Raw genomic sequence first — 72089 nt, 5'->3', positions numbered from 1 at the left:
TCACGTGTACTGCAGAGCCGATTGGTGTTGAAGGGTGGCCATATTGCCATTGTGCAGCAGCTCAGTTTCAGACTGAACACTGAAAATAAATATCAATAAAAAGACATCATTGCTGTGGGTCATACTGGCAACCCAAAGCACGCAATAGGTATGCCTAGTCAAGTTAGAAAAGTTTTCAGTTTACATTGTAGCAACATTTTAATTGATTTGAATTTTGAATTGAAATTACAAATACAGGTGATTCCAAATAAAAAATGGTGTGTGATTCAAGGAGATTTTCATGATCAGCAGCCCAAAGTCCAAAAGACACACCCGAAGGTATTCAGGCAGCAAAATATTTGTTGTTCAGTGTTAGCTGAGACTTCAGTCCTGAACGTGCTCCGTGACAGTGCCCCCGCACTATTTCATTAGAAAATTCTAAAATTTCACTCCCTCTTTGGTGAAAGAATTTCTTCTCATTTCAGTCCTGAGTGGCAAGCCCTTCATGATGAGGCAGTGATGCTTGATTTCTAACACCTCAGCCAGGAGATGTCTCAGTTCGTCCATTCGGTCTTTCCCCTTAGAAACTTTCAGTGACATCACCTCTCACTCCTAAACACATGGAGTTTATTCTCATCCAAATCTCTCCTCATCTGACAAACAAATCCCAGGAATTAATCCAGTGAGACTTTGCTGTATTCTGTCAAGTATAAGTATACTCAACCTTCAATAGGAAGACCACGACAAGGTTACACGGTATTCCACCTGCGGTCTTGCCAAATCTCTCAGCCAAAATGCCATTATTTCCATAATTCTTTGGTGAACCTGCGTATTAATTGGGGAAGTTCTGGGAAAGTGTCGCTGACCTGAGATGTTGACTGGTTTCTCTTTTCACAAGATGCTGCTTGACTGGCCGAGTTCTTTCAGCATTTCTGTTTTTACTGTATGTTAACTTCCAGGAATCTTTACACAAGGATACCCAGGCCCCTCTGAACCCCAATACCATTCAGTCTCCTGTCATTTTAAAAACATTCCCCAATTCCATTTTTGAATCACTGCTTTAGGTAGGTGAAGAAAGTGTGTTCAATTGTTGTGCTACTCCGTTCTTGTCCTTAGCTTGTGCACAGTGTCTGTATTAATTATCCTTGTTTCACTAGAAGCCATCTTGCTGGCTTCATGGCTTTTCAAATAACAATGGCAGCATTGACTAACATACAGTGGCTTAATCATGAGTTGCCATCATAACAAGTATGTACATAAATAATTTAATTGTTATCTTCACAATTCAGCCATAAATAGTCCCTTTTCGTGAAAGGCCATCATTGATTTTGAAAAGATGCACTCTATAATTCTTTGGGAAAATCATGGCAGTGGTCAATATCAAAGTGTTTTGTGATAAATTTGTTGACCATTGAACAGAATGACATGATGCCAGTGTGTATCTTTCCCCTTGGAATGGTTTGTCATGTGAAAGGTCAGTGAAGCTGGTGACAGAAGGGATTGTTGGCATGTCCTAATGTCTCTGTCCAGTTTGATTTCTGTCATCTTGCTCTTCGCGAACTGCCTGGGAGTCAGGTTGAATATTATATTCACAATTCTTCTCAAGGTGATGTACATGGACCTATGGAAGTGGACGGTTTTCACTGTTCTTCTTAATTTGGATTTTGAATTAAAGAATCACTCTTCTAACCAAAAAAAGCAAAAAAAAGTGCAAGTGATTGTCTTGGAAATTTTTGTAATTGCAAGACCCTGTTGGTTATTGGTAACATAGAGCACTGCGAGTCCGCTCACTGGCTCATTGGTGAGACCGACAGTTGGGGAGCCTCAGTTATGGTGAGGACTAGGCCCAACACAGGGGCTCGACTGATAAAGGGGATGCTGTGGCGGTGTGGGAGATCCTCTGTGGTTCTGTGGGGGTGCTCTGAAATCTGTACTTGATTTGGAGGCTGTCCTCCAGTGTTCACTCTTTGATGTTCGCTAGTGTCTGCTCAGTACTGCCCTCCAGTGTTTACTTTGTGGAAAAACAAGCTGGAAGCGGACAACTTACCATCAATTCTACAGTGATGCCACTCAGGGTCTTGGGTTATGTTATTTTTGTTTTCTTTGTGACTGTATGTTTTTCTGAAATTGTAACCATATGTTTCATTCCTGCTGCTGTCTGTAAGGCGTTTGTACATTGTCCCTGCGACTCTGTGGGTTTCCATCAGGTGCTCTGGTTTCCTCCCACAGTCCAAAGACGTACCGGTTAGTAGGTAATTGGTCATTGTAAATTGCCCCATCATTAGGCTAAGATTATATTGGGGGGTGCTGCATGGCAGGACTCAAAGGGACAGAGGTTGTACCTCAATAAATAAATATGTGCTATTGGTGCTGTTTCATTTGGCTATATTCATGTATGGTGAGTAATTAAACTTGAACTTGAACTCTTCAGGAATATGCACATTTGAGGGATTTGCATGTTAATTGGACCTCAGCGAGTTTTGTTTGCAAATGTCTCAGCCACAGTGGGGGAGATTATTAGCCACTCTGTTTTTGAAGCACAGGTCTCGGTGACACATAATGTAGATATAGAGAGCTGAATGATCAACAGCATATGGGAACCAAAGTTAGTATATTGGCCTCTTAATGATCCCATGTAATCACAAAAAACTGTATCATTTATTTTATATACAGTACTGTCTTAGGCACATATAAAAAATTCTGTAAATCAAAGATGCTTTCAAAAATAATGAAATGAAAAGTTTCCAAATATCAAAAATACACTCTAAAGAGTAGTAAACAGTAAAAACTAAATCAAATCAATATTTGGTGTGACCACCCTCTTCCTTTAAAACTGCAACAATTCTCTTTGTACACTGTGGTGCAGTTTTATAAGAAAACCGGCTGGTAGGTTGCTCCAAGCATCGTGGAGAATTTGCAACAATTCTTCAGCAGACTTTAGCTGCTTCTGTCTCTCCAGGTAATCCCTGACAGCCTCGACGATGTTCAGATCAGGGCTGTTTGGAGGCCACACCACCTGAAGCCATATTAAAATTCTAGGGTGCCCAAGTCTTGGGGCCCATGCACAGTACTATGTATACAGTAGTGCCAATTTTCTTCTTAAACTGTATGAGAATTGATGGAGTTTAAAGGTAAAGGGTGGTCACACCAAATATTGATTTGAATTAGTTCTTTACTGTTTACTGCTCTTTATAGTAAAATTCTTGATATTTAGAAACTTCTAATTTCATTGTTTTTGAAAACATTTTCACTTTACAGAATTTTTTTACATGTGCCTAAGACTTTTGCACTCCTGTATTTTTATAAAATATGTTTTATATTTTCTCATTGGAAACTTCATAATTGAAAATCTCTTAAGATCTTTTTTTATAAACTAGTGTTACAATGTTCTGTATTACAAAGTATTGCTGGTTGAGTAAAATAGTTTCTTTCACTTTGTGCACGGTGGGAGATAAAGTAGAAAGTCATTGCTGAACAGCATGATCTGAGTAAACAATTGCCACCTCTGCAGAAATCCACCTCATGGTGTGACTATCTTTTACTGTCGAGCTGGGGATCCCCACTGTCTACATGGAGATAGTTAAGTGACATGCTTAATTATCATTTTAAGTGCATTCAATCGCAAGTTACAGAGAAGGATGCACAACAAAAAAAGTTTCTGTAAACCTGGCCTTGCATTCCACTATTGTCTGAGCTACTTTATTGATAGGTCTCTGCATGTAGGACTCACATGCAGAGAGAAAGGCTACATAAACCACAAGTTCCTCTCCACTATCATTAATTGTTCTTTAATGTCTGCATAATTAAGATTTGAAGTTCCTAATGCCCCGATAAAAAGATGGTCTTCATTAAAATTTTGATCTCCTTAAAGGAGCAAACTATTTGCTTGGATGGATAAACAACCTTGTGGCTGTTCCCAGTTCTTCTGTAAACCTTTGCAAAGGGATTTGTGTTTTTCTGGGCTGCCTAAGAGAGCAGACAGTTTAAATTTATTCATCCACAAGTTAATCTTTTCTGACAGAGACTGTACTGTACTACAGGCCCACAGTGCTGCACTGAGCAATGAACATGGATGAAAACTTGGACTCGTTTTGTCAGATTTGAGATGGACTCATCTGCAATCCTTCGTATTTTATTAAAGATATAGATTATGTTAACTGAAGCTATGTCAAATATGTTGTTCTCACCTGTAATGTACTGTACTGCTGCAACAAGCTGACCTTGATGGCATTTATATTCTATGTATGTATGTATGAATGCCTTTGAGCGCAATAAACATGACTTCAGTTTGCTGCCTCTCCTATCCCCATCATCTCTCCGTATGGGCTTCACTGTTGTCATTACAGCAAAGGCTTTTATGGTGACAAGAGTGTCAAGGATGAAAGGGTGGATAAACTAACCAAGCCACTGTCAAAGGTCAAATACATAAACTGCCCTTTGGAAAGTGCCGTAACGCACTGGAAGATCTACTTAGCAGCCCATTTCTTCACTGAAATTGCCTTCCTTTTTCAGCTCTCTGCCCATACTTCTGAATGTAAGTTATGCCTGCTTTCTTACTCACATTTCCTACACTGGGTTTTACAGGTAAGTGGGAAAAGTTAATTCAATTCTTATTTGTCTGCAAATTCACAATGCTTTTCCTCAAGGCTGCATGATATCCATTATCACATAGGCTTTCTGGTCCCACATACTTAGCAACTGCCATTCCAAGAAGATGTCTGGTACCAATCCTTTACTGTTATTGTTCACAGATGTCCAACGTCAGCAGTATTTTACTTTTACGGTACCTTGACGAAGTATTCAGCCCCCACATCTATTTTCACATTTTACTGTTTCATTTTCTAAATTGAAAATATATTGAAGTAGGACTCTTGAGCTAATCTACAAAACATTGTGCACCATGTCAAATCAAAAGAAAAATTCCAAAATCTGCCATCAATTTACTAAAAATTAAAAGCCAAACTCATGAGGCTGAAAAAGTATTCATACCTTTTGTAATCACTATGCTAACTCTCCTCAGGTGCAATACTGTACATTATCCTACCAACTCACCCAATTCATTGATGTAGAAAATTGGAGGATCACCTGCTTTCAATGAATTCATAAGAATAAATACCCCCTCTCTCTGTAAGGTCCAACAGTATGGCAGATTTTCCCAGACCAAACCAAAATGAAGACTAAATCAAGACAAGTCAGAGAAGAGATAATGAAGAAGCACAAATCTGGGGAAGGGTACAAGACTATCTCAAAGGCACTGACAGTCCATTGTGAAACCAAAGCCACACTGCTTAGGTCAGGCCGTCCCTCTAAACTTAGTCGCTGGAGAAAAATGACACTTGTAAGAGAGGCAACTGTGATGCCAACAGTTGCTCTGAGTGAGCTGCAGAAGTCAATGGCTACAAATGGAGATGAGGTTGATGGCTCTCAAAGGCTTTTCACAAAAGGGTATTTATGGAAGAGCGGCAAGGAAGAAGCCATGGCTAAAAAAAAGCAAATTTCTGCCTGTAAAGATCTAGAAAAGTGTCACTTAGAAGATAAGATGTGGAAGTAGTCCTGTGGTCGGATGAGACTAAACTGCAACCTTTTGGTCTCAACACTAAGCAGTAAGTGTAGCATAAATCTAATCCTGCAATCAGCTAGGTAACACCATCCCTACTGTAATGTATGTCGAGCTAGCATCATGCTATTGGGATGCTTTTCAACAGCAGGGACTGAAAATCTGATCAGGTTTGATGGGAACATGAATACTGCTAAAGTACAGAGAGATCCTGGATAAAAACCTGCTAGACTCTGCCAGAAAGCTTAAACTGTGGAGGAAGTTTGTCTTTCGTCTGGATAATGACCCAAAGCACACTGCCAGAGTAACAATGGAGTGGCTTCAAATGAAGAAAATTGATGTCCTTGAGTGGCGTAGTCAGAGTCCCGGCCTTAACCCAATTGAACATCTCTGGCAAGACCTCACGTTTGCTGTCTGCCGCTGCTTCCCTACCAACCTGCAATTTTGCAAATTTTGCTCCATCACATTGTACAAAGCTAATGGACTTATCCAAAACACTGTGAGAGGTAGTTCAACTAAATACTGATGAAGTAACACACACAAAATGCTGGGGGAGCTCAGCAGGCCAGGCAGCATCTATGGAAATAAGTAAACAGTTGATGTTATGGACTAAGACCCTTTATCAGGCCTGCTCGACCAGGGGGATGAATACTTTTGAACTGCTAACATTTCAGTTTTTGAATTTTTAGTTTTTCACGCTTTACAATTTACCCTGTTATTTGGGCTCCACTGGGAAAAATGAGTGATTCACGATTAAAAATTCTCAGTTGAATTTATCAAAATGTATTGTTTTAATGCTTATTTATGTGAACAAAGGGTTGGGGGCTGAATAATTTTACATGGCAATGTATGTGTATATGTGTACATAATATCATATAATATATCCTGCTCAACCGACCGGGAACATCTAGGGCACAGGTGTCATCCGTTTTATCTGCTGAGGGAGCTTCCATACATCATCCTAGTAGTGGTGTGCATTCCAACCCTGACCAACATCAGACAGGTTCTAGATGGCTGAACACCATGATGAGTACTCACGCAGGGGACTTCAACCAGGCCAACTTGAAGAAGCCTCTGACCAGCTCACCTGTGCAGCCAGAGGAGCCAACACTCTTGACTTCTGTTATACCACCATCAAGAACGCTTACCGTGTGATCCAATGCCTGCACTTTGGAAAGTTCGGTGACCTGGCTGTACTTCTACCTGGCAGACACAGGCGAACTTACAGGACTGCTTTGAGTTCATAGACTGAACAATATTCAGGGATTCATCTTCAAATCAGAATTGATATGCCACAGTTGTCAGTGACTTCATCAAGACCTGTGTGGATGAAGAACATGCTGGACATGCCCAAGCCAAAAGTCATGGATGAAACAGGAGATTCATAGTCTGCTGAGGGCTAAATCTGTGGCATTCAAGACCAGTGATCCGGAACTATACAAGAAGTCCAGGTACAACCCGTGGAAGATATTTTAAGACCGAGAAAACAATTCCAGTTGAAGCTGGAGATGATATCAGATGCCCGTCAGCTCTGGCAGGGTTTGCACGCCAATCCTTCCTACAAGGCAAAGCCTAACATCATGAATGGCAGTGATGCTTCACTCCCAGATGAGCTCAATGTCTTTGAAAGGGAGAATAAAACTACACCTGTGCGAATCCCTGCAGCATCTGGTGACCCTGTGATCTCTGTCTCAGAGGCTGACATCAGAATATCTTTCAAGGGGGTGAACCCTTGCAAGGTGTCAGGTCCTGATGGGGTCTCTAATAGAGCCAATTAATTGGTGGGAGAGTTCAAGGACATTTTCAATCTCCCAGTGCTGCAGTATGTGTTTCCCTCCTGCTTCAAAATAGAGACAATCATACCAGTGCATAAGAAGTGCACGGTGAGCTGTCTCAATGACTATTGCCCAGCTGTACTCACATCTATTGTGATAAAGTGCTTTGAGAGATGGGCTGTGGCCAGAAATAACTTCTGCCTAAGCAAGGACCTGGACCCGCTGCAATTTGCCTATTGCCACAGTAGGTTACAGTGGGTGTCATCTCACTGGCTTTCCACTCGGCCTTGGGTCACCTAGATAATAGCAATGTCTATGTCAGGCAGCTATTTATTAATTATAGCTCAGCTTTCAAAACCATCATACTCTCAGAACCAATCAACAAGCTCCAAAACCTGGGCCTCTGTACCTCCCTCTGCAACTGGATCCTTGACTTCCTCATCAGGAGACCACAGTCAGTGCAGATCGGAAATAACATCTCCTGCTCACCAACATTGGTGTACCTCAGGGATGCATGCTTAGTCCACTGCTCTACTCTCTCTACACCCACAACCGTGTGACTAGGCACAGCAAATGCCAGCTATAAAGTTGCCGAGGACAACAACTATTGTTGGCAGAATTTCAGATGGCAATAAGGAAGTGTACAGGAGTGAGATGGATCAACTAATTGAGTGGTGTCACAACAACCTTGCACTTAATGTTAGTAAGTGTAAGGAATTGATTGTGGAATTCATGAAGGGAAAGTCAAGTCCTCATTAAAGGATCAGCAGTGAAAAGGGTGACAGTTTCATATTCCTGGATGTCAACATCTCTGAAGAATTTTCCAGAGCCCAACATTTTGATGCAATTACAAAGAAGGCACAACAATGGCTATATTTCATTAGGAGCTCCAGGGAACTTGGTGTGTCACCAACGACTCTAGCAAATTTAATCAGATGTAGCATGGAAAGCATTCTAACTGGCTACATCCCTGTTTGATATGGAGGGGCCACTGCACAGGATTAGAAAAACCTGCAGAATGTTGCAGACTCAGCCTGATCCATCATGGGCACTACCTTCTCCAGCATCTTCAAAAGGGTCCGTCATTAAGGACCCCCATCACCCAAGACATGCCATCTTCTCATTGAAGCCATCAAGAAAGAGATACAGGAGCCTGAACACACACACACACACACACACACACACACACTCTCTCTCTCTCTCTCTCTCTCTCTCTCTCTCTCTCTCTCTCTCTCTCACTCTCTCTCTCTCTCTCTCTCTCCCTCCCTCCCCTCCAGTATTTGATTCCTCAATGGACAATGAACCCATGCACACTGCTTCACTACTTTTTTTCCTTCTCTTTTTGCTCTACTTGTTTAATTGTTCAGATTATTTTCTCATTGTAGTCTGTAGTTTTTTATTATTATGTATTTCAGGGTACTGCTGCCACATGTTAATAGATTTCACAACATATGTCAGTTATATTAAACCTGATTCTAATTCTGATTCTGATAAATATCAACATTGATTACACTGCAGAACATATATTTTAAAGGACCAAAGTTAAGAAAAAAAAACCCTAATCTACTCCTGCTCATATGGTTCAGTCTTGATAAAACACTTTCTCCCCTGGAACACAAGTCAATTCACAAAACCTTCCTTCAGCAATTAACTTTTAATTAAGCTTTTTTTCCTGACCGAGCCTATACAGGAAGTGTTTGAAAATGGCCTTAAAGAGGCAGGTCATCTTAATATCTGAACTTCACAAGAAACCTGAAATCTCTGGATTCATATGAACATTGGATTAGCAATATAATGTGTTCTCAAAGGCAATTATTATTTGTAAGTTTAAGCATAAATCATTTGGAAAACAAATTATTCCAGTGAATGAATCGATAGAAGGCTTCACTTGCCATTATTTTATTCCAAAGCAAGTCCCAGGGAGATCTGGGGTAGGCATGTTTAAAGAAAACAGGCTGTTCATTTCAAATTCAACTCATATGACTAAAGAAGGAAAATAATAATTTTAATGGAAAAACAACATTGCCAATGAAAGATGAATATGCCATAATCACTGCAAGTGCCCAAGACGGAGGATGGATGACCTCCATTCTACTTGTGAGAGTCTGCTGGACTTCTGAATGCTCCCATGCCATCTCTGATGCTCCCTCTCCACTCCAAGTGATAATGGCTCAGAGATCCCCAACAGTCCAGGAAAGACTTGTACTTCCTCAAGGAGGCTTTGAGAACATCCTGGAATGGCTACCAGCCGGCAAGCTTGACCAGGATAAGGCTTGGTGTGTTGGCTTCGGGAGTCTGGTGCTGGCATGGAAACAAGGTAGACTGTTCAAAGGATTGAATGGGTGATATTATTGCCCCCTGTTGGGGATATTGGCCCCCATAGCGGCCGCTAAACTTATCCTGTTCGTGGACTGGCAGAGGCAGCATTGGTGGTGGCTCCTCCAGCACTCTAAGGCACTTGCTGTGTGTGGTCTGTGCTGACAGGAAGGAGAGATTCATCATGGCTGGTAAACCAGGAGCTCTCTGCAGGGTTTGAGGCAAGTTGTATTAAGCAACTGGTCACTCAGAGTGACGCTGGGGGACAGTACTTGCATTTCAACTTGAATCAATTGTTTCAACGAGGATTCGGAGTAGAAATACTGAGACAGGAATCCTGGGTCCAGCTCTCGTGTTTTACAACTTAACAAGTGCCACACCGTTTATTATATTCTTCTGACAAGCAGCGTACGTGACTTTAAAAAGTACAGCTATTTACTAGAACACTCCGAAAGATATAACTTAAAATATTTCCACACCCATCAAGTTCTTTACGGTTTCCTGATAGATATAACACAATTGTGAAATTGGTGAAAAGCCGGCTCCACCTCGATGATTTTCACAGGTTGCAAATGAAAGCACCCTATAGCGTAACTCGGTGCAATTTTCTGTGAGCAATGACCACCCCGCCCAGAATTTTAACACAGTTTTATCTAATCTATGTAGCCCTCTCTACACGATGCAGCATTAATTTAATACACGTTTCAACACAAGGTTGTGTCCCAGCATAAACGGATAAATAGACTTCACAGCATAACAAGCTTGCAACCGCTCCATTAATGCCGGAAGTACGGGTATTTCAATTTGGGAGAATGCTGAAGGCATCGAATACTCCAAAGCCTGATTCAAGGACAGTTTACTTCCAAACTCGAGGAAATCTGCAGATGCTGGAAATTCAAACAACAACACACTCAAAATGCTGGTAGAGCACAGCAGGCTAGGCAGCATCTATAGGGAGAAGCGATGAAACGTCGACATCGCTTCTCCCTATAGATGCTGCCTGGCCTGCTGTGTTCTACCAGCATTTTGTGTGTGTTGTTGTTTTTACTTCCAAACTGTTCGTTTCGAATTATTGAGAGGATCACATTATTAAGTAATTATTCAAGTTGAAACATTGTTCCGAAATCTCGAAGTGCTAACATGAAAAACATTTAATTATATTCCATGCATATTATAGTTTACGAGAGCTAGTTAAGAATACGTTTTTCATGTAACACACCTGTACAGCTATCAGTACTTACAGCAATTCAAAAAATCCAAGCGTTGTGATTATCGAAGATACGGTACATTCTGCATGTTGAATTTGGGTGGGCTTACAGTTGGGAATTTTAACATGTGATTAAGTATTGTGAAATTATTTTTTCCAGTCTGATTCCCCTCATTTTGTTAATTGGTGTTCTGTATCTTTGGGAGCCTCGGGGAAATCACCTGTGAAATTAATTCCATTTCAGACATCAAATGCCTAGTTACAATTGAGCATATGATTCGGGTTATAAAACTCTGTACGCGCGCCGTGCTGTATCAGTGAAGGAAAAATACTTGGATTCTGAATTGTTTATCTTAGTTTGTAACTCCCACGGTATGGAATCCGGTCCGCCTGACTTTGACTTCTGTAACTGCACGTTTCCCCGTGTGAGATGTACAGAGATATGAATGGATCCGCTCGGAGAAAATGCGAACAATCACTATCTTAAGTCATTAATACTTGGAATCGTGACCGTTCCCAATAAACACCAATTAGTCCGTCCATTTGAATTCGTTTTATTTTAACGAGGTAGATATAGCTGCAATCAGCTTGCATGTACAAGCGGTCGCCGAGAGAAAATGCCTAAATCCATTGGACATCAAGTCCGCCAGATGAAAAAAAAGAATATATACAGACAGCTTTTCCTTCTAAATAATATACTACTGAAAAGAAGGCAGAGTGCAATAACGTGCCTCTTGCGTTACGCACCATGTTGCGGTTATCGATCTGTTAATGTGCAAATACTTCTATTAACGGTGTATACGAATTCTATGTTGAACTAACGTTACTCTCATTGATCTGCTCACCGAAGGTCCGCACTGAATTCCGAAATCAAAGAATGTCATTAGTACAGATGTGAGAGTCTGCAAAACAACATTACTGCCATGGGTAAAACACAGGGAGAGTGAAAGGCGATGCTTGAGGATATGGAAACAACGAGAACTTTCTAACTGTTGACACTGCCTGCGTCGCCCACTGAATGACTATTTAAATGGACTCCGTTGTGAACGCGTGCACAGATCAGTACACGGCCCTGGAAATAGCATCCAGAATAACAATCCCCTGGCAAGATAAAGGCTAAATATGCTGATGTAAAGCTCCAAGATACTTTGGGGCTGATTGATTACTATTGATGTGACAAAACATGCAGGGGCTTTCGTTTAACACACCGTTGTCACCTCTCCCAGTGCGTTTTTTCCAGGTTTACAAATATTACATTCAGGTCTGGGTATTGTTTTTTAAAACTAATTTCGCCTGGGTGGACAATAAGTTTCGTTTTAAAGGAATTACAATTTTTGAAAGCGACTAACAGAGCAATTTTCTGCGGTTCTTCGTGTTTATACTTTTCTTAAACAGTTTTTGTACAAACGGATGGCTGAATATCTCTGAATCGTTATTTTGGATTTATGAAAATGAATTAATGGTCCATAAACTAGTTGTAATGACACTAAAACTTTAGATTAGATATAACAATTTTTTTTTAAATTACGTGGTCTGGTGTATTTAATGCTATGGGTGTGAAAGTGGAGGTTTTGATGACTGTGTTCTAATCCGGTTAGCATAGTCGTTTATATCACGGGAACTGGTGCCGTGGATATTCTTACTGACGTGTGCTGGGTAAGTGAGTAGTGGGAATGGTGTCTCTGAAACGAGTTGGATTTATTGCTCGGAGCTCGCTTGGTCACCCAGTGCCGGAATGCCGGCCTCTCAGGTTTCAGCAGCGTGAAACAGTAGATGGCATATTTCTTAATTGCGAGAATATTTCTCGACATTCCGTCTCCGAAACGTGTTGCTTGTGCTGACAATGAACTCCACCCCGCCACACCCAATCTAGACCACAGTGGAAATACATTTCCAAATAAGCCTCACCACAATACAGTTTGTAAAAAGGTCGTGGCGTTTCAATGTGGAAAATTAATGTTAGGTTCGTTTTTAAAATGTGCATTAAATGTAAAGAACATTCATTAATAAATCTCTCTCCAAAATTAACAGGTCGATTCGAAACACACACCGAACAATCCTTTGCAGTAAATATATTGTACAGAGCTTAGGACTTTGCAAATAAGTCGTGGATTCTATGATCATTCAGAGACAAGATCTGCAGCACAATTTAAAAACGCGTGCACACCCACCCACACAATTACACCAAACAACGAAAATACCGATATCTCTCTGATGACATGTACCTTTTGTGTAAAGAGAACAAGAATCAACTAGGTGTTTCAAACGTGCGGCTGTGTTGTTTCAGTGCTTTACACAGGGAGTGGCTGGGGTGGAAATGGGCAGGGGTGGGGGAGAAGAGTAACTAATTTAAATAAAATTCATTGTTTAAATTATGTTCGTGAGGTCAAAGTGTCAGACGAGGGGCGTAAGTGAAGAGTTTGGGTAGAATAATACTGTTTAATATTTTCGGAAGGCAAATCTCGCTTTTCGATGAATCAGCAATATCAGGTATGTATTTTGGGGTTCTGAAACCAAAAATGCCCCAAAGTTTAACCGACATATGCGATTTAGATTTAATCGGCATTCCGAATGTTTATCTTAGTTTTAGATTTACTATCCGATATTCTTAATGAAGATTCAACAGTCAAGATTGTTTAAAAAACACAAAATGCTGGCAGAACTCAGCAGGCCAGACAGCTTCTATGGGATCACCCCTCCCGATGAAGGGCTTCGGCCCGAAACGTCGTCACTACCTCTTCCCATAGATGCTGTCTGGCCTGCTGAGTTCTGCCAGCATTTTGTGTTTTTTATTTATTTCCAGCATCTGCAGATTCACTCGTGTAGTCAAGATTGTTTAATGTCATTTCCAGTACAGAAATGTAAAGGAGAACGAAATAATTGTAACCCCGGATCCGGTGTAGCACAAAAAATAATAAAATAAAGAACACAAAAAAAAAACAACAAATACAAATAAAAACTAGTTTATATACATAGACTGAATATCTTGTGACTAGGCACAGATTAATATGTACATAACTGATCACAGGCGATTTCTACTGAAGGGATCTGTGTAAACAGACGAGATTCTGCAGATGCTGGAAACACACACACACACACACACACACACACACACACACACACACACACACACACACACACACACACACACACACACACACACACACACACACACACACACACACACAAAGTGCTGGAGGAACTGAACAGGTCAGTCAACATCTATGGAGACAGTCCGGGCAGAAACCTGACTGACCAACATTTTGAGTGTGTTGAAGGGATGTATGTGGCGTGTGCGCTTGATCAAAAAACCATTTTGTCTCACTTATTACATGGATACGAATAAACTTGATAACACGACAATGTGCTCTTATGAGAATATGATCCGGCTAAATATAAAAGAGGTTACAAGTCAAACTACTGTTTAATCTTTTTAATAAAAGCACTCCATCATCATGAGGTACTTTCAAACGCTGACCTACTGCTGATTGGATAAGGCTTGTAAGAAGTTGCCCAAATTGACCCATTGACTTTAAGTACATATTTCAATAAGTAAACTGTAACATTTGTTGACAACATTAATGAATAAGCTGGGTAAAATGTTGCCCCAATGATGCTCAGGTTACGTGCCCTTTATTTCTTACCATTCATCAATTATCGCACTAATCAAAACATTTATTATTTTTTGCCTCTTTCCTGCTCTTCCAGAATTTGAAGCATGATTGCATCTGTTAATTAGTCGCTAATAGCAAGGTAATGTGCACTTGATGGATAACCGTGTCATTGCCAATCACGCCGCTCATTCACATCCCCAGCACTGCGGCGCTGTTGTGTTTTTGCTCCGATTATCACGTGGACAGGATCTGGGGCGGGATGAGAACTACCCGTGAGGGGGTCTCTCAATGACTGTCGTTAAATATAGCCAATAGACTCCGCAAATTTTCCGCCCTACCGAGCCCATCGTCACACCAATTGGTTGGGACCCATCCATGGGACGGACCTCTCTCTATTTCTCTCTCAGACTCGGCGCCTTGCGGATGCCATGGTGCATGCCGGAATATGTCGTCCCAATCTTCTGCAACCGCCGCCAACAACAAAAACAAGAGACTACAACTCCCGTGACGCTTTGCGTTCGACTGGGGCAACTCAGTCAATCAATACACGTCACGCTGCTTTGCTTATCAAGGTTTTGGAGGAGGGCGCAGTGAATGTGGAGAATACATAAGGAAGAAAAATCCAGGGTTATCTTCCATGCAGGGTAGAAATTGTACTGTACAATGTGAAAACTTCAGTTTTAATCAGCCACCCTGTCTCCTGTTTCATAGCACCCCTAGCAGATCGTAGGTTAACAACGAAATGAGACGCAGAAAGATTGCCATCGCCGCTGGGTTTTGCTTTTCATTCTTCCTGGGCACTTTACTGAATTTGTTATTTATCCCTGGTTTTGATCATCACCATCAGCAGCGCTTAGAGCAGACCGCCCAGGATCACCTCAACAACCAGCCGCCTGTGCTTCTGAACGGAGTGACCGACCAAGACCTGTTGAAGCAAATTAAAGAGAGGTACGAGGAGGTTGTCCGCTATCGGCAGCAGTCAGCTCCTGCAGCGGCTCCGGGGAGACTAGCCAGACCGCTGGAAAGACGCTTGATGGACCTAGCGCAGAACAGCTCCCCAGATCAGCCCCAACCCCAGCATCATCATCAGCAGCAGCAGAGGAGCCCGGATCTTCACGAGAGCAAAACATTAACTGCTCAAGGAGTAAACACCTTCGCTTCCAGTAGCCCGAAGGCTGACTTTCAGTTCCGTTCCCTTCCCTTAAGCTGCTCAGATATTAATAATGCGAGCAGTGTCCATTATTTGGGCTCTGGATACACAAAAGCAGTATACAAAGCGGTTCTTAACGAGACCCTGGCGGTGGCTTTAAAATCGGTGGACTTTGAAGGACACGACATGGAAAACTGCGTTAAGCACTTTGGGACATTGAAAGATTGCTACCGTCTGGCGTCGTATAAACTTGTCAAAGAAATGACACTTTTACAACGTCTACAGCATTCAAATATTCTTAAGGTAGGTACCTGCAATACATTAGAAACTTGTTAATAAACTATTGCCTAATAAGGGAGAAATATTGGGCTATTTAATTCTTAGTGCAGGGACCCCTAAATCCATCCTTCTGATTGATCTACGTGTCAAATAGAAGAGTGGCGAATGTTTCTATACCGGGTGCTTAATGAGCTCTTTGCTAAATTCTACACCGTAATCAGTCATGGCTCCCCCAAGCTATGAGTAGCAGGAGGCATATGTAAAAGAAACATTTTCAGTTTGCAGGAGATATTACTTGCATTTAGTAGGAGATTAGTTGCAAACTGCGTCACTAAATATCAAAACTTAAAAGATTCAGTAATAAGTTCGGCCAATTATTCAGTAATATTTCGGCGCATAATCAACTGTAGAGTTGGATCACGAGATTAACGCATGACAGTCAAATTCCCTACCTCGGTTTTTAATAAGTCAGGTAAACAGAATCCTGCGGTGGGGCTTCTAAAGTGAATTCAGGGCTTTCAGAAGACAGTCCATTTTAACCAAAAGGGTATCTAACCATTTCTCTTCCTCTTGTTTGTACTTTGCGCAGACATTGATTATTTTAATTTGGTTCCACCTGGCCTTTGGGTCGTGGGTTCTTTCGGATTTTCGGCGTTGCTGAAAGGGTTAGACCTCTTGGGTACTGCCGAGTGCAGCTCCAGACGTCGACTGCCCACTTTAGCTTTTTCCTTAAGGACCTGTGGTTATAGAAGATGTGATCGCTCGCACCTTGTAGAAAACGTGGAGGTTGGGAACTAATGTTGCCAGCATTGTGGCAGCCTGTCTGAAAACAACTGTCACTGGATGTGTGACCGGTGGATTTTATCACCAGGCATAGAGGACAAAGTTTTGACCAATGTTGTTCAAAACCGAGACCAGTAATCACATCTCTGATTGGAACTTCAGCTGGCAATATCTCAACTGAGGTTAAAATGCGGTTTCCTCTGTATTTCGGTAATGATGGTCCCTGTCAGAACGCGACAAAGCCCAGCTCACAATGTACCACCATGTGACTTTAGACAGTTTAAAAGGTGAAATTATGATGCGATTAGACGTGCTTTCTTGCGGGGTTGGTGAATCCACCTAGGTATAACCCTTGGCGAGACCAGACCTGTCATTTAGGTTGTCAGGTCGCCCGCTAATGTGCTAATTCCCTCTGGTCAACCGTAATGAGCCCGTTACGGACCAGGGAGCGGGATGCTTCCTGCTGTGACTACCTCGGCTTTGTTCACGATTAATGATTTGGTTTTAATTTAAAAAAAAACTATTGTGAGATCAGCCCTTCAATTAGTTGATTGTGCAGAACTGCTTTGGACAGCCAGAACGTGTTTGTTCAGTATGATTTTCTTTTAGACTTTCTGAATAGATCCCATTCTCCAGAGCTTTCAACCCTAGAATGAATGAGGACAGATTAACAGTATAATACTTGACAGAAAACGAATGCAATTTAGAGAATTCTTGACCTTGTACAGTCAGGAATGTCAATAGTTTGTGGAAAAATGAACGTGTGTTGCGTCCGCTGTCATTTTCTGTAGTTCTCTCGTTTCGTGCTTTTTAAAATGTTAATTGGGAAATGAGATTTTGTGGGATGTTCAGGGCAGCTTGATGCATAATTTGCAAGATAACAGGCATATTGTGGATTGCCAAGGTCTGATCGAAATCATCTCACCTTTATGACTTGTGCATTCTGACCAGCTGACTACCAACTTAGATATAAGTAGTTCAGAGGGCAAAAAGTTTAAAATAGAGCAGAACGATTTTAGGCAACCTAACGCTTTTATTATGTTGTGGCTTAAATTAATAACTTCCACTATGAAAAGGGCACTACATATTCGCAGACAGACACAAAATGGCAAAGATGCAGGTTTTCTGCTTCTGGTTTCTTTTCTCAGCAGTCCCGACACTGATGAAAAGTCATCGACCTGAAGCGTCAACTCTATTTCTCTCTCAATGACGCTGCTTGACCTGCACGGGGGCTCCCGTATTTTCTGCTTTTTTCTCAACATTGTAATAATTTAAGGGCCTCAGTCAAAATAGTGATTTAAATGTTGATGTATGTACCACGATGTTAGTATGTAAATAACTTTACGTCGAATCTCCTGCACGGGTTAATGTTTGTTTCACAACTATTAAAAATCAAAATATATTATACAGTATTTTGCGAAGGAAAGCTTGGTTGTGCTATTGGTCTATACTTAACACCATTAAAAGTCCAATAATAATGAAGAAAGGTACTTTGGAATAATGTTAAATAAGGGACTGTATAAAATATTTAAATAGACGCAACGTGCAATTTGCATGATTTTAAATATACTGGAAATCCCAAAGCTTCTGCTTTTGGTTATTTTCCCTGGAAAGACGGACCAGTGCAAATTTTAATCGACACAGTATCTACATATACCAAATGTGATCGACTGAAACCGTCTCGGTTGTGTTTTAGATACGCCTTTAAACGTTTTGTTGACCAAATACCGGTAAATGGGATTGGCGTTGAGACGTGCCTGATGATTGGTATGAACGGGACAGGGACAGTTAATAATGTGTTGCATTGCTCTACAATAGACGGGTAATCAGTATCATTTTAATTGTCCACCTTCATACTCGCCATAAGATCTTTAAAGGTACAAGCTACCTGTACTGAAAAATCTAAATCCAAAAGGCCTACTTTTTTTGCCCATTGGGGATAGATGACCAATGATAAAATCTAAACTACAGTATATGACTTAATTGATTGAGGAGAGACTACATAAATAACTTTTCAGTTAGCCACCCACTCATTAAACTAAATGAAGTTCATTGTAGTAAGATTTGAATATGCAACAACGGCTGTCTTGTTGTGAAATCTCATTTTCTAGTTTTCCCCAGGAGCAGGTGTTCCGGGCAGGGAGAAAAATGTATCTTTCAACAACCGTTGTTTAATTAGCAAGGATTGGATGCGAGGGTCGCCAGAGCAAAATCTGATTTATGACCACGCATTTAGTTGGTACAAATTGTCACTAAAACGGGGAAGCCCCCTTTCCTTCATTGGCTTCTCCCCACTCATTTAACGTACTGTCCCGTCCTTTTTCAATGCTAATTTTACCCGGTCAACCGCTTGTATATTCACAAAAAAACTTGTCAAGAGTTCCTAAGTCTCGTAAATGAAAGAATTATTATAAATATTCAAATTGTACACTCGCCTTTAATAACCCTGGTCGGTTATTTATCGTACATTTGCAGGATTATTCAGTGGTTTTTTTCTATGTACACTGGATGTTATGGACGTTGTAGATGAGCTGTGATTAACATTAGAAAAACACAATGTGATCACTAGTGGTCACCAGTACCCGAAACGTTTCCCACCATTTTTTTTTTGCCTTGGATAGCATTCTTTAAAGGGGATAATAATCTGCTTCGGATACCTGATGCTTATTGGGTTTCTTTGTTGATCTTCCTCTGGGGAAACGGAGTACTTGCATCTCAGAACCTCGAGTTAACAAAATGCAATCGATTGTTGAAATTAGGCAGTCAATTTCTGAGCGTGTTTTTTTCCCCCGCGTGCTTGAAAGTGAGTGTTCCTGATTATGTGCGAGAATTCCGGAGGATTAATGGAATTATTTAGAGCAAGCCTTTTGAAACATTACCTGCGGGCAGATTGGAACTGTTACTGGCACAGTTCTGTCCAGTGTAGCCGTTACCTTCATTCCATGGGCCAGTCTGGTGTATTTTAATTAGTGTTGCTCTTAAAGTACTATTCCCTTCCATTCTGGAGATGCCTTCACGAAAGCGTTAAATTAGGCATTTGGTTTGCAGCAAGCAAATTTCTAAAGCAGATACACAGGCTCGCCGATAGCTGTCAGGTTTGCTCTGGCAAGAGCTCGATTCGTTATCTGCGATGACAGATGTCCTTTAACCTTATTGCTTTTCACTTGGCATATTACTATTGATCAATTGCCTGCCATTTCCCGCTCTGCAAAAGCTGCTTTTCACGAGCAACTGAGGGCGATCTTTGTTCCTCCGACTCCGGGAAAGGGTGTCTGACCGCCTGGCTAGTGGGTCTGGTCACTCTCCTACCCCTTGTGAGTGCCGAGCTTTGGAGTCCGTGTTCTGAAGCATCCGGCGCTCATGGTTAGAATTAGTAGTAGACTGACATGTGCCTTGTATCACTGCTCAGCACACTGGTCCTCGTAGTAAGCCATCGCCTGCTGGCAGCTCTTTTTACAAACGTTTGCAATGCCAGTTGATTGCATTCACTAGAACACAAAGTTGGTCCCTGATTTGTTTACTGCCGCGTCCTTTCCCGAAATATAAAATATGGTAATCGATGAAAAAAAATGTGACTTAATGACCTCACAGAACGCCATTGTTGTGCAGCACGTTGGGTATGTTCTGCGGTATTAATGGGTAATTACTGGCTCGCGATTATCCAGCAACTCCCGCGAATTAAATCAGGAGCCGCAGTTGAAGGCGCACTGAAGTTGCTTCCGGTGAAAAGCTGGACTGTGTGAGGCAGTAGAACGATGTGGGCTGTGTGACCGGCGGCGTGAGGGGCGCTGGAGTGTGGCTGCAGAAGAAATGTTCTTGGCGGGGTGCGGGTGGTGTGGAGAGAACTTGTCTTGGCTTCATTCTTTCCTTTTCTGACCGACTCATTTGTGATCTCGTGGAAGAGCAGTGGCAAAGATTGCCTGTTAGAGCCGTCACTGTGCTGTGTTTATTAATCCTGTTAAGCTTAGAATTGATGCAGTATGGAATTTAGCCACCAATATACAGATATCAAAACAGTTCAATTACTGAACAGATAATTGTACCATTTTCGCTTGGTTGAAGGATACAGGAATAAGAAAGTGTTAAAATAATCATCTGATGTTGAAGGTAGCAAAACGTCAGTTTGATTGACCTATCTTTCATCCTTTCTGTGTGAGAGATAGCAAAGAAAATGAAAAGAAAAAACACACTTCTACATCACATCTAAATTTGCACAGCACATTCTTATGAGTGCAAATTAGGTTATTAGATACATTACTGAAGTCCTGAAGTATTAGAATCTTTCTCCCCGATCACCTTAAGTTCCCACATTGTCACTTATACTAGTGTTGTTTGGAATTGCGGAGATCTGCATCCGTAAACCAGGTCACAATATTTACATTGCTCCATCCAGCTGTCGTTTCTCACTGCACATTCTTAATGGCAGTTTAAAAAACTCTAGATTTAATGGCAAAAAGTGCATATTGATAGCTCATAAACCTAGTCTGTTGGAATCCAATCGATATTAAGTTGTAATTCTACCCTTGGGCTTGTTTCAATTAATTTCAAAGTTCTTAAGCATCGTGAAGGTTTGTCTTCCTGCCCTACAGTAATCTTAATGCAAAAATATGCATACAGTGTAATAGGAGAAAATACCAGAGTATTATTTGGTGCTGATATAAATTCGAAAGGCTTGTTGAAAGTTTTAATACAATAATATTTTGCTTACATAGGACCAAGTTTAAAAAATCATAATTGAAGAGTTTGTACAGCAATCTATAACTGAGATCAAATTTAAAAAGTGAGAAATTAATTCAAGGAATATTCTAGACGTTATATTTACATGGGTGAATGATAGGTGATATGTTATTTCCCATTAAGCAGCCAGTATTCGATATATCACTGTGGCAATGGGGGGATGAGCAGAAAGGCAGAAATCATTAAATTTAACTGACACAATTCAAGATCATGTTAGAAAATAATTATTTGGAAATGGGCTGATGCCAGTAAAATTATCTTGTGTTTGTTAGTACAAAAAAATTACTTGGGATTTTATGCTAATGTTCAGGGGAAGGTAAAACTGATGTTTTTTTTGGTCTGTCTTATGTATGAATATCATCTCTGTAAAATTGCTGACCTTCAACCCCCCCCCCCCCCAGAAATCGCCCATCAAATCACTTGGTTCATCAACTGGAGGGAATAAACTGAATGACAAAGACTGTCAGATTTGCTAGAGATGTTCTTATCTGTTTTAAAAGATGGGGGGGGGGGAATGCTCCTTGAAGGTGGCATCTGAAGCAGGGCATGTACTCCAAGAGAGTCAAGTACCTGGGTAGGTTAAGGAAATTTATTGAGGAGGAAGATGGAATGAAATAATAAAAATATTATGACGTGTGAGGCCATTGAGTGTGTACCAATTGGGGAAAAATAGCTACACAATTTAATTTCATCATTCATTAAATTCATGGCATTGTGGGATACTACTCTTCAAGTACACATCTAAATAGTTCTATAAATGGAGCTTCTGCTATTCTACTGTTACTCAATGATTACTTTTAAGTTAAAGTTCTCTGGTTCTTGATCTGTTTGCCAAAGGAGTGCATCTTTCCTATCTACTCTTTGAAGATTCCTCCCATTATTTTATACATCACAATTGCTCATGGAGGCTGCCAAATTTTGCTACTTGCAATCCACCAACAATGTTACAGAAATGGTGAAACACAGACCATCTCCCAGTTTGGATTTAATTTTTTTTTAAATTATCTGTAACCTTTTCTCTGCATTTTGCAGCTTTAATGCCAAAAAAAAATCTGATCCATTCTTGTGTATGGCCACAAAGGTTCTGTCCTGCTTCATTCCATGGCTAGAATGTGGAAAGGCAGAATTCTTCCTCGTAACTCTTCTCATTTCAGTCTGCCAGAAGATACGAAAGCTTGGAAATGTACACCAAGTTCAAGGACAGATTCTGTCCCACTGTTATAAGACTATTGAGTGGACCTCTTGTATAAGAAAGGTGAACTCTAACCTCACTCTACCTCATCCTGGCCCTTGAACCATATTGTCCACTTGTACTGCACTTTCTCTGTAACCATCTTTGGCATTCTGTTATTTCCTTTGCTGTTGTATGACCTCATTGTACTTGTGTTTTGGGCTGAACTATATTGTTGGCATGCGAAATAGTTCTTCCACTGTGTATGACCACTGAGTCTGCTCTGCCATTCCATCATGGCTGATTTATTATCCCTCTCAACCCCATTCTCCTGCCTTCTGTCCGTAACCTTTGACGCCCTGACTAATCAAGAACCTACCAAACTCTGCTTTACATATTCTCGATGACTTGTCCTCTACAGCCATATGTGGCAATGAACTCCACTGATTTTCCAGCCTGGCTAATGAAATTCCTTCCATTTCTATTCTGAATGGAAGTCCCTCTATTCTGAGGCTGTGCTTTCTGGTCCTAGACTCCCCCATAGTAGGAAACATCCTCCCACATCTGCTTTGTCCAGGCCTTTCGATGTTTGATACACTTCAATGAGATCCCCCTTCATTCTTCTAAACTCCAGCGAATACAGGCCCAGAGTCATCAAATGCTCCTCAGGTGTTAACCTTTAGTTCCTGAAATCATTCTGAAGAACCTTGTATGGACTCTCTCCAATGCCAGCAAATCTTTTCTTAGATAAAAGCTGTTCGCAATACTCCAAGTTCGGTTTCACCAATGTCTTATATAGCCTCAGCAATACACCCTTCCTCTTGTATTTTATTCTTCTCAAAATGAATGCTAACATTGCATTTGCCTTCCTTACCACTGATTCAGCCTGCAAGTTAATCTTTAGGAAATCCTGCACAAGAATTCACAAGACCCTTTGCACCTCTGATTTTTAAAAATTTTTCTTCCTGTTTAGAAAATAGACTGTTTATTTCTTCTACCAAGATGCATAAACATTCACATCCCTACACTATATTCCATCTGCCAATCTGTTTAAATTCCTTCTGTGGACTCCTTGCAAAAATAAAGTTCTGATACGACCAAATATAATTTTATTTTATATAAAAAAAATTATATGTTTGGCTATACCAGATATTTGTTTAATTTCACCTTCGGATCTTAAGGGATAGCTCCAAGATTATTAATGCACAACAACCGATTGTGACAAATTGCATCCCTCCATTTACGGAGTAAATATCTTACAAGTTATTTCATTGTGTGGTGCAATCTCTTTTTACTTTCCCAATGAACTCTTTCTGAGTAAGCAAAACCTGTCTGCTCACAGAAGTTCAGAAAAATGCCATAACTCCATAGATTTAAAAATTGCTTCAAGTCAAAGCAATGCTGAGTTCTGGTACGAGCACTTCTGACTCGCCTAGGATTCACCCTCCAGTAATTCTGTTTGCTATTCACTTCACACAACAAAACAGGGCCCATTTTTTCTTGCATATTCATTCATGAGGGGCTACTGCTTGCATGCTGTTAACTTGCTGATGACAGCTTAATAAGGTCCTCACTTTGTGTTTCATCCCAATGAGCTTGTCGAGCTTTGTGTGGCAGGCTAACCTTTCCTCTTTTTTTCTGAGTAAGGGGCAGCTGTGTCACTATTATTTAGAAGAATGAAAGACCTTTGAGAGACCATAGCTGTGACAGATTAAACTAAAGTTGTCTTGCACATGAAAACCTACAAGATTCTGTGTGCCATTATTAGAAACAATAGTGGACAATTTAACCTATATAAAAAAAATGCAAGCCGTGTTACAATGGAGAACCTTAACAGTTTGACAGAGAGACTGTGTAAATTCAGTACCTTTGATTCCATAGGTCATCCCCTTGTTCAAACATGATTAATTACCTTTTACTAAAACCATCAGAAGTTGACTTGATGTGCAAATTGTTTTTTTAAAAAGCTATTGGCCTTCAATGTACAACTTACTTTGTCGTACATGAAAGTGGATAAATCCTGGGCCAAAATAAAATGTGTTGTCTGAGAATGATTTATAATTAAGCACCACAGAATAAACAACTGGAATCACCAGCAATTAGGCTGGATATAATTTTGACTTTTAACATTACATTTAAGTTTGTACTTGGCATTCAAAAGTATGCATACAAATATGGGAGAAAATTTACTACTTTAACATTTATTAAATTTTGTTTTTATTCTTCATTTTCTGTTATTTAATATTTGATAGTCACATTGTTTGATTTTATTATACTATATGTAAATAGCACTCAATTTCCTCAGTCTTTATATTTATTATTAATCTATTCACTTAACTATTTGTTTTTCATGAGCAAATTAGTTTTGAAGTGTGTTTAAACCTTTTAAAAATATTTTCTCTCAACGCACGAGTAGAATTTACCACAGATGTGAACATTGTGAATCTATGTACAAATCCATGATACATATTTAAATTCAAGTAATACTTGTAGAATGTTAAACTGTGAATCATGGCAATGATTGTGAAATGCTCCAGCTTGGTGTAAAGTAAATGGCCAGAATTCATCATTGATAATAAGGTTGCCAATGCAGACACCTAAGAATGTCAAGAAACGAGTGTTAATATTGGGAATACTATGGTGATGAGATTTGACTTGAGGCACCTTGTATGGCTGAGGAAGCTTTATTTTCCGCTAATCAATGTTAAAATTTGACTCTATACTCAACACTGATATTAGGTGCAAACTGTGAGTAAGAACACTTCCACCCTTAGCTGAGAAACTTGAAGGTAATCATCTCTCAAAGGGACCTGACTGAGGTTACTAATACTGTCTGATGTTAATTCTATATGGAACAATTAAATTCATAGTGCAGTGATGGGATTACTTGAAGTTGAGTTTAACTTTTTTATCCCCCACCCAGTGTACAGCCTTTCCAATTTTCCTTTTCATTGATTGCTGCATTTTTTCACATCCAGTGGGAACAGTTAAATTTAACCTCCCTGCTTTGGACTTAAATCCTTTGAGCCATTGAAATGTTTCTTTTTAACTGCTTTGCAACTAATATGACAGTATGTATTAAAAGACCATCATAAAAATTTTTAATGGAACAGAAAATGCCCTTCTGGGAGTATTTTGGTACAAATATATTAGGTTTTGTTTGCTGGAATAATCAGCAGGTAAGGTTAAAAGGCAGGATTTAATTTAGTATACCGTACTTGAATCCAGTGTACTGGACCATTGATTCAGGCATAGGAATTTAAATCCCACCATGACTGCATGGGAATTTAAATTTAAGTAAAAATTAATACAGTAGTCTCAGTAACGTAATGACGAAACCACTGGGTCATTGCAAAAAAAAAGCAATGGCTTCACTAATGTGTTTTGTGAAGTAAATCTGTCCTCCTTCACCTCATTTGGCTGGTTTTTGAAACGGCTCCAAACTAGTCAACGTGGTTTATGTGTAACCACCTTCTCAATACTGGGATAGTTGTAGGAATGGGCAATAAATGCTGATGCTGCCGGCAGTGTACAGGTTCTGTTAATGAGTAAATCCAAATAACATCCTCCTTGTTCCGTATTAACAAATCTGAAATGGAGATTTCCTACAGCCACTGGTAACGTGAGGATATATTTGCTCTGAGATTCTCATTTTAAATCAAACATTTTTTGTTTGTCCATCTCGGATTAATTTCCTTTCTTGGTGACACTGTGAATGTCTGAGGGATTGGGGAAACCAGTGAGAATTCGCTGGGATGCAATGGCTTTGAAATAGTAATGGTTCTGCAAAAATCAGGATGGGCAGTTAACTGTTTGCTCTGGCCTACTCTTGCCTGTAAGGCCCGATTTAATCTCCAGTGTTTGTGCTGCAGAAGTTTCTAGGTGGATCTTCAGGTGCTGTTTCATAAGGCACTAACTGGAGACCATAATGTCATGCACCCTGCAAAATACAGCTATGTACTACCAAAAGCTCTGGCAAGCAGGTGCAGGGAGGCAGTCAAGTGAATTGCAATCTCGTTGGCTAGCTAAGTTAGCAAAGCGATTAGAAACTTTTGCTTTTGGCCATCTTTGTCACTTTTTTTAAATTTCCTACTATTTGTGCTTTGCCTACATGGATAATGAGATATTTTCAGCACAATGAAAGAATAATTAAAATTAGCAATTCAAGATGCTAAGGAATCACTGAATTCATCTGATCAAGTCGTGCTAATGGTAGCTTGTCTCTCAGATGTCTGTGCATTCTCTGCTCATTACCAATCCAGGTCCCACAGTGAGCTAGAGATCCTGATTCTTCTTTGGATCTCACTCAGCCCGAGTCCACCTGCCACTCAGTTGGCCAGTGTGCTGGGAAATGTGGGTTGCAGCATTCCCTGCCTCCAGCTGCACAGTCAGAAACTGGATGGGAAGAAAGTTGCCAACATCTCCACAGGTCCAGCCATCAAATGAATTAATGACTGCAGGTTGGGCTGTATCTGCTGGTCAGTGGGTCTGTAAGGGTAAATGTCAGGAAAATATTTTGCAGTGTCCAAAATAAGAGGAAGTACAATAGAAAATGCAGGGTGAAATTTCATCCAGAGCATTGTTAGTTTGTGAACTCACTATGGCAACATGTGGTTGCCGCAACCAGTATTTATGCTTTTGTGGGGAGGCTAGATAAACACGCTGAAAAAAGCAACTGGGGATTATGCTGATCGAGTGAGATAAAATAAGGTGGCCACAGCCTCTTCTGGTGTAAATTTTATGAAAATAAAATACAAATGTCACATTTTACAAATCTAGTAATCACTGCAGTATCTGCATCACTGCAATATCACCAGTAATTGTCTCTGTTGTTCTAAGGAATAATTTTGATTAAACAATTTAATATATTGCTTTTCTGATGTTTTTTTTTGGTTTCCTTTTTGCAGCTCTATGGATTCTGCTACCAGGATAGCAATCACATCGCTGACACATTAACCACTATTACAGAGCTCGGGTCCCCTTTGGAGATGATTCAGCTTTTACAGACTTCATGGGAGGAGAGGTTTCGAGTAAGTAATGATTATCTTTGGAGCTTTGAGTGCAAAGGAAGTTGCGGGGGAGGGAAGGGATGAAAAGTGCACCAACGCAGAGAAAGTAAGTTTTTCAGCTGTCGAAGAACTTTGTTTCCCGGACATGTTTTTTCTTTTAGAATTTTGAACAGTGTTTGGTCAACGTGCATATTTTTAAAAAAATCTTACAATTAGTTGGGGAACTGTTGATCAAATCAAACCAATTTTCATTTGATTAAGCATAATGAAATAATTTTTTTCCCCTTTAAAAAAATAAATTCTAGGCTTACCATTTGAAACACTACAATATTTCAAACATTGATAATGTGCTTCCTTGCAGTTTGAGGGAGAAGTCCGCTGTATCAATATCACAGTGGAGTAGAGATAACTACAGAGGCATGAGAGAGGAGCCAGCCGAAGTTGATTAGAAGGGGACACTGGCAGAGCAGCAATGGCTGCAGTTTCTGGGAACAATTTGAAAGGTGCAGGATCAGTTCATCCCAAAGAAGAAGAAACTTTTTCTAAAGGGGGGGGGGGGAATGAGGCAACTGGGGGTGACAAAGGAAGTCCGAGACAGAATAAAAGCATAAAAGAGGGACTACATATAGCAATAAAAATAAATTAAGTTAGAGGATTGGGAAGCTTTTAAAAGCCAACAGAAGCTACTGAAAAGCAGTAAGGAGAATAACGGTGAAGCATGATGGTAAGCTAGCCAAAAATATAAAAGAGGAATCCAAAAGATTTTTCAGATATATGAAAGATAAAAGAGAACCAAGGGTGGGCATTGGACCGTTTGGAAATGTTGCTGCAGAGGTAGTAATGGGAAAGAAAGAAATGATGACCATCTTTATAGAAGACACTAGCAACAGGCCAGAACTTTGAAAGAGTCAGGGGGCTGAAATTGGTGTAGTCACTATTGATAAGGAGAAAGTGTTTGGGAAGCCAAATGGTCTGAAGGTAGGTAAGTCACCTGCACCAGATGGACTACACTCTGGTATTCTGAAAGAGAGAGCTAAAGAGATTGTGCAGGCATTAGTAATGATCTTTCAAGTATCACTAGTTTCTGGAATGGTTCTGGAGGACTAGAAAATTGCAAATGTCACTGCATTTTTTAAGAAGGAAGAGAGGCAGAAGAAAGGAAATTATAGGCTGGTTAGCCTGACCTCAGTGGTTGGGATGATGTTGGAGTCCATTTTTAAGGATGTGGTTTTGGGATACTTGATAAAATGGGTTGAAGTTAGCATGGCTTCCTTAAGGGAATACAAATCTTGCCAGACAAATCTGTTGGAATTCTTTGAGGAAATAATAAGCAAGATGGACAAAGGAGTCAGTGGATGTTGTTTACTTGAATTTTCAGTAGGGCTTTGACAAGGTGCCACATATGAGGCTGCTAACCAGGATGAGAGTCGACGGAATTATAGGAAGATACTAAAATGGATAGAAGATTGGCTGACTGGCAGGAAGCAAAGAGAGGGAATAAGCATTTCACAGTACTGTATACGTTAATGATCTGGATGACAGAATTGAAAGTTTTGAGGCCAAGTTTGTGGATGATACAAAAATAGGTGGCGGGACCTGTACTGTTGACAAAGGAGTCTGCAGAATGACTTGGATAGATTAGGAGAATGGGCAAAGAAGTTGCAGATGGAATACAGCATAGGAGAGTGTATGGTTGTGCACTTCGTTAAAAGGAATAAAGGTGTAAAATATTTTCTAAATGGGGAGAAAATTCAAAAATCGGGTGCAAAGGGACTTGTGCAGGATTCCCTAAATGTTAACATGCAGTGTGAGTAGGGGGTAAGGAAGGCAAATGCAATGCTAGCATTCATTTTGAGGGGACTAAAATATAATGACAATGATGTAATGAGGCTTTCTAAATGTATTGAAATATTGCAAGCGGTTCTGGGCTGCATATCTGAGGAACAATGTTCTGGTATTGGAGAGGGTGAAGAGGCAGTTTACAAGAATGATTCTGGAATGAAGGGGTTAACATACGAGGATATTTTGATGGCTCTGGGCCTGTACTCAATGAAGTTTAGAAGAATGAGGGAGAATCACGTTGAAACCTACCAAATATTAAAGGTCTGCATAGAGTGATAATGGAGAGGATGTTTTCAATAGCGGGAGAGTCTTGGACCAGAGGGCACAGTCTCAGGATAGAAGGATGTCCCTTTAGAACAGATGAGCAGGAAATTCTTGAGTCAGTGGATGGTGAATTTGTGGAATTTATTGCCATAGGCAGTTGTGAAGGCCAAGTTTAAAGCGGAGGTTGAGATTGACAGTTTGTTGATTAGTCAGGGCGTCAAAGGTTATGGGAAGAAGGTAGGAGAGTGGGGTTGAGAGGAAAAATAAATCTGCCATGATCAAATGGCAGAGCAGAGGGGCCGAATGGCCTAATTCTTTTCCTATATCTTGTCTTCCTTAGTGTATCTTGTCATAGGTGTATTTTTGTTAAAATATTTTCATTTGATGTTGGAGACTCTGAAATCTGACTTGTGGGGGGAGAAGGTTCACTATGGATCAGGCTTAGACGCACCACTTGGTTTAGGAAGAGACATGATATAATGTTACACATTCCATTTAATTTATCATAACTAATTCTGTCTAAGCTCATTAATCACCATGTCTAGGCCATTTCATTTCCAAACTAGTTTTTAGACTTCAGGATAAGTTTAATTTGCTCTCCTTTCTTTGGGGGGGGGGGGGTAAGAAAAGATTGTATTCTTTATTCACATAAGTCTCTTGTACTCCCTGTCAGGTGGTCACTTTCATTCATTATACCACGGACAACTATTTAAACTGTTGGCGGTAGGATTCTGCCCTCCCTCTGGAAGGGAGGGAGAGTTCATTGATGGAGGAAACTGTACATGCTCCCGAAAACCTTCTTTCTGTCACACCAGCATTATTTGGCTTTCTGGTAGACCTCAAATGAAGGGGGTGGGGGGAGCACCATCATTGTATTCAGTAAATCACTGAATATCAGAATCTGGTTTATTATCACCAGCGTGGGTTGTAAAATTTGTTACTTAGCAGCAGCAGCAGTTCAATGCAATATATAATATAGAAGAAGATAAATAAATTACAGTATATGTATATTGATTAGATTAAAATCGTGCAACAAACAAAAATAGTATATATTTAAGAAAAGTGAGATAGTGTTCATGGGTTCAACGTCTATTTAGGAATTGGATGGCAGAGGGGAAGAAGCTGTTCCTGAGTCTGAGTGTGTGCCTTCAGGCTTCTGTACCTCCTACCTGATGGTAACAGTGAGAAAAGGGCATGCCCTGGGTGCAGGAGGTCCTTAATAATGAATGCTGCCTTTCTGAGACACAGCTCCTTAAAGATGTCCTAGGTACTTTGCAGGCTAGTACCCAAGATGCAGTTGACTAAATTTACAACCCTCTGCAGCTTACTACAAATGTTTGTAGATTTGTGATTTTTCTTTCCCATCAGAGTATTGCATTAAAACTGCCTACTTCTTTCGTATATCAAGTTCTCAGGAAATGTTAAATAAAGTGAATTTAAAGATACTGAACAAAGCAAAGGGCTGATACTTAAACCTGCACCACTGTCTTGAATTGGCCTGCATGTGTAAGTTCTTGTGTTTAGTGTTATCAAAGTGAACTTTCCTTTGCGTAGTGTTATATTTCACTGAATGTTTGAAGATAGCATCTGATAGGAAAGTGTGATGTGAATGTATTGTATGATACAGCACTGTTATTAAAAAAAAGCACAGCTCAGGTGCAATTTGCAGTCTATGTAGAACTAACATTTTCATCAGACCTCTCGGTCTTGCTGCTTTTGGTCATTGTCCATTGCAGATTTATAGGCTTCATGGAATCAGATTTGGCTAAATGTCCTATATAATTGATTCACATGTTGGTAGTATTTGTAGACTGCTTCAAAAGACCATGGTCTAGAAGTTCCTAGTCTAGTCATTGCTACATAGATCAGTTTAGTTGTCTGTGCATATGATACGCCTGTGGACAGGGGGTGGCTGGACATGCACAATGATGTCGAATGGTACAGAATATACATTTCGATGGCATCCTCGAAGTTCAGTTGCACATGGGTGCTCTGGGGTCGTGCAGGAGCAGAGTTCCACATGGCTTGAAGTGCCGCTGAATGGAGATAATTCTGACCTGGTTCGCGACCATGTGACTTCTGGATCATCTTAAAAATAGAAACCCCTTTGGTTTTTGATTTGCCCCACACGCGAACAAACATTTCCCAAGCCCCGTTCTCCCATCTTGCTGTATATCGTCGTTCGATACATTGCCCCTACATCAGGCATATCACTTCTTCCTTTCCTTGCACCCAAATGCTCTCGACACTTGCCCCTCCCACCTTGATTCAACTCTTGAGATCCCATTTCTCCTCCAACGGAGTCATTTTCTTGAACAGCCTCCACCCCCCACCCCCTTTCTGGACCCTTCTCCACTGGCCAAGAATAAGAATTTGCAGTCTGTATCCTGTCTCTGCTAATTACACAGTGGGAGAGTTGTTTAGAGGGATATGGACAGATAGACGAGCTCAGGTAGGCTACTTTGTTGGCATGGGTAAGCTGGGCTGAAGAGAATGTTTCTGTGGGTATTTGATTCCCAGTTTCAGGGGAACTCATTCCTTCCGCATGTGTTTAATGGAGAAGAGCTGAAGACGTATTTCACTGAGCTGTGTCATTTTGGAGTTTTACTTTAACGCTGAAGAAATTGTGTGACTGTACTTTGTGCTACTTTCATCGCAGATATGTTTGAGCTTGGTGCGCTTACTGCACTATTTGGCCCATTCTCCTCTTGGCTCAGTAACACTGCTAGACTTCCGCCCTCGCCAATTTGTCATCGTTGATGGTGAACTCAAAGTGACGGACTTGGACGACGCCAGCATCAACGAAACGCCGTGCTCGAGCAGCAGTGATTGTTTTATGGAGTTTCCTGCCCGAAATTTCACCCTAACCTGCTCGTTGGAAGGCATATGTCAAAGGATGAATGAAAAGCGGAATCTCTACAACGCCTATAGGTAATTGCTTCTTTCATTGCTGAACGTGCTAGTGAGCTCAGATTGCAACCACCACCATTGCCAGAAACAGAATATTTGTCAGTTTCATCACTATGCAAAATTGCTTTGAAACTGCATTCCACTCTGTAAAGGACTTGTGTAATTGACAACATTCTGTGGTTCTCAGAAGGGATAATATGTCCAAAGATGATATACTTTATGTTTATTATGACAAGAGAAGCAAAGCAATGAATGATGGTGTTTGCAATGATTTCCAATGTTTTTTCACAGTTCTCTCATATTCTACTCATAATATTCAGATAAATGCACTGATAGATTCACCTTAATCTATTCAGGTCCTTTCAGAATAACGCTCTCAACATAGAACATTCTATACATCCAGTGGTAGACCATTGTTGAGAGGATGTGGTACAACAAAAACTAGCTCTATGAGGTCCTAGACCTCTAGAATTTCAGTAAAGGTGACGATGAGTGAGGGCCTCTGAATGATGAATCGTTTATTTCTGCTAGAGAGGACATGTAAAGTCTGTTTATCACCTATGCTACAGAATACCTGTGGTGTTATCCAGTGCACTTGTATTTCTGCCATTGATATGAGTTTGTCTTTGACATTTACAGTTAGTAATATAAATGAGGATCTACAAGTTTCTATTTGATGTTCTGAACAATCTGGGTGTAAAACGAATCAATCATTAAATTATGCACTGATTAAGTGGCAATGCTATGTCATAATATAATGGCCATAAGCAATTTATAATCTCTCAGCAGTCTTAAACTCTTATCAATGACAGAAATATGAGTGCACTGTATACTGTAGCACAGGTATTAAACCAGAATCCATGTGTCTTCTCCAGTGGAAATTAATGATTAATAATTCAGTTGGAAACATCATTGATAGGAAGGGAGTATTGTTAGTGTTTTGGCAAATATTTATCTTTCAGGCAGTAACTAAAACAAATGATCTGGTGATATATTTAATTATGTTTTGCAATTTAATCAGCTTGCTGTACACAAACAAGTTGCTTATACTATAACAGGGACTATGAATATCAAGTTTTTAATTAATTGTGAAGTGCATTACAAAGTTATTGGGTTATGAAAGACACTGTAAAATGCAATTTTCCTCCCTTTATTTAGGTTTTCTGTTGGAAACTTTGCATGGTAACATTACATCTGTTCAGTGAAAGGCAAAGTTAAACACCAGTCCTTTCATTTGCTATTTCTCTAGTCTTATTGCACACTGTGACATTAGTAGGACTAGTTTTCAACTCATATTCATCTACCTGTTCTCAACTAGAAGTTGGATGGTCAGCTGCTGAAAATGGGCCAGCCTAACCTAACAATTCTCCAGAACTGACAGTTGCACTGTCCATCTGTCTGAAATGTGGGATGCTGCTTGAGTAGGAAAACCTTACCTGGAAATTCAAGTGCATGATCCTTTCTATTCAATGTTAACCAGCTGAAAATTGATTCCGTTTTTTGGAAGTGACACAATGGTTGTTATTTTGTGTTTGTTTTCCAGTGGAGACGAAAGTTGAGTGGTTTCTATTATAGTGATTGATTCACAATGGCACATTAAAAATCCACACCTGTTCTTTTTCTCCTACATCTAATCTTTTGGAATATAATCGTGTGAGTGTTGTCCCAGCTTTGCTTGCTTTGTAATCCAGTGAAGTTGAAAATTGAAGACATTGTGAGAAATTCTCTTCATTGTCAAGTGAAAGAGTGATGGTGAATGGGTAGCCAGTTATACCCCCCCCCCCCCCCCCCAAATGTCTTCACTGGACAGAAAAATATTAACACTCTCTGGAAACATGCCTGGTTGATTGTGTATAGCTCGGTTTCAGTGACGTAAAGGGACTTCAATGGGAAAACTTCTAGAGAGGGGTATATAATAGGTGTGGTAACTGAGTACAAGTGCATTTCCACACTACCACCTTCTGAGGAGGATGTATGGAGCTGCTTAGTCCAATATTGAAGGAGTTTGGACATGAGTGATCATTCTTGTCCAACCCAGCTGCTTTTTCTTTGTTTTCTTTGTAGCACTCATTTAGCATCTTTTGAAAATGTTGAATTTCTTCCTTGATAACTTTAACCTCAGTCACCCACGTGGAATTAGTATCCTCTTTGGCACCAGTCCTAATCCAACAATTCGTTTGGTACATGCTTGCAAACAGGTTGCGTAACTGAGCTGAGATTGCTTCAAAATAAAGGAGAAGTCACAAATGGGAATGGGGGAAAATAAATCTCTTACCTCTTCAAATATACCTAATGTGTCTCAATACTCTGTTGCAGGTTCTTCTTTACCTATCTTTTGCCACACAGTGCCCCATCGAGTCTACGATCATTACTGGATAACGTAGTGAATGCTACGGGTATGGTATTTAAAAAAATTATTGCAACTGACTTTGATCAATACAAAAGTGTAACTTTTAGAAATATTTTAAAAGCATTAGACTCCAGTCCATGCAAAAGAGTAAAGGTGCAATTTTCATCAGCTTAAACATTTTAATCTTGCCCTTGCCGTAAACGATGTCAGACATGTTTAATTGATTTATACTTAATCGCATAAACTGAATGTATTCTTTTACATTTCATCTAATTTGGATGTCAGAGGATATTGACAATAAGTTCCATTCATTTATTATTGTTAATGCAGGAAAAAGTGTTTCAAAAGTTTCACTGAGCCATGATGAAAATATCAGTACCAAAGGATAAATTAGAAAGCATGCCCTAAAAAAAGGACACAAGTGTACTTTAAGGGAGTTTGTTATTAAGGAGAAAAATCAGTGACAGAATTAGGAAGGAAATTCCAACCTGAGTCTTGGTTTTCTGAACGAATTTTGGAGTAAAACTTTGATGTACAGGCATTTGGGTACAGAAGAAATGGGAATGTGGGACTAACCAGATCTGAAAGACCAAAGGAAGTTCCATATATATGTTGGTAGGGCAAGGGTAGCACAAATTAAGCACAAATCTGAGGTATCAAGGTCCTGTGGTCAATATATATCAGGGGCCATGTTTATATTAGAGGTTAAGAACAATAGCTGTCTGACTGAGAAACCTGCTTGTGTATTTAGTGGAACTGTTCCAAGTGGGGAGTTAGGAATATAATTTTTATGGAAAATGGAATTCACCACATGGAAATTAATAATCATTTGAAAATTGAAGTGCTTCATTGTACTGTATAGTTTTGCTGAATTTCTTTGCAGGAAGGACAAGCACAGAACTGAGAGAGCTGAACTTTCTGCATTGGAAACTTAGGTTTATAATATTGATTCCATTTCTCACATTTCAAAAACCTTTGCCTTCAACAGAAACTTTATACAATTAAGAAGAAAGTGTAGCTTGCAAAATGGATTGTTATATGGCAAACTGTCTTCACAGGAGACATTCTACAAAGGATTGCTTCTATTGTTTGAAAGACAAAAACAGAATTTGAGACTCATACCTCTGAGTATCCAACCAGTGCTATTCATGTTGTGTTCTGAACAAACAAGGGTTTCCATTTGTAGTTCAAAGGAATTTGCATGTACAAGAAAATTACATAGGAGCAAAATAAACTGCAGTGCATTGCATGTAGAGGATCACAATATATTATTGGAAATAAAACTTAATTGAATTGGTGAGATATACACAGAAAATTTCATTCCTTATGAGACAAATGTTTGCAGAATAAATATTTGACAAAACTTTTAATAATTTAAACAATCCACACAACTGTTGCCTACAAAGAACAAGACTCTACAAGCTCATGTCTCGGGTAAATACCATTTAACACACTGCAGGTGGGAGCTATGGGATTTATTAATCCATAAAACTTTAGTCCTCCTTTATGATTTTAAAAAATAGCTAGTTATCACCATTCATGCTCATTCAACTTGGTTTTATCCCCGAAATATTAAGTAACTAAAATGTATAACTTGCTACTTGAATTCAGTTTTTGAAAGGTGGAACAGTAAATGGATCTAGGGATTAGTGCCTTGGTATTTCAAACAATACTTACTGCAAAGCAGGTCCATTCACGGTTTGTTTTTTGCAATGTAACCATAAATGCATCTTGTCATTAGTGTCTCCACCTCCTGCTGCGTGACGTCCTAAGGAAAAAACCCAAAGATTTAAAGCAGTTATACCTTTAGCTCAGGCACTGACTCTTGGCTGTCTGACAGAGTAAATTAATTGTTAAAGTGATCATCCGGATTTCAGCCAGGTGGACGGCAGGATGAGCTATTGTGGTGGTAGTCTAGCAAAATGTTCTCTTCACTACTTATCCTACCTCAAAAGCACCATGGTTGGTTGATTCGGCAAAGGATCACAGTTGGGATAGTTTAGGCCCCCTTGTACCCCTGGCTGAGAGATGGGTTTGTGTATTCCAACTGCAACATGAGAAACAGCATGGGACCAGGGCTTCTTCCTGTAGATTTTCATAATTATGAATAAATAGCGGTATTGCAAGATGTACAGCTCTCTCATTCTGTTTGCTAATAACACAACAGCTGTAGAACTATCAATTGGCATTCTGAGGATGCAGTTCTGCCAAGTACATTCCATTTGTCACTAATTGTAAAAGCTCATTACAGACAAAGCAGTCAGAGAAGAAAGATTTTAACTGTTGTGTTTGCCAAAAGTATCTTCTGTTTCTGACTTTGTTATTACTCTAGAGTATGGCTTTGAAAGTTGTTGGAGTTATTATGCATGGCTACTTCCAATAATCTTTGTTTATTCCACATCACATATTTTTGCATGACCTGGTCAAATGCAATGTTGCATTTAGGGAAAAAGGATAATATGGGAGCTAATCATCCAATGTTTATTGCCTTGCTCTCGCTCTTCTGTTGAGAGTGCCTACATTCTGTGGGTCCTAGCTCAGATCAGGAACCTCGAGTCTTGGAGGTTACAGAAATTGCTTCCTACCTCATTCTGTACCATTGGACAGAACTGAAGATCAGGGTTCTACCTATTTGTTTAAATTTGGGAGCTTTGTGTGTTAGCCAAGTTGACTGAAAATTGCCCATCACCCTTCCTAAAATTAAAAGTGACTGTGCTTTGAAAGCACTGCCATAGATAATCAGGTTTGGGGTATTCTGAAGATGCCAACATGGAATGCAAACACATATCTGCCTTTCTGTAGACAAATGGCCTATAACACAGTAACAAGAGGAGTAAAAAATGCAAGTAATGAAATTTAAGAGTAATGGTTAAATGGCATTTATGTTTGGATTTGTAAAGTTTAGGGTTGTTGGGTTTGGAGGAGGAGAAAATGGTTGATATTTCACAGTTGAAGTGAAAGGACTGGAGTTAGAAGCTCAAGGTGAATTCTGCACACTATAACTGTTAGTGAGATGAAAAGGGGAAAGCTGACCATGAAGTGGAAGTGATTGAAACAGCAAGAAAGCATTTGACAGAAAGATGTTTGTTTTAACAGGGGAGTTGCGCTGGGGCATTGAAGAGACATTGGCTCAGCTTGAGGAAGTCCTGTATCTATTCAAGAGTGGATTATACCTGCAGAATGTCACAAGAAGCAAAATCTCTGGTAAGAAGGCCTCACATACTTTAACTGCTTTATTTCCTATATTTGAGCTCCAGGTTAAATAGAGGAGGCAGGGGAACTTTCATTCATTGCAGATTCTCATTGATCGAAATATTCAAAGCACTGTGATGAAAGAGTCTGTGGTTTGAGCTGTATGGAGGCAGAGTATAAAGGAAAATAATTATAAAGTAATGGCCACATATTTTAACCCTAGTATGTGTTTCGATTGGGCTACCTTGCATGTATGTTCTTTTCTCTACTGTTGATAACTTTAACTTTTATCATATGGCAGCTTATTAAAATAGTTCTTTTTGATTGTTGCTTTGAAAATAAATAACAGCTTGAAGCTTTTGTGGTTTTATTTCTTTCTTAGTGCCAAAATCCATACTATAACCTAGCAGTCCTCAGGAGGAAATTTCTTCTTGTATGTTTGCCATTGGGGGTGGAGGTGAGCGGGGAAGGTCTAGATGCTGGATTGGTACCACTTTCCTGTTTGTGCATGAAACAGCTTGCTAGTTGACACTAATTGAGCATAAAAACTGCCAGGAAAGGAATCTTGCCTAAAAGTTCAACCCATTTGGTAACAAATGAATGCATTGTGTAGGACCAGCAGTGCTTTGCACCCCACTTCCAGCTAGGCTGAATTTCTCAGCATTGCCTCTTCCCAATGAGAAGCAGAAGAATGTGAGTTGGTCTTCTCCAGTCCACTAAGCCTAAAACTATGTACTGTGTGCCCACAATTGGACATGTTGCCCCTCTCTGCCTCTGATAATAGGCAAATGCACCATTTTTAAAAAAACTGCATGTGACATCTTTCATAACTTCTTACAGTACTCTGCAGATTTTGAAATGTAGGCATCAAAGCCAGTTTATGCACAGTGAAGTCTCACTTGGCACGATAATAGATGTAAACATTCTTCTTGTAGTCCCGTGTAATGCTTTGTACCCAGTGGAGAGGGTAAGCAGCACATTGCTTTGATTTCTCTGAATACAGATCCATAATTTGTTCAATGTGGTGTCACGGGTAGATGGGGTTGTAAAGACAGCTTTTTGCACAATGGCTTTCATAAATCAAAGTCCTGAGTACAGGAGTTGGGATGTTATGTTGAAGTTGTGTAAGACATTGTTGAGGCCAAATTTGTAGTACTGTGTGCCATTCTGATCACCTACCTGCAAGAAAGGTATCAATAAGATTTGAAAGTAGATAGAGAAAATTTGCAGGATGTTGCCATGACTTGAGGACCTGAGTTATAGGGGAAGGTTGAATAGGCTAGGTCTTTACCTCTGGAGCATAGTAGAAGGATGAGAGATTTGACAGAGGCATATAAAATTGAGAGGTATAGCTAAGGTAAACGCAAGCAGGCATTTTCCATTGAGATTGGGTGAGACTAGATCTAGAAGTCCTAGATTAAGGGTGTAAGTGTGGAACAAGCTTCCAGCAGAAGTGGTGGATGAAGATTCAATTGCAACATTTAAGAGAAATTTGGATAAGTACGTGGATGGGAGGGGTATGGAGAGCTATGGTCTAAGTGCATTTCGATGGGACTAGGCAGAATAACAGTTTGGCCCGGATAAGATCTGTGACGTGCCTGTTTCTGAGATGTAGTGCTCTATTACTCTAAGAGAAATGGCATCCCCATTTTTTAATAGCAGCTTTGGAGTACTGTTGACATTTTGCATTGACTCCTTGCAGTGGGATTTAAACCCATAACCTCTGATAGAGGAAAGAATGATAGCTATCATTGCACTACAAAATTAGCCATCTGTAAGTTGGTAAGAATGGGTGAAGCTTGTATTTTTGCATGTGGCGTTCAAGGAATCACTGCAAACTGCTTATAAAATAGATATAAAAGCTTTAACTTTTTATTTTAATGTGTCCAGTAAAAGACAAGGCCCTGCTGGGCTCACTGGAGACTGTTCTCATGCTGGTTTGTTCACTTTGTCATGCACTCCTGAATTAGAAGGCCACCCTCCCAGCTGCAGCATTACCACACTGATTTCCTGTCTGCCTGACCGTCAGATGTAGTTGGTCATCACTCTGGGATCCACTTCACTCTTTAAATGAGGCACAAAGGCAAACTGCAAACACCCACTGTTATAACTGTGACTGAAGTTACCAGAGAGACCCTGAAGCTGGTGATATGGAAGTCATTGCAACAAGCAGGGATTTTTCTAGGGACTCCTGCAGAAGAGTCTCTCAAGTTCAAAATTACCTCACAATTTTTATACCTTTTAAGTTCAAAGATAACTGTGGGCAATGACATTGTTTACTTCAATATTTTGGATTGACAATGCTTGCTTTGAGTTGCACATTGACAGTGGGAGACACCTCTGAATGTTCAAACACCTTTGCTGGGAGAAATTAATTGATGCACAATATCTAAAAGCTTCTGAAAACAGATTAATGTTGCTAAGGCTGACTGCAAGTACACAAACATGACAACTATTGATTGCCTAACACCATGATCATGTTTGATATGCTAAGTGGCATCATTCTGGTCTACGAGCTTGAACTAGAGTCACAATTGTACAGATAACTTAAACCCATGGTTGCCTGTTTGATGCAGGCCAATTGTCTTAGCAATCCTGTTGCCTTAACATTTGGCTGATGCATGTGCAAACATCTCATGACCACCATTTTGTAAATCATATTTTTAGTCAGTGGTCAGTTTAACTTCAATTTACAGCTTGCAATTTGCAACAAGAATTGAAGTTTAGTGCTTGCTTGAATTAATATCTGCTATATTCAGATACTTTAAGTCCAGAACACTCCCTAACACTAATATGAAAACCTTTCATTTCAGACTGTGCCTGCTTTGAGTTAAGGTGATATTTCTTCTAGTTTCATAGTAAGAATGTCTATCTTAGTATTACATAACTTATCTTTATGAGCACTACAGGAAACTTGGAGGGCTAGCTGGAAATTCACGGGGCTGTGAGCATCAAGAAGGTTTTTTGCGGGGGAATGTTTTGGAAAGGCATTCATTAGAAATGCTCTCACTTTCAAATGTTTCTGTATACTTAATGACCTTAGGCATGTTGAGTCAGCATTAAACCTCAGGGTACTGGTTACCTGAGGATTTGTTTCTTTCAGAACTTTGGGATTAAAAAAAAAGAATTAAAAGCTTTTCAACTTCTGCAATTATGTCTTTAAACAAAAATTAAGCATCCAAAAAGTTCAGATTGCATTTCCTATGTGACATTTTAATGTTAAGTTGATGATATTCATACAAAGCACAATAGATCAAAATAAAAATGTTTGGTAGGTGTGAAGAAAAACTCTAAACAGGTCTGCCTTGCGGACAGATCTTGAGTCTACTGCAGTCAAGTTGTCCCGTCTTTCTGGCTGCTAGGCGGTTATTTGATTTGAATTGGGCATCTGTCGCTTAGTGCTTCACTGCAGCTGTATAGAGAGGGAGCTGAGTGATGACTGATTGTGGATTCAGAGTGAGGGATGGAAAGGACAGAAGGGCTATTCATTGTCAGACAGAAATGAAATAAAGCCAGACTCTCTGTAGTTACCTTGCTTCGTAATTAGTTACCTTGCAAAGCTGCGCAGGTGTTCCAATGACTTTTGAGTTGTCTGAAATCCATCGTACTCTTGCTGACTGAAGCCTGTCATCACACTAAGTTTATTTTCAGCACTACAATAAATATAACAAACATTTTCTTTGTGAGAAAGTGCCAGGAAGGTTGTGTTTTTTTTTCTGGTGGCAATTAATCCTACTTTGTGCCAAATCAGAACTCACCATTGAGGTAATGTGAATTAACTGCTCTGTGCCTTTTTGATTAGGAGGAAAAAACATTGCTGAGAGATGTGCTAAATCTAGAAAACACTCTTCTTGAATAGAAAGAAGGATATGACCTCTTTGTCCTTTGCCTTCAGTCTGTGTTTAATTCATCACACTTTAGTCATGTCCCTCCATTTCTCTCAGCCTGTCATCTTTTCTTTGCCCCACCTTTCCCTCATTCTCATGATTTCTTCCTTTTCCCTCTTTTCCAATTTTCTGATATTTTGTTGCATTTTCTGTCTCAATCTCTTTTTTTTGCCCTGTATGATCCTTATCAGCTGTTCCAGTAGCTTTGTCTGATAAGACAGCTTTGGCTCCCAGGGTTATATGAAGGTCTCTAATTCATAAATTTTCCAGCAAGTACAAATGTGCTTCTAGGTTTCAGAGCTCTCCTCCCTTCAGCAATCCCACAGACTGAGGCCAATCCGAAAGCTTATCACAATGCTAGGTACCAGTACTACGGGGTGACTTAAAATGTATGTTTAGTTCTCAGCTGTTGGTAATTTAGAAAATAATAACTTCTATCATGTAGTGGTTCATTTAAAAATGGTTCAGTGTGCTTGTTGCTGTGAAAATAAACAATGTTTTGAAGCTTTAGAGGTTTTGGTTTTTCCTTCATTACAAAATCCATGTTACAGAAACAAAGCACACTGCAGATGCTAGGTCAAATCAACACATACAGTTTACAGGGGGAACTTTCCTTTAGTATGGTTGTCTTTTTGGTGTAATGGGGGGTGGGAAGGAGCTTGACGTTGGGTTGCTATTGTTTTACTGTTCGGGCACAAAATCTGCAATTAGAGTCCATTACTGTTTGCAATCCCTCTCCTGCCCATTGGCCAACCAGAAGTTGCTACTGATTTGGGCTTGAGGCAGCTGGGAACCATACAGGAGATTTGGAAGTTAATCTCATTCAGAAGGAATCTGCAGATTACCCATCTGCCTCAGTCCAAACTACAACAGGAGTTAAAATCCAAGGCTTGAGTTCTATGTGGAAGCCTCTAACTTATCTCGTGTCAGCCAAGTTAGGTGAAATCTGCCTTGCACTCCGTAGACATAATCTTGCGTATTCCCCTCCAAGTTGAGGAAGTCAGTGTCAATAATTTGCTCACTGCTGTGTAGCCTCTTCTACTGTGCTAATTTAATAGCCACCTGCAAAGTGTAGTGATCTCTTATGTGTGCATTGTAGATGAGACAAACCTTTTGAAAAGAGACATAATACATCAATAGATTCAGGGCATGAAGTACTGACATATTACTTCAGAAATCTGTGGGAAAAGGTGCTATCCTAGTTTTGTTGCTGGCAAGTATCACAACTTGCAGTTACAGGCTGGCTGGTGGTGTAGGGGCATCATCACTGGACTTCAGGCAGGTGGTCATGAGTTCAAACTCAGCTGGGTCCCAGCCTGGGCAGCAGCTGTATCTGTGTGGAAGAAAGGCCTGGCAATCTACTTCTGTATCTTGCCATGAAAACCCTATGATCCATGAGGTCACAAAGAGTTGGACTCAACCAAACGACTGAACAACAACAACAAAGTATCACAAAGAAAATGTTTGTTTTATTTATTGGACAAACAACCCAAAACCATGGGTTAACATCTCACAAGGACCATTGAGGAACTGGAATTCATTCAGCTAAACAAATTATCAAATGCAAAGTTAGTTTTGGTACTTGTGACCATGAATCTACCAGCTTGATATTAAGACCATTAATATCCTTCAATGAGGAAACCTGCAGTCCTTGGGCTTTCTAACTTGCTGCACAGGTGTGTGAACTTGTGGTAATATGTGTACGAGTACACTCTGGTCCCTTTGAACATCAATATTTCCCAGTCTCACCCTGTTTTTAAAAAAAACTTTTAATTCTTTGGTCCATCATTGAAATGGACTAAGGTGCCACACAGTTCAAGGGAGATCAAGATTGGACAATAAATGTTGGCTTTGCCAGTGATGTTCCTGTCCCAAGTGACTGACAAATGCATAGCAGCACCAAAATAATTGTCCAATAATATTCCCAAAGGGGAGCTTGAAAACGTATCACTAATTGTAACCATTAAATAGTAACTCAGAACAAATTGGTAGGAGAGGGGAGTTTATGTAAGGCAGGGGTGTCAAACTCATTTTAGGTCACGGGCCGGATTGAGCAAAATGCAGCTTCATGCGGGCCGGATCAGTCGGACGCGTGCGAACGCAGCTTTCGTTGCCTCCGTTTTTTCAGCCTGCTCTCATGTGTCTCAGTCTCTGCTATAACTACAAAGTGTTTCACTTTACAAATTCCGTTTCTTATGAAGAAGACTGCCGAGCAAGACTGCCGAATAAACACTAAAACCCTGAAAACCTGGTACCTGAATAAACTCAGCATTAGCCATATCATACGCCATAGGTGCTTCGATTACTGGGGCCAGCTTTAATAGTAATTAGATATTATCTCGCGGGCCAAAGATAATTCCACCGCGGGCCGGATTTGGCCCGCGGGCCTTGAGTTTGACATATATGATGTAAGGTATATTTGAAAAAGCAGAAATAGGACCTTGAAACCGTAAGCCACTTGTTATCAGTTAACCAAAAAGGATGTAGCATTCATCTACAGACTGTAGTGTGGGTTGTCCAAGAGTGAACTACACTTGCCACATCATGGTGCAACTAGACCTATCATTTAGAATCTGTTTGGAATTTTTTTGAAAATGAAGTTGTAAGTAGAGTTGCACCTTCACTGCCCATGCTTTCCTCTTTACTCTGAAATCAGGTGATGATGTAGTGGATAAGATTTTTCCGACTAACCTCACTGGCGCTCTGCTTCCTGGCACCCAGTGGCAGGGCATCCAATGGTAGAGTGAGGAGGCTCCACCCCAAGACATCCCTGAAATGACCAAGTCACATATCCCCTGCCTACCCTGCGAACTGAAATAAATCATTGCTTTTCTCCTTGTTTCTGATTGAAAGTTAAATGATTATTCTAATTGCTGAAGCCTTTCCTCTGCTGTAGAATCACGGTGAACTTTGCAGGTGGGGAAAGGCTAGCATTCTTCCAGCCAGGAGAAGCTGTAAATCACGACCTGACTGCTGTGGGTAGAGCCCATGGTCATTAGCACTGATTAAACTCAGCTTCAGGGGTTCCTCAGACAAGTTGAGTAAAGAGACCAGAATCTATTGCGTCAATTATAATTCACTAAAAGTGTAAAGTGAGTTTGTTTGACCCCACAGACTTTTGGACGTGTGCTTCTTGAGAATGTGCACGAGGCTGAGTTATTGCTGATGAATTGTTCCTGTTGTAATTGTTCTTGTGCTCTTTAGCTTCATGTATTCACAATGACTTGCCTGGAGGCAAACTGTAACAGATCATTTTGTACTCACCAAGACTGTTTGTAAGTGATGTATGGTATTTGTTCTTTGAAAGAAGTAGAACTGTCAGGTTAATGCAATTCAAGCAGACGTTTATTCAAAAGTAGAAATTACTGTCAAACTTTTAAAGCATTTTTTTAAATGAATATTTTATTTATAAAAGGAAATGTATTGACCAATTAGGAAAGTGACTTGTTTTGTAGTTTGAACTAAGAATTGATCCAACAGATGTTCAGTCACCTGTAATTCACTTGTACTTACCCCTAAAGCAGTAGATTGAAAGACCAAATCTGTCATGGAGGATCTGAAGGCCAGTGGTGTAAACTTGGTTCCAGTATTTCATAAGATATTGGAGCAAAATGAAGCCATACAATCCATCGAGTTGGTTCTGCCAATCTATCATGGCTGATTTATTATCCCTCCCACTCCCATTTTTCTGCCTTCTCCCCATAACCTTTGATATCTTTAATAATCAAGAACCTATCAAACTCCACTTTAAATATATCCCAATAACCTAGCCTCTGCAGCTGTCTGTGGCAATGAATTCTGGCTCTGGCTAAAGCAATTCCTCCTCATCCAGTCTAAAGGAATGTTCTTCTATTCTGAGGTTGTGCCCTTTGGTCTTATCCTCTCCACATCCACTCTATCTAGGCCTTTCAATATTCAGTGAGTTTCAAAGTGATTTTCTCTGCCACCCCCTTCGTTCAGCTAAACTCTAGCACGTACAGGCCAACAGCCATCAAACGCTCCTCATGTTAACCCTACATTCTCATGAACCTCCTCTGGACTGTCTCCCATGTTAGGAATCCTTTCTTTGATAAGGGGCCCAAAATTGCTCACATTACTCCAAGTGTGGTCTGACCAATACCTTATAGAGCCTTGACATTTCATCCTTGCTTTTATATTCTAGTCCTTTTGAAATGAATGCTTAACATTGCACTTGTGCATTAGGACACTTGGATCTCTACGAACTTTTAGATAACGTGCCTTCTGATGCCTCTGACCGAGGTGAAGACCTTGCACTTCCTCATGTAAAACTCCAAATTTAAGATCTTTGCCAAATGTTGTTGTAGAATTGCAATGTCCTCATTTCAACTGACTTTCTACCCAGTTTTATATCATCAGCAAACTTGGAAACTTTACATTTTGTTCCCTCCTGTAGGTCATTAATATAAATATTAAACAATCATGGCCCTAGAACCAATCCCTGGAGTACTCCACTTGTTAACTTCCTTCTGCTTGAAGGGGTTCATTTATTTCAACTGCCATTTGGAAATATAAATTTACTACATCTACCAGCCCTCCTCTTTCAACTCGCACTGTTACATTCTCAAAGAATTTGAGCAAATTTGTTAAACATGATTTGCCTTTCATAAAACCAGGTTGACTATATATCATTTCATTTAGCTTTGATAAGATTAGTTATATCCTCTTGATTATTGGCTCAAGCAACAACATATGCTAAAGTAACTGACCTATAATTCCCTGCCTTCCATCTTCACATTTTAAGTAAGAGTCATATTGGCTATTTTCCATTAGGTACTTATTTCTGTTTCCAATGTTTTAGCTTGTTTTAAAAGAGGTATAGCACAAGAGAACCAGATTCGGGTTTATTTTCAGTTATGTATATTGTGAAATATGTTGTTCCACAGCAGCTGCACAGTGCACAACATAAAAAAATTACTGTGTTTCAAAAATAAAAATAGTTTTCTTCAATTTTCACCCCCTTTGGAGGCATCTTGCCAGTAACCTGCAAGCCTGGAATGGATTTCATTCCTTCTATATAGGACTGGATTATAAGAGATTGCAACGGAACCCAAACCTGATTTTGGGGAATATCCAAGTAAGATGTTTTGAGTATAACTAGTAACCATGCTGTTTTATCCAGTTCATTCTCTTTAGCACAGGGCCACTGAATTAAACTATATTAGTCTCAGCACTGGCCCAGATGAAAGCAGTAACTCCACACTTACAGAAGACTAACTGCTGGACTTTGCTGGTTTGTCAGATCTGTTTCACATAAGGCTCTTCTTTTATAAATTTAGCATCTGGATGGGACCTGTCTCCAAAGAAGAAAGGAGATTCCTTGTAAATGTGTAAATTGTCACAGTCAGGTGGAAATGTTGTAGGATGGATGGGAAGGGACATCAGCGTGGCCATTACTAGGCCTTACAGCAGTATTAGCTGCTCAGACTGGCATTGGCAGAAGTCCATGAAGGCTCTCCTCCATGGTCTTCCGACTAACATTAAGAGTGGACCCTGGAATCTTGAAGAATATGCTAATTGACAGAGAATCAAAATATTATTTTATCATTAATTGTTCTTACAAAGAACATTTTTTTAAAAATGGGAGTGGGATTAGGCCAGTTGGCTCCTTGAATCTGTTTGACTTTGAATAAGATCATGGCTAATCAATTTTAACCTCATTATCATGCCTTATCCCCATACCCATTGATCAATCTAATCTCTAGAAATCAATCAGCTTTCTGGCTTCTTCCAACAGTATTTTTGAAAATGATCTGCTTAGATTTTTTTTAAAAAAGCTCATTGCAGTTGGACCTGAACCTCCCAGCAGAGTAGAACCTTGAATATTATGAGTGAACATGTTGAGATTTTTGAAGTCCCCTACTGCTGAGTCTGGATCATGTAAATTTTAATGGGTCACTTTTAATAAAACATTCAAAGTGCAAGATGCAAAACAACTGAGCCAAAGGATCACCAAGACATTTCATTTCAGAAATAACAAAATCACTTGTGAATACAGTAGATAGAGAATGTTGCCATAGGCTGCAACTTAAAATTGCTTAAGGGTTATCTGGGGAAAATGGGCTGATTGCCATTTTATCCGCAAGCTCCAAGAAATATTCTGGCATTGACATATTTTAAAATAACTGATTTTTAATTTATTTTACAAACGTTGGTTATATTTTTCATTCTGAATGCTGCAAAAGGTGCATTTATCTGCAGTGCAAGCAGATGAAAATGTGTGAATTTACTGCAGTGATGAGCTGGGGATGGAGATGTATTTATTGCTTTAAAAGGTCATTAGTGAGTAAATCAAGCACAACCTTGGCTTTTGTACTGTGATTTATTGTTGCCAGCCTTCAAATTTTATTGGCATGTTTTGGGAGAATGTCTCTCTTGGCAAAATGTAGGGCTGAACTCAACCATGCCTCAATAAAATCTAACAATTTTATGAAATGGCTCTGGCTAAGAGTTGCACTAAGTTAGATGCAAGTGTGCTTGATTTTTTTTTGATAAATTGACATTCATCACTCACTGCTTTCAGCAAGGCTGGTCATTTCTCACGGGAAATCTTCAGTCTCATTTCATAGGTCAGTCAGTCAAACTGACTGCTCTAAGTGACTGAGAAAGGGATGGAGTAGCTGCTGTCTTGTGGGGGTTGTGGGGTGAAGAGGTAATGGATTTGCCACAGGTGTACAGAAACTGAGAACACCAGCATACCTTTTGCTTACCTGCACTAAATATTGCAGGAAGTGCCTCTTGTCTCAGTGCTTCAGCAGGTGTCCCTGATCAACAGCAAAATTGTCTTGGCTGGGTTCCAGAAATGGTTCATACTTACAGAGAAAGACATATCTAGTGTAGGAGGTGATCTTTCAGATTCTTACTGGAGCTACTCAGAATATTACTCCTTATCGGGTAACATGGACAAAGGATTGGGCACAATTGAGCTCAAAGGTAAAAGTGAATTGAGAGGCAGTTATTTTTTTTTAAAGTTCATGGTCGGTATGAGTGCCATTGGCCAGAGTGAGGAAAATGCTTCAAGATCTTGTGGTCAGGTTGTTTCCCTGCTTGTGTCTTGATTTCATGAGTCATTTTAGAAATCTGATGTAACTTGGTGTCTACTGATCTAAGTCCAGAAAATACACGCACAGGATTATACCATTCCCTATACACTGCTCCTTTTGGATCGTTTTATAGGGGAACCTGGACCATGTTATCTTGGAGATTATACAGTGTTGAGCATCAGGATAATCTGATTTGCTCAGCACCGTATTGGACTGAGAGTCGAATGACTGAAATGGTGATTGGCATCTGACTGCTGCATTCATCTAGTGTATCCAGCCATTGCTGCACACTGGTGTTTCTGAGCAAACATATAGGATGTTGCTGTGGAAAGGTATCTGAACCAAGACTCACAAGACAGTGGTATGTGAGATACCTCGTCCTTACTGCAAGAACTGGTATAGGCACTCTCAAGAGGAATTGTTGAATTGTGAACAAGTACAAAAACCTTGCCCAGCTTCCTCTGAAAAGTCCTGTTCTGCCTTGCACCTCTGAAGTGTTGAAAAGCGCTTTCTCTGCGGCAGGCTGCGCTATGTGCCATGCTATAAGAGACAGTGCCGACCAGATACATAAAGTGAAGTCAGAACAGCAGATGATCTGCTCCAAAGAAAATAATAACTATGTAAGTATATATGGTATAGATGTACCATAATATACATGCTATGTTTTGCATCCAGAGAATAGCAAAGTAGCTTCCAAAATATTTGCTATATTTAGCGCATGAAGATATTGGATCTTTGCCTTTCCTTTACTGCTTATCTCACCAGTTGTAAGTACTCCAGCACTGTGTAACACATGTTACCACTTTACAAAGGTTTGGAAGGCCTGTCTCATAGCAACCTTGAGTAGCTCCATGTAAATGTATTAAATACAGAGGAAAGCCATGCCGATGGACAAGTGCAGGAAAGTGAGTGCATTACAACGGAAGTGTTGGGGAATGTATTGCCGTGTTGTGCTCCACATATACATACAGCAAAGGTTGTGAATGGTATCTTCAGTAATTCCTCACTACAGACAAACATCAGTAATGGTCTCTGATCTGAAGTACAATTTGGGCAAGTGTATTCCTTTACAAAAAATGCTTTACTTCAGTCTTTACTTCACTGAAGACTTCCCATAGTCAGAATAGCTAGATGCTCAGTTTAACAAACGTGCTCTGAAAGTATTATTCTGTTTCTATTTATTCACTTTCTTACTCAGGAAAGCAACTTGTGCTCGACCTAACGTTCCTTTGAAAGCAATGTGTGCACCATAGCTTTGAGCCAGGTTCTGCAATGTGTCACAACAATCAGATCATAAAGTGATGAAAAGCAAATTATTTGCAGAATTAGCTAGCTTGTGTTGTGCAATTTATTATTTTAAAATCTTTTTGTTATAATCCTGTTTAAAACTAGTTTTACTTGGGAGTGGGTAATAATTTATCACCCTCATCCTCACTCCCATGATCATTGTAGCCAGAGCTGTTCTGATCTCATTTGGAATATTAAGCATTTTTAGAAGTTGTTGAGTATGAGTACTACAGGAACTCTTTTTTTTCTTGTGTTGTCTATTTTTATGGGGTATTTTAACAATTTTTTATTAGTGACTCCTTTACTGGATATTTTAGTCATTTATGTGCTCTGATTGCTGTGTTGGCTGTGGGATTCAATCATGCAGTGAGCTTAGGTTTTCAGTGACTCCCTTATGAACAACTGGAAAGGTGCCATCTTAGTTCCTCATAAAATTTATTTCTTGCATTCTGCCCTTACTTTTGGTGCAAAATTGAGGAGAGAATCTGATCCAAGGGTTTATAAATTTACATGGCATAACTTGTGACACTGGACCCCAAATTAAACAACTGACCTCATGAGAACCCAGTGACCCTGAATCAAGTGCATCATTTGCCTGCTCAATAGTTTTTGCTGTTACCATAAGGATTGACCACAGATGCATTTTGGCATGGAGGAACAAGAAAATTGCCAAGTGACTGCGTGGGTCAATAGATTAGTCTACTATCCTGGCCCAGAACAGAAGGATGACATTATGGCCCAGAACAGAGGGATAAACATTTCTGATTGGATAAGTTAATTTCAAAGCTCTCTCAATAGTTCACTGGGTTCATGCACCATCTGGCATGATTCTGAACATGGGGATTATAAGGACCCAATTTCAAACTCTGCTTTGTGATGAGATGATGATCTGATCAGCTTGCAAGATGGAGAAGGGGACAGATCAGCTGAATTTCCCTTTACCTTGCAATTTACATTGCTGAAAACCGATTGTGTTCTGCTGGATGATGCCCTTCACAGTCCACTAGCCTGCCAATACTCATTATCAATGCTAAAAGATGATCCCTGCTTACAGGAGGTAGCACAGGGCTAATTTTCTCAGCATGTCAGAGCTTTCAGAAAATAGGAAATAGAAGGAAACAAGTTTGAGCAATCTCAGCCCATTTCCTGTTCTCCAATGAGGCTTGTAGAGCAACAGTGAAACTTAACTATCAAAATGAGTACTTGATTATAGGGTCACCATTTCCTTCTGGTCGATAGACGGTTCGATTGATCAATGGTTTTGGCTGGTATGGACCTCCACTAGTCATTATGAAATTACTCATGGAAAGTAACAAAAGCTATAATTTTGTTTTGGACCTATCCTTGTTGTTTAATCAGCTTGATGTAAATGGGGCATATTATATACTGCAGCCAAAGTTGTTATCAAAACCTCTTCAAGTGGAAGTAATTCTGTAATATAGAAGTGACGTTATAGGATATTTGGTTCTAAGAACACAGTTCAACAGAAGGCAATAGTCACATTAAAAAGATTAAAATGTAGAGCCCATTTACAGCTGTACATATTAAAAAAATCTTCATCAGTAATTATTTTAATTTGCTGCATAGCTTAGCTTAAAAGTTTAGAGACAGCTGGGGAGTTGAGGGGGGAGAAAAGTTGACTTTTTTCCCGTGAACCATGAAGAAAAGAGGGAGTTGAGGAGGGGAGCGAGGCTGAGTGGCAGCCAAGGGTGCAATGCGGGCAAGCCAGAGGATCGCACCGACATGCTTCACATACTCCATTATTAGGATCCCATCAAGGAACCTTTTTTGTCTAACAGAGCAAGAAAAGTTTTGTTAATTAAAAGTCTCTGTACTACTCACGTCCAGAGAGAAGATAAGCAAAATAGTTTTGCGTTTCTGATTTTGGGGGAGGGGCAGAAGGCGCCAGTCCAGCTCTCTCACCAACAATCAAGCTCAGTGTTTGGGATTTGATGAAGAAATAGTTCAGCTGAATAGACGCTACTTATTAAAAGCTACATTCTTTTTGTGGGAGCTGAACTCAATAGAGATGTGCACTTCATCAGGTAATGGATATTGAATCTGCTGAACCAAATTTATCTGTGACATCTTTTTTCAGAAGTATGTAGACTTTGTGTAGATTTAATAGATGAAGCTTTCTGTTGTAAATCACAAAAGAACTTTTTTTAAAAAAAAAATTTATTTACTGCTTTGTTTATAGGTTATTTTGAGATGTTTAAGGTCTTAAACCTCTCGTCAGTTTGCAAAGAACTAAGAATAAAGCTTACATATTTAACCACCTGAAGTTTGCAGTACACGTCCTTTTTATCTAAAGAAACAATTAGTTAAATGCTCGTGGGGCAACAAGTGTTCAGTCTATTGCTTGTTAACTAAGCCCAGCTAGTTGAGAAGAAATAATGTGCTGAATATTTACAGCAGGTCAGACAGAAAAGCCAGTTTGTCTCGGAGTATCAGATTGAGTGATTTTTGAATGTAATAGATCCGTGTTCTGCTTCTACCCTGACCCTTTTTCCACTGAACCCAGAGCCAGAACTACCCATATCAGCAAAAGGATTTTTAATAGAATTTTAGTATGTTGGACCATGAATGCTTAAGTAATTTAGTAAGGCAGAAATAGGCTGCTGTAACTGTTAACACTAATAAGCAGTGTACTGTGGTATATCTGTTCTGTTAAATGAGATGTGTTTTTATACCACAGGTACAGTGACACATATCTGTGTATATTACAAAGAAAACTCTTGATATCCTTTCCCGAAGGCTTGATGCTAATGGCACACAGATTAGGTAGATCCCAAACCTATGACCAGGTGTGTGAATGTGTTAAAGTTGTTCTTGTGAGCTTTTGTTAAGGAGGGACTAAAGTCAACCCGATTTACACATCTGGTTGCAGTAACATTCCTTCCATGAGAAAGTGCACACCTGTGGATCCCGGGTAGGAACTGCATTGTGGGTAAGTCCAAAGAAGTGTCGACTGCTTGGGGTCACTGTTGAGGATTACAGAAGAATACTCATAAGACCAATTACTGGTACACTGTGTGATAATAGGTAGACAGGGCGGCAAGGAAAACGTTTGGTTTCATCAGTCAGGAGTACAAGAGTAGGACATTGGTGACACTGCTCTTGGACTATCGCATGAAGTTCTGTCACCATGTTATAGGAAGAAACTGTTAAGCTGGAAAGGGTGTCGAATAGATGCACAAGGATAATAACTTGACTGGAGGGTTGTATAAAGAGAGATTGGATAAGTTGAGTGTAGGAGGCTGAGAGGTGTCCTTAAATAGGTACATAACATCATGGAAGTCATAGATAAATAGACACAGAATTTTTCTGAGAGTAAGGGAATGGAAAATTAGAGCATAGATTTAAGGTGAGAGGGTCCGGAAGGGCAAGATTTTTACTCAGTGGTGGGTATGTGGGACAAGATGTCAGAGAAGTGGTAGTGGCAAGTACAATTGCATTGATTAACAGACATTTAGACAGATACGTGGGTCGCAGTGGGTTAGAAGAGATGTTCCCAACCTTTTTTAATGCTCTGGACCCCTAACATTAACTGAGGGGTGCACAGAACCCCCCATGTTGGGAACCCCTGGTTTAGAAGGATATGGATCAAGTGCAGGCAAATGGACATAGCTCAAGTCGGCAACTTGGTTGGTATGGATGAGCTGAACCAAAGGGCCTGTTTCTGTGCTGAATAACTCTGAGCCCAGCAAGATTCACTTTTAAGGAGAATACAGTGAATTCGGAAGCAAATAGGGAAAGCATACCACCAAAAACAACTGTGCCTAATGAGATCAGTATATTGATTTACATCACCATCACGGAGTCCTTTAGAAGCGTGACTTACCCAAACTTTCACAAGAACTCACTAAGTGAGCTATTTATCAATAATATAAAGGTTATCAACATTTTGTTTTACAAATGGAAAGACTATTATGAAGTTCAGTGGTTAAGTGGCAGACTTTTTTTTAATGGCAAACTCTCAAAGCCCATCTTTTAATACTTTAATCTCACAACTGCAAAATAACATCTGTTTGCAAATGACTAATGTGACCTACCCAGTCTCATGGCTGTAAATCTGTTTGTTGTACATTTAAGTTGCACGTGGCAATAAGCACTGCTTTGCCAAAGATCGTGCTTTGCTGAAAATGAAAGGAAGAATTTGAGGAGCTGGAGAGGCTGCAGCCAGATTTTATTTTTAAAACACATGCTTTAGGCTCACCATAGTATATAAATTCATCTGTTTACAATTAGCCCAATATGCTGTGTGTCTCTATACAGTCCTACTCATTTGGATTTTAAAAAAATCTATCCGTAATCAGACTAGCCAACTCTCGCTCATTCAGAGGAGTCTCATGAGTGAGGTTGCTTTCTTTCGCCCACCTGTTTTGGCAATTAGCTCTTATCTCCCTCGCCAAAATATCCCGCGGCCTTCCTTGCTCTTCAGTGAGCAAAAGGTACAGAATGTGTCAACAAATTCCACTCCCAGGTGGGCTGAAGGAAGAGCGAGAGAAAGTGAAAACGAAAGTAGTAGAAGGGAAAGAGAATGGGATAAAAGGAATAGTTGATGGCGTTTGACAGTGTTTCTGACAGATGGTGATTACTGCCTTTAGCCACAAGTATGCTTGCAGAGTAACACATAACGTCTCAGATGTTTGACCTGCATCTGAAATACTCCAGTTTATTATTTATCTGACTGGGTGTTTTGTTTTACTTGGAAATATTGTTAACACAGATTGAAATAATGTTCATGAGGAAACTGTTAGCACACATACAAAGGGTTGATTGGCAGCCTCTTGATGCAAATTTCAATAGTTTCTGTGACTTAGGTATTTCTGGGAGCCAAGGTTAGTAGCTATTAATGCATGTTTTGAAGAGAAAATTAGGAAGAAAATGGATGACCCATAACAACGCCATCAAACAGGATTTTTTGAACGCCCTTACTGTGTACTTATTTCTAGTTTCCACTTTGGAATGTGCAGCAAAGGGTGGAACCTTCATGGAGAGTAATTCCTCAGGAGGGAGCGAGAGAGAGCGAGCGAGATGTGCTGCTCTGTAACAGAGTTAAATTGGTAATAAGTATACAATCTCTAGCTTAAGCTGTGAAGCTAAAACAAGAGCTTTAGAATAGGAGTGGTTTAACCAGGGTGACAAAATAATGTTTATCTATAAAGGAAGTAAGAAGGAAAGACAAGGGATTGCAGATGCTTGCATCTGAGCAAAAAAAAGGACTGTTGCAAGAACTCAGCAGTATCTGTGGAGGCAAAAAAATAGTTGACATTTTGGGCTGAGACCCTGCATCAGGTCTGAGATTATAAAAGGGACATGGAAGCCAGTATGGTGCGCCACAGTAGTGCAATGGTATTACAGCTCAGGACTTCCCAAAGTTAGGAGTTCAATTCCGGCGCCATTCTGTACATCTTCCCTGGAGAATGTGTTGGTTTTCCCAGCTGCTCCAGCTTCCTCCCACGGTCCAAATATGAACCAGGTGGGTTAATTGGTCTTTGTAAATTGTCTTGTGATTTAGGTTAGGGTTAATTGGGGTTGTGGGGTGGCGTGGCTTGAAGGGCCAAAAGGGCCCACTCTGAGCTGTATCACTAAATAAATATAGAGGTGGGGGGAATGTTTGTGAGGATGGGGGGGAATGAAGTTGTAGCTGGTGAATTTTTGTGAGGGTGGGGTGGAAACAATGGCAGAGGTAGAGGAGGAGACGACAAAAAAGGGCTGCAGCTAATGGGATTTGATAAGAAAGATTGAGTGAAACCAGATAAGAGAGACTGGAGAGAAGAGAACATGGGGAGAGAGGATAGGGGCTGATTGAGTAGAGTGTATACATGATAGGCAGATGGAATCGATTAGGGCAGAGGAAAGAAATTGAGTAACAAGGGGCTGAAAGGGGACCAGATGGGCCGAGGTAGGCATGAGAGTCATTGGGTAGGGGGCAGTGTACTAATGTCAGTAATAATTTGTTTTCTGGATAATGGGAATATTGGCTTCACAATATTTGAAATTGCAATTGAATATTGAGAAGCTTTTAAGGAGTACTGATGGAGCTTATGTATGTTCTCTCAAGAGAGAAAGGGAAGGCAATTAAAGCCTGAGCTCTGTGAAAGATTAATGCGATAGAGAATAAAGAAGAAGGCCACATGAGAGACCATGTTGATGGCACAACTGAGAACAAGGCTGATTATAGAAGATGTGGAGAAAGAGTCGTTACCAAACTTAGGACCCTGGGAGTCAATGCCTCCCTCTGCAAATGGATCCTTAACTTCATTACCAACAGACCACAATCAGTAAGGCTAGGCAGAAACACCCTTGCTGAAATTATTCTCAACACTTGTGCTCCACAAAATTCCATCCTCAGTCAACTACGTTACTCCCTATACACTTATGACAACATGGGGGGATTTTGCTCTAACTCCATGATAGATGATGATATCATGATACTGGGATGTAATGATGTTGAAGTACAGGAAGGAGATAGAGAGCTTAGAAACATGGTGTCAGGGTGACAACAACTTTTTCCTCAATGTCAGCAAAACAAAAGAGTGGTCAATAACTTCAGGAAGGGGGAAGTGCACATGTATCATCTACATCGGTCTTCATGTTGAGAGAGTTGAAAGCTTCAAGTTCCCAGCAGTGAACATCACGAATAGCCTGTCCTATCTAGCCATTTTGATATCAAGCCAATAAAGCTTGCCAATGCCTCTACTAGAGAAAATTGGCATATCCCCATTGAGACCTACTAATTTTTATTAATCCACTGTAGAAAGCATATACTTAATATGGCTTAAGATGGCAAATGCTCTGCATATGTGTTTTAAAAAATAAAAATAAAAATGCAGAGTTGTGTACACAACTCAGCACATCACGGAAACCATCCTCCCTCCATGGACTCTGCCTATACTTCTCACTGCCCTTATTAAAACAGCCAGCATAATCAAAAGACCCCAGCCACCCTAGGCATTCTCTCTTCTCCCCTCTTCCACTGGGCAGAAGATACAAAAGCCTGAAAGTAAATATCGCCAGGCTCAGAGACCCCTTCTAATCTGCTGTAGTATAACTGTTAAATAAAATGGACTGTTGACCTCAATCTATCTCATTATGATCTTGTACTTTATTGTTTACCTGCACTGCACCTTCTCTATAGCTGTTACGCTTCATTCTGCATTCTGTTATTTTACTTTGTTCTATCTCAATACAGTGTAATAATTTGATCTGTATGAATTGTGTGCAAGACAGCTTTTCCACTCTATCTCAGTACATCTGACTATATTAAACCAATACCAAATGAGATTTGCAACGGGAGGGTAAGAGAAAGACCAGCAGAAAATATAAAAGGGAATCCAAAACTCAACTATAGATGGGTAAATGTATATTAAAAGAATTGTGGTCAATTAAGTGCCAAAAAGAAGATTCACATGGTGGGAGAAGTTAATCTTTAATAAGCCTATCAGATTGGTATCTACTTGTGAAAATGATGCTATACAAGTCACAGCAAAGGAGAGGCTAAAGCTGTTGTTAAAAAGGGATACTGGAAAGACTAACTGTATTACAACCAAACAAAAAAAATTAGTCCAGCTTGGATATATCTGTGATTGCAGAGGGAAACGAGGGTGGCAACTACAGGGGTATTGATCATAATCTTCCAAACATAGTTATGAGGTTAGTGTCTACAGACTGGAGAATTAGAAACGCTATATTTTTGTTCATGAAGGAAATCTAGCTCTGGGGACTCAACACTGGTGAGAAAACTGGAAATAGAGTAACTTGGAGATGTTTGGATTAATTGGGGGGAAAAAGCAACTTGAAATTTTTAATAGCAAATCATGTACAGTATCTTTGTGTTTTGATAAGGTAACAGGGAAAGTTGAATTCAATTATGAATGAGTCTGCCTATGCTATTCTCCCAGGCAAATACATTCTTAATGCAAGTTGTTCACTGTGTTGTTTTTTGTCAGTCACCTTCATTCTGCCAATTATAACAATTAATGGACAGTTAAAAATGAGCTTAAAAATGTGTAAGGATTTTGAACTTTAGAAATGGAGTTATAGAAAACAAAAATTTCTTTTGAATCTTTGTAATACATAGACATACTCCTGTTGTGACAATCTCTATTTCTGGCTAGTGCAAAGGCCTTGGTTAGAAAAGATGTGAATGCCTTAGAAATTTGTGCAGAAGAAATTTACTAGAATCATTCCAGTAACAAGGGACTTCAGTTGTGTGATCTGACTGGAAACACTGGGATCTATTGTTTGCTAACTCCTGTCTTGCTGAATTGGCAGAAGAAGATGGGTTCCTAGTTGTGACTGGGGTAGGTATAGAACATTAGAGGAGCAGGCAAGAAGAGGGGGGATAAAACGAGGTTCAGTATTGTTAGAGAAGATTGGATTGTACTGTGCCTGGAATCACGATCAGAGTCAGGGAAAAAATTGGAGCAAGGGTTGTGCCGAGAAAGGATTATGTTGGAGTTGGACAGATGGGTGGCCAAGTGTCGATGCTGGGACATACTAACTACCTGATCACATAAACTTAGCTGTAGTAGGTGAAAAAGCTTTTAGACTCATCTTATCAGTATTTCCATTTTAATAGTTTTTTTTCTTGTCAGGTCATTTGAGTTATGAATTATAAAGCTGAGATATCGATCAGCCATGATCCAATTAAATGGTTCAGCTGGCTATGGGGTCTAAGTACCTTATTCCTATTCAGAGCTCCCTAAGTTTCAAAATGCTAATCTTTTCTTCATAAAAGGATAAACAACGGCACCTAGATGGCGTTTGGTACAGGACCTGTACAAAAGGGATGGAGTACACTTGAATCTGAGGGGGACCAATATTCTTGTTTGCAGATTTACTAGAGCTCTTGGGAGTGGTTTAAACTAATATGGCAGGGGGGTGGGAGCCAGGATGATAGAACTGAGGATGAGCCTGCAAGTTTGCAAGTAGATGATGGGTGTATTATGAATGTAAGGAAGGACAAGTCCAGTGACTGGGTACAAATGCAGACAGATTGTACCAGAGTTAAATTGTACTGCAGAGGCAAAATTCAAGAGGGCAAAGAAAGCAGGACTGTAGGTGCTGTATTTAAATGTGCGTAACATTCAGAATAAGATGGACGAACTCATGGCACAATTAGAGATTGGTTGGTATGGCATTGTGGACATCACTGAGTCGTGGCTGAAAGAAGGCCATAGTTGGGAATATAACATCAAAGGATATACTTTGTATCGAAAGGACAGGCAGGAAGGCATAGGCGGTGGTGTAGCTCTGTTGGTAAGAGATGGAATTACATCTTTAGAAAGAGGTGACATAGGGTCAGAGAATGTTTTGTCTTTGTGGGTGGAGTTAAGACATTGCAAGGGTTTAAAAAAAATAAATAAAACCATTATGGCAAACGTATAGGTCTCCAAACAGTAGCCAAGATGTGGGATTGAGATTGCAGAGTGAGGTGGAGAAGGCGTGTAATAAGGGTAATGTCACAATTGTAATGGGGGACTTCAGTATACAAGGGGATTGGGGAAAATCAGGTTGGTGTTGGATCGCAAGAGAGGTAATTTGTCTTAATGCCTACAGGATGGTTTTTTAGAGCAGCTTGTGCTTGAGCCTCCTTGGGGAAGGGCTGTCTTAGATTGGGTGTTGTGTAATAACCCAGATCTTGTTAGAGAGCTTAATGTAAAGGAACCCTTAGGAGGCAGTGATAATAATATGATTGAATTCATACTACAATATGAGAGGGAGAAGCATTACTCGTATGTATCAGTATCGCAATGGAATAAAGGGAATTAGAGGCACGAGAGAGGAGCTTGCCCGGGTGGATTGGAGGAGGATACTGGCGGGATGATGGCAGAGCAGGGATGGCTGAAGTTTCTGGGAATCGTTCACAAAGCGCAGGATAGATATGTTCCACAGGGGAAGAAGTTCTCAAATGGCAGGTGTAGCAACTGTGACTGACAAAGGAGGCTGAGGATTGCATAAAAGCCAAGGAAAGGGCACATAATATAGCAAAAGTGAGTGAGAAGTTGGATGATTGGGAAGCTGTTAAAATCCAACAAAAGGCAACTTTTAAAAAAAAGCTACAAGAAGGGAAAAGATGAAATATGAGGGCAGACTGCCAATTATATAAAGCAGGATACCAAAAGTTTTTTCAGTTACACCAAGATTAAAGGGGAGGTGAGAGTTGATATTGGACCACTGGAAAATGATGCTAGTGAAGTAATGGGATACAAAGAAATGGTAGATGAACCTAATGGGTACTTTGTTGGTCTTCACTGTGGAAGACACCAGCAGTGTGCCAAAGGTCTGTGAGTGTCAGGGAGCAGGAGTGAGTGCCATTGCTATTACAAAGGAAAAAATGCCAGGCAAACTCAAAGGTCTTAAGGCGGATAAGACACCTGGACCAGTTGAACTACATCCCAGCATTCTGAGAGAGGTTGCTGAAGAGATGATAGATGCATTGGTCATGATCTTTCAACAATCACTTGGTTTTGGCATGGTCCCGGAGGACTGGAAGATTGTAAATGTCACTGCACTCTTTAAGAAGGGAGGAGGGTAAAAGAAAGGAAATTATAGGCCAGTTAGCCTAATTTCAGTGGTTGGGAAAGTGTCGGGAGTCTATTGTTAAGGATGAGGGTTTGAGGTACTTGGTGACTAATGACAAAATAAGTCAAAGTCAGCATGGTTTCTGTAAAGGGAAATCTTGCCTGACAAATGTGTTAGAATTCTTTGAGAAAGTAACAAGCAGGGTGGACAAAGGGCGCAGTGGCTGTCATTTACTTGGATTTTCAGAAGGTGTTTGATAAGGTGCCACACATGAGGTAGTGTTGAGGAAGCAACGCGATTGCAGCAGGACTTGGACGAATCAGAAGAATGGATGAAATGGCAAATGGAATACAGTATTGTCAACAGTTTTGGGCCCCATATCTCAAAAAGGATGAGTCTAGAGGAAGTCCACAAGGATGTTTCCAGGAATTAAGGGGTTAACATATGAGGGGTGTTTGGCAGCTTTGGGCCTATACTCACAGGAATTTAGAATGCAGGGGAATCTCATTGAAACTTACCGAATGTTGAAAGGACTAGATAGGGTGGATATGGAGAGGATGTTTCCTATGGTGGGGGAATCCAGAATTAGAGGGCACAGCCTCAAAATTGTGGGCTGACCTTTTAGAACAGAGGTAAGGAGGAGTTTTTTTTCTTGGCCAGAGTAGTAAATCTGTGGAATGCTCTGCCACAGACTGCAGTAGAGGCCAAGTTCGTGCATGTATTTAAGGCTGATGTTGATCATTTCCTGATCGGTCAGGACATCAAAGGATATGGCGAGAAGGCAGGTGTATGGGGTTGAGTGGGATCTGGGATCAGCCATGATGGAATGACAGAGTAGACTTGATGGGCTGAATGGCCTAATTCTGCTCCTGTGTCTTATGGTCTTATAAAGACATAACGATTTGCATTTAAAAATTATTAAAATCAATCCCCTTGTCTGGACTAGGCTTCAAAGTTCCCAGGTCATAGGTTATTGTTGAGAATTACAGATATTTAATCTTTCCAGGTTCCATTTGGTGATATTGTGGCAGTGTTTGGTAATCAGAATCACATGTAAAAACAGAATACAGCTCTTTTTTTTAAAAAAGCATCTGCATTTCAATTATTTGCTCCGTTCATCTTGGCTTTTTGACACAAAGTATAATGTGAAGATGAAAGTAACAATGTAAGGAAGTGATTTGACAGAATCCCATTTCTATGTACTGCTAAGGATGCTCTATCACACTTGGAGTAGTCGAGCCTGCAGAGGCTGGCAGCCCTGTCTGTATCGCATCATGAGCATGTGACATTGCCAGTCAATTGTTAGTGTTGAAAGGGTTAAATGCTCATACGCTTAATCTGGGATTCTTTAAATAAAGGCAGATGGAAAGCTGCCATTGCTCCCTATGCAGCAGACAAAAAAGCATTTAGAGCATTGAAATACATATGCTTTTTGGCAGCCTAACGCAAATAGATTGTTACCACCAGATACAATACCAATAAGACCCATGCCAAAAGCCATTAATCCACTTAGAAATCAGAGATGCTGGCATTAAAATAATGTTGATTGGAAATCCCATTTCCTTTTACAATCTTTAGTCAGCAAAATGCTGACAGATTCTGGTAATGTATGTTCATAGAGTTATTGATAGGGATTTTCCCCATGATTATCTCAATCAGGAGTCATAATCACAGGGATTATGCAGGTCACTAAAAGATGTGAAATAATGGAAATGGATTACAATCCTATTCTGGTGAGTGGTGAGGTTAAGATTCACCCTGTGTATTGCTATTTGGTGCTTCATGCTAATCACATTACTAACCGCTACTGGTATATCCGGCTCAAGTGTGCTAATAATCAGCCTCTCAAAGCACTTCATGATGGTGGATCTCAGAGCCACTGGATGGTGGTCATTAAAGCATGTTGTCTTGTTTTCTTGGGTATTCTGATGATAGTAGCTTGAAGTAGATGGGAACCTCAGATTGAAGCACTTCGAGATTAAAAATGTCTCCAAATACCTCCACCGGCTGCTCTTAAGGACGTGGTAAAATACACATTCCAATTCCGTTGCTTTCTATGGGTTCACTCTCCAGAAGACTGATCCTACATCTGCAACAGGGTTCAGGTACATTGGAGGCAGTTGGGGTGGGTAGTGTCATTCCAATTCCCTTTTGTTCAAAACGAGCATAGAATGTGTTAAGCTCATCAGTAAGAAATGGGCTATTGTCAGCATTGCTGCCTGACTTTTGTTTCCTGGGCTGTCATACCATGGGAGCCTTGTCATAACTGACAACTGGTAAAGCACAAGTCCAGTGGAGCCTTGGCACTGGGACTCATTGCTGGTGTTCTATAAAGCTTCTGATGCAGACAGACGTTGACATCAGGCGCTTCCCCTAGGTTGGGCGTTCAGTCGGAATAGGCCTCGGGTCTTGACCACCCCTTTCCCTCCATGACTCAGCCCTTGCATCAGGTTGGGTCTAGTGACTTGGTCCTTGCAGCTGCCGTGGGTCAGGCCTTAGGTCTCGGGACTCGTCTCAAGCTTCATCCAATGCTCAAGATTCGGATTGAGTCAGTCCTCAGTACGTGGCCTCTGCTGCCTCCAATAATCAGGCCTCAGGGCAGGTCAGTTCTCGACATTGTTATCGGGCACAACCGCTGGTCAGGTCTTCACTCTGGTAGGTGCGTGGCACAGATCTCTGACCGGTGCTTCAAATGGGTCTGGAAGTTTGGTTTGGTGGTGGGACCTCTGTGTGATCAGCTCCTTACCATGAGCAGGCTTCCACGTGGATGATCCTGTCCTAGACCTTGCTGGTTCTTTCCTTCTGAACTGCAAGTCAGGTTAGTAGATAAATCACTCCGGGAGATCAGAAGATTGCCAATTGTGTAAGTAGATTTAAAAATCATTATTAGTAATTCTTAGAGAATTTAGAATTTTATAAAAAAGTGCTGTGATTGTAATTGAAGTAACATGTAGATCTGCAGAGAGCAGCTTACAATGAGTTGCTACACTCTAGAACCATCTTGCATCAATCAAAGTATTAACTCTGTTTATCCTCTCATGGGTGCTCTCTGACCTGCTAAGCATTCTCAGTTTCTGCTTTTTTTAAAATTTGTGTTCTTTAATGGATATTTTGAGATTTTTATTATGTCTTTCTGCCTTTATATTTAAGACACTGGTTTGGAGATGAAGCTGCAAAAAAAAAACAATGGGTATTACTTTCATATCTTGGCCATACTTTATCCTGCAACCAATGTTAAGGCACTGTTTGGCCATTTTATTACTGTTTTGGAAGTTTGTAATGCACAGATTTGTGAACAATTGGATCACCTCAGACAATTCAGTGGGGCTACTGAGGTCCTATAAATTATTATGATCACAGTTACCCAAGTATTTGCTTTTCTTGGTTCCATCTCTGCTCTGCACTTCCAGCTTCCTTTATGAATGAGTGTATTTGTCAAAAGGAATTGCTCTGTCTGCATTTGCAGGGGGAGTTTATATCAACTGTTGGCTTGACTTTCCTAACATCCTTCTTTGTGTTTGTCTTCTAAATGGGATACCTAGTGAGCCAGAAATGCTGCTGGATAGAAAGTGTACAATTGGGACATGACGTCAAGAGAATATATGTGGCAGTAGGGAGGAATTGTTAAAAAGACGTTTAAGAAGTAGCTAAGAATCTTTCCATATCCTACTTTAATAGGTCTCATCCTTGGGTTCTATCCAAATCTGCTGCCTTAATATGCCAGGATTGTTGAAACTTGAATTTAGACTGTTCCAAACTTAAATTAAATGAAATACATGTGTATTTACAGAAGAAACATACACTGTATTCTGGAAAATACATTAGGCATGATGTAGATGGAATTCCAGTTACAAATTAGTCCTGCTCATGTCTCTATACTAGCTACATGATACACTTTGTTTTTAAAAAAAAGTGGAGGCTAGTAGTGGGAATTTGTGTATCGATGCCAGGGACAACATATCTTGATCAAAATCGAGTGTGTTGCTGAATTTCACGTTGCAAAATGTGTTTTCACTACATTCTCACAAGCAATCCATTGAAAGTAGAATAATAACTGGGCCATTTTATCTTTAATTTAGTTGCAGTATACAATTTTACAGTTGGCTCCACCACTTACTTTTGAACATCGAGGAGCCAATGATGATCAGTGGATTGCCAGTGCTGATGACTAATGACATTTTCTGCTGAAAAACCCAAGAGATGGTTGTAAAGGCAGGACTTCCACAGCTTTTATAATAATAGAGCAAGAAACCAGTAAAGAATGAAAAGGAGGGGAGAAACATTGACCTTCATGACGTTGTAGACATGATGTGTTTTGGATGAGAGGATATGTAGCCCAAACTGCATGCAGTTGAAAAGCAGGGCTCATTCCACTGATTATTTTTGTTTATCAGTTTGCTTCATGTACCAATGACATTAATATTATTTATTGCATTTGGTTTGCAGATTACAAGCAACTACCTGATGTTACTGTTCCTGAGGAAAATTATAGATGTTGGCCATCTTACCATCATGAGGGTTGCCTTCTGTCTGTATACGACATCAATGAGGCAATGGATATCTGTGATAATCATTCCCAATGCCATGCCTTTGTTTTAACCAATCAGACAACCTGGTCCGGTAAGTCTTATTGCAGACTAGGAAAGTCCAGACTAATATATTGATAATGGTTCAGTGAAAAGATCGAACTGAGCAAGTTAGATGAGAACTTTGGCCTAATTAGACCATGTGAACCTCATTAGGAATAGATAATTCTGCTGGTTTCTGTTATCTGAGTTTCTAATCCTTTACCAATGTTTTCTATTCAGCTGCTTTCCTGACATGCTGATGACTTGTACTTCATAGGCAAGATCAATCCTACAGGATTCAGTCCCAGTGGGAGCTCAGTACTTGCAATATCAGAACAACTTAAGCACTAATATACAAGACATCATACAAATCTTAATCTCGGGCATAGGTGTAGTTACATCAAAACTAAATACTGAATTAAAAACAAAGTAATGACTAGGTTAACCGATCAGCCCTTCTATTCTGGACTCAAAGTATAATCATTGGAAAAAATATTTGTTACTTTTGGTTGCAGCTGCCTTTGCCCTAACTGTATCACACACCTGTATGCTGCATTTAGAAATTCTGGACTTTGGGATACTCCTCCTGTACGGGCAGACAGCCAGCCCTCGAGTGGCATGGTAGCGTAGCGCTCAACCCGATACTTTACAGTACACGTGACCCAGGCTCAATTCATGCCAATGTAAGGAGTTTGTATGTTCTCCCTGTGACCCTGCGGATTTCCTCTGGGTGTTCCGGTTTCCTCCTGCAGTCCAAAGACAAAGTGGTTGTAGGTTAATTGGTCATTGTAAATTTTCCTGTGATTAGGTGCGGATTAAACCGGGGGATTGCTGAGTGGCAGGGCTGGTCGGGCCTATTCTACACTGCATCTCAATAAATCAATAAAAATGAGGTCAAACATTCTACAAGACTGTAGGGTACCCAAATTGAAAAATGTTGCTGCAATTTGAGATGTTTTAAAAAAATGTATGCAATCCAAGAAATGTTTATATTAAGGGACTGTTTAAAGTGTTGAAGTCTACTGAATAAAAAAATTCTAAAATAAAGATATGGCAATATGGAATCTGATTGAATGACAGATGTGGGCAGGGAATTTGCTTTTAAAAAACATAGGGACTACAAATTATAAGGTGCATACCAGTGGTGAACTGGATGAACCATTGATCTATTTTTCTCTGTCATGTCCTCGTGCACACTTCAGTGATCATGGGGAGTGTAGACTCGGATCAAGTCCAGCTGCTGGTGAATGTGAGTGGGGAGATCACTTCAACTTGTACGAGGTCAGAGTGTGAAAATTCCAGGCACTGGTGAAATCTACAAATGACTCTTTACTGAAAGATAGTTTTAATTACGTCTATGAGCTGCTGAAGGATGTGCAATGTAGCAGTAACAGTAATAGGTGTTTGTCTGTCAGCATAATATTCCAGTACATATTTTAATTGGAAGCTTTTTAGAAGTGTCTCATTTGTTATAGTATACAATCAAAATAAGCTCGTCATTTGACATGTACCTTGGTTATCTTTACTGCAATGAGTTTTGAGAGAGACACTAGCAATTCAGGATGCCTTACTTTAAAGAACTTCAATCGTTTTACTGTCCGTCTCTTTTACCTCTTCCACTTACAGGCCGACGTCTTGTCTTCTTCAAAACCAGTTCGAATCGCATTGTGCCTGATGTGGAGAAGATAACGTTTGTGAAGGTGGCAGACTGAGTACAGCATGCAGTTGGGACACTGAGTTAAAACTATCTTGTCAGGGAACAAAAGGAGAGGCCCTCCACGGGCCAGGTTGCTTGCTTGGGGGTGCCGTGTGACGGGGCAATGAGCTGTAGATGACCAACACTTGGAATGCTGATGACAAACGTGCAATGCAGCGGGGTGGAAATGTGAACAGCGCAATAATCCAAATGTGCACGTAGCTTTTTAAATGCAAGCTCACGTTTGAACCTGACAATCTCCTCCTTTTGGTACTAAGCAAGCAGAACAACAATGACCCACAGTGCAGAGATGTAGATGTCAAACGATCCTCAATTGTTTGGAATTTGCTCTGCATTAGCACACAGAAATGGATTAAGTGTCACTGTGGTCCTGGCATTTTTAATTTTAAATCATAACAATAGCATCTTATTTGCCCTTATTTTCTGATGTTGTCTTCCCCTCCCATACTTTACGTGCAGTCACACTTTCTGCAAAGATTGGTTCATATTTTCCTGGTGATGCTGTTCCTGATAGCTGGCAGGGCTTGTGCGAAGCCAGTTCAAATAGAACGTCCATTACAAGTGTTTCCTCCTTCTCCCCAAATCTCAGGGAACCTCACGGTTAAAACCTATCCTTTGAAGTTGGCCCTTTAAACTTATTCAGATAAAATTTCCTTCCTGTTTTGACTGAGATTATATCTTTTTATTTTAAATAGACCCTATGCCTAATTCTAAGGCACTAACTGTGACTATTCACATAATATCTGCCACTTAAGCATTGGTGCTATTAAATGAGTAGACTATCATTTCACTGCTGTTCAGTACTGTCAGAAGGAAGGAGAACATTAGAAAGTCAAACACAATGATACACCAAGAGCACAACTGCCAATTCATAAGGTGTATTTTTAAAAAAATAGTATTTTGTGATCGACAAAGTTTGTCTCTCATTTACTTTCTGTGAAAGCATTTGTGATGCAATGACATAAGTCATAATTCTTTCAGATATCTAGAGGTATTTTTCCAGCTTTGGACTTTAGTGAGGAAGCAATGCCAAATGAAAAAGGGATGTGGATTGTGCATGATTTTCCAGCACTATAGTGACATCATAAAGAATCGTGCCTGTATTTCCATTATGTGCTTTTGGTGCATGAGGCTTTCCACTGAAAGCAACGCAGAAAGTCACCTTTTAATATTTTTAAAAATGTGATATCCATATTTTTAGTAAACATTTATTTATTAATTTTTTTATTGAAAAAGGTATTAAATTTGTTGAAGTGAAATGCAGATGTTGAGTCTTTTATTTTAGTGACAAGGTGGATTTCTATTTGAGGACTGATGTAAAGACTGGTCCGAATCAGATACTCCATCTAGCAGTGGTTTCCATACTCTTCACATATGGAAGGATAGGGTCCTGGGGTCCTGGAGCCTGATTCGTGTAGCTGGACAGTCAGAGTGTAGGGGCCAATGTTTTTCAGGAGTTGAAGATGGTGGGGCAATTTACATATTTTATTGTACATAGAACATTACAGCATAAGAACAGGCCTTTTGGCTCACAATATCTTGCCAAACTGAATAAATTAATAATGAAATGGCCAACTAAATAAATCACTTGTGCCTACAATTGTCCATATCCTTCCATTTTACCCCCATTCCAGGCATCCACCACTCGCGGTGTTTTTAAATAATAAAAACTTGCCACCCTTTGAAATTTCCCCCTCTCTTCTTAAATGCGTGCCTTCTGGTGTTGGTCTTTTTCAATCCTGGGGAAAATATACCGTCTGTCTATTATACCTATGACTCTCATAATCTTACAAACCTCTCTCAGATTTCCCCTTTTTCTCCACTGCTCCAGAGAAAACAACCCAAGTTTGTCCAGCCTCTCATTTGTAGCACATACCCTCTAATTGAGGCAGAATCCTGGTAAACCTCTTTTGCACCCTCTCCAAAGCATTGACATCCTTCCTGTAATAGGGCTACCTGAACTGTGTGCAATATTCCAGATGCAGTCTAACTAACTTGCTGACTTTTGAACACACTGCCTCAACTAATAAAGGCAAGCATGTCTTCTGAGCCATCCTACCAACCTGTGAGGTCACTCTCAGGCAGCTATGAACTTGGACCCCAAGATCCCTTTGCTCGTCAACACTGTTCAGGGTCTTGTCTCTTTATGTTTGACCTACCAAGATGCAACACTTCACATTTGGCTGGGTTAAACTCCTTCTTCCATTTCTTTGCACATGTCTGTAACTGATCTATATCTCATTGTGTGCTCTTTGCCACTCATCGACACTATCCACAACACCACCAATCTTCATATCATCTGCAAACTTACTAACCTGCCCATCTATATTTTAATAAAGGTCATTGTATGACTCATTCCTGAGATAATAAAGTGTTTTATGGTTTGGGGAGAGGGAGTGGTTTCTTTGGCATGCATGGGTCCTATAAAACAGGCTGGTTGAATGTGGAATTCCCAAGAAGCAGTTCTTGGTTAAACTGAGTTTGTAGCAGGGACAAATTTTTGATTACACACTTAATTAAACCAGAACATTACAGTCTTCTAAAAACATGTTGGGGGCGGTGCAGTGTTCTAGCTTTCAAAATTACACAGTGCAAAATATAAATTTGTAAGACAAATAATGAGATTAAATCAGTTAACAGATGGGCATTGCTTCAGATTTAAGAAGCATCCGTGTTGAATGGAGCAGGTGTGATCGATTGCTTGTTACTCTATCCTCACTGTGAAGTTCAAACAGGCTGACCTGCCCTTTTGCCTTTTTAAATACATCTCCTCACTCCAGATCTGAGAGGCTCGAACGCGGCTCTGAAAGAAGATCCAGCAGTCTGCTGGATGGCTGACCCAGAGCGCAAGAAAAACAAATCAGAAAGCAAAGCAGCTGAACAGTATTTATTCAGTGTAAGACTAACAGCCATTGATGAAAAGTGACTATGGGACAAAGGAATGCCATGGAACAGGAATACACAGTTGTTCAGAGCAAGTTTCAGATATCTGCACGTTCCTGCTAACTTTTAAACATGGGCCAATTAAACCACTAATATGCACTTCTAGGCTCACAGAGAGATACAGCATCGAAACAAGTCCTGCAGTTCACTGAGCCTGAGCTGTCCTTTCCTTTTCAATAATCCTACCCTAAAACAATGTATTTTCCCCAATTCATTACTGGCAATCTGTTGGATTTTAGCCCTCACTTACATAAGGGTGATTTACAGTGGCAAATTAGCCGACCAATCCACATGTTTTTCTCTGAGGAGAGCAGAACACCCGGAGGAAACTCTCAAAGTCATGAGGAGAAAGAATTCCACAGAGGAAGCATGGGAGATTAGGATTGAACTGAGTTTGCTCGAACAGTGGGCAGCAGTGAGCTTGATTGAATCCTATGTGTGCCCCATGGTCCAAACAGCTACAGGCCCAGCCCACTGACAGCCAAGAATGGAAATGAACTTCTTCAGGATAGAGAGGGTTTAAATATCTGCTGTAAGAATCAGTTCAATGGGCCCCTCACCATGACTCTAACAGGAGAAAATTTGCAGATGCTGGAAATCTAGAGCAATGCACACAAAATGCTGGAAGAACTCAGCAGGCCAGGCAGCACCTATGGAAAAGAAATAGTTGATGTTTCAGGACACTTTTGATGAAGGGTCTTAGCTCAAAATGTTGACTGTTTCTTCTTTTCCATAGATGCTGGCAGGCCTGCTGAGTTCCTTGAGCATTTTGTGTGTGTTGCTATGACACTGCCTTTGACATGATGGTCCTTGACTCTATTCCACCAGAAACTATGTAGTTCATCTTTGTCACCATCCCTCACTGATAGCAAGTAAAATGGTGCATTTGCTGACTTATAACAACAGGATTTTCAGAATGTATTCAAGCTGAAGGTTAAAATTAGATAAATGGCAAGCCAGGTGAGGTCATGAAACCCTTTCTTGTCGTTCATTGCTACGATGCTTTGGAGTCATCTCTGGCTGCTCTTACGAGCTCCCTTTTTTGTGCAAAGTGACAGATAAATGCCAAGTACTGGCTTTGGCTTCTGCCTCTAACTAAATTTGTGGAAATGGTCCTGGCCAGATCCATTGCCTGCCATGAAAAAAATGAAGTCCCAATTTGAATAATGTCAATGTGAATCATGGTTCAAGAAATGCAGTGTCCATTGTCATTTTTTTTCCAGATTAGATTGCCTTTAGAATCTCTATCAGTTTCTGTGTACTTCTCATTGAGCATCAAATGCTTACTATAAGACAGAGGAGCAGAATTAGTCTTTTCAGCCCACTGAATCTACTCTGCCATTTGATCATGACTGATTTCCATCTCAACCCCTCTACTGTTTTGTCCCCCTAACCTTTGATGCCCTTACTAATCAGGAACCTATCAAACTCTACTTTAAAATACCCAATGACCTGGCCTCCACAGCATATGTGGCAATGAATTCCACAGATTCACCACCCTCTGGCTAAAGAAATTCCTCCTCACCTCTGTTCTAAAGGGACGCTTTGTATTCGGAAGGCTGTGCCCTCTGGTCCTAGACATTTTACTCTGACATTTTACTGCCTTGGATTTAAGTGAAGTGAGAAACGTAGATTCCAATGCCCACACATACGTATATGTTCCAATTTGTGTCGCTGGATAGATTTCAAAAGCACGGCTTCTCAGTTATTTGTTGCCAGTGTTAGCTAAGGAGTTATCATTGGCTCAACCCACACACCTAACTCAGTACCTATCACATATAAAAGCTAGGAGCACAATCGTTTACAAGGTACAGACTTCTAATAACTTATTCATTAATTGTCCAAATATAAATTAAACCTTGGTTGTGCCATGACATTAGATAATTGAAATAGTTGTTTATAGGCTATAACACTGAATGGAGAAGTTATGTGTGTATGTATCCATGAGTTTAATA

At 40.1% G+C, this 72089-nt stretch overlaps 1 protein-coding gene across 1 annotated transcript; it reads left to right on the top strand.

Moving 5' to 3' along the window:
* Positions 1-14993: 14993 nt before the first annotated feature.
* On the top strand, positions 14994-68450 carry pkdcca (protein kinase domain containing, cytoplasmic a). Its single transcript, XM_073050718.1, has 7 exons — positions 14994-15901; positions 27476-27598; positions 32343-32614; positions 34910-34989; positions 38040-38147; positions 65353-65526; positions 67101-68450. Exons 1-7 carry the CDS (start codon positions 15191-15193, stop codon positions 67184-67186), a joined length of 1554 nt encoding a protein of 517 aa, XP_072906819.1. The 5' UTR covers positions 14994-15190; the 3' UTR covers positions 67187-68450.
* Positions 68451-72089: the final 3639 nt, after the last annotated feature.

This window comes from Hemitrygon akajei, chromosome 7 (genome assembly GCF_048418815.1).
Source record: "Hemitrygon akajei chromosome 7, sHemAka1.3, whole genome shotgun sequence".
In the NCBI taxonomy this organism is placed as follows: Eukaryota; Metazoa; Chordata; class Chondrichthyes; order Myliobatiformes; family Dasyatidae; genus Hemitrygon; species Hemitrygon akajei.
This window is presented reverse-complemented; position numbering and strand designations above follow the sequence as displayed.

Coding starts and splice junctions, on each gene's coding strand:
- pkdcca (XM_073050718.1), top strand. CDS start 15,191: ATGAGACGCAGAAAGATTGCCATCGCCGCTGGGTTTTGCTTTTCATTC. Junction 27,599..32,342: donor CATGGGAGGAGAGGTTTCGA/GTAAGTAATGAT, acceptor CTTTCATCGCAG/ATATGTTTGAGCTTGGTGCG. Junction 32,615..34,909: donor AATCTCTACAACGCCTATAG/GTAATTGCTTCT, acceptor ACTCTGTTGCAG/GTTCTTCTTTACCTATCTTT.